This window comes from Dryobates pubescens, chromosome 5 (genome assembly GCF_014839835.1).
Source record: "Dryobates pubescens isolate bDryPub1 chromosome 5, bDryPub1.pri, whole genome shotgun sequence".
NCBI lineage: Eukaryota > Metazoa > Chordata > Aves > Piciformes > Picidae > Dryobates > Dryobates pubescens.
The window spans coordinates 18,506,990-18,577,070 of NC_071616.1; the positions used below are offsets into that span (position 1 = coordinate 18,506,990).

The following is a 70,081-nucleotide window of genomic DNA, read 5'->3' on the forward strand; positions in this document are numbered from 1 at the left end:
ACGGCTGTGCCATATTTTTCTTTCTTTTGTGTAGTTTCATATATGAATGATCTTGACATCACACTGGGAAAGGCTTCTTGTTGGGGTCCTCACAATTTGTAAACTAATTCTACAATCCCTAGCTCAGAAGCAGCCTATATCCTGTACAAATTCCTCTTCACCTTAGTGGACATATTTGTTCTGCAGCCCACACAAATCAACAAGGCATTGTTTTTCTTTTCAGAGCTCTGGGTAGCTTGTGTACTGCATTGAGGAGAGAGAGTACCAGGTAATTATTGTAGCTATAATTTCTCAGTCACCTGTTATACAGTGAAAAGTGAAAGATTAAATCTTTAATCTGGAAATAATTGATTTAGGTTCTTGTTTTCTAAGATGGCATGGTTTATGCATCTGAGCAAAGAGACCTTATACTACCTTTCGATCCATTAGCATTATAATTGAACATTTACATTTAGAGCCTTTTTCATTAAAAAAGAACATTTTAAAAGTGTCTTTTGTAAAGAAAATAGTGAGACAAGATGGAGATTGACACTTCCTTGGGAGAAGGCACAGACTGCATCACTTCTATATACAGCCCACAGCCCCTCTGTCTTACAGCTTTCATGATGGTGAGCAAAGAAATCATGGCTGGTTAAGGGAAGGTTTACTGGGCACCACACTGAGGCAGTCAGCAGAAGGTACGGTCCCCCCACGTTCCTCTGCACTCCAGCATGTGCCAGGGCCACAGCAGTGGCTGGGCCACTGCTCATTCCCCCAGCAGGTAGACAGAGGTGACAGCAGGGCAGCTCTATGGAGGCACTAGCAGCTGGGTTTCCTCAGGGTTCAGGCTCTCGCAGGCTGCAGCATGGAAGAAACACAGACACAGGCATTTAGCTTAGCACTGCTCCTGAGATGGCACAGCCAGGCAGTGCCTCTAGCACACGGCCCTCTCCCAAGCCTTCCTCCAGGTCCTCTGCTTTGTTACTAGAATTATCTTCAGTAAACTGTCTTGCATATGCATCACAAAACCCCCACCAATATTCCAGTAAGGAACTTAACTCAGTATGTTCATATTACTGCTCACTTGCTTCTTACTCATAACTAAGATGTTAAACACCAGCAAAAATTATTGTATTACACAAACAGCAAATGCAGACAAGCATTTGCACCAGGAGAAACTTAGTCACATAAGTAGGTATTTACCTAAATGGGCAAACAAACATCTAGGTATTTACCTGTTTAGGTATTTACCTATAGATACGTACATATCCGTCTAGGTATTTACCTGTTCAGCTGACTTAAATTTGCCCTGGTGCAAGTACATCAGAGGAAACAAGCATGTTTAAAAACAGAGGTGCTCATTTCTAGGCACTCCAATATATTATGACCAACCAAAAGAGCTACAAGAGTTCTCAAAGCTCACTGTATTCCTGTCTTTGTGAAGAAGGCTACCAAACTGAGGCTACTTCTGCACATCAGGAAATTTCTGAACCACATACTGAAATTTTTCCATGCTTACTAGAAGGTTCGTGAAAAAGTAGTCCTCAGGGGCTGTGCATTCTGCATAGGGATAGGTTCTGCCCAGGGATAGGGTTATAATTAGACATAGATCATTATTTCCAAATCTCCCTATTTTCATTCTTCCTATTTTTATGAGGCTTTTTTTAGCTTGCTTGACTTTTCTTTTGTTACAGTACAGTCTCGCCAAGATTCTTCAATGGATTAAGCTTTAAAAGAAAACACATGCACAGCACACAGTTTCTCTACTGTGGAGAGAAACAACATGAAATGTGCAGCAGCAGAGCCGTCCTAAACCACCCCTGTACTTACACTGGTATTCAGGCTCTGTCAGTCTCCTTCAGGGGCAGTAATAACATCATAATGGGACTGGGAGACAAAACTGTCAAATTCTTTCCAAGACAATCTTCCAGGCTCATCAGCATAGACAATCATTCCTTTCACTTCTGGAGTAATAGAAAGATTTTAAGCAATATCTTTTGATTTGAGTTGGACTTGGAAAATGACATAGCTGGGGGCCCTATTTGAAATGCAACGAGACCGCAATGTAAAGCGCAATTTCCCATGCAGTCTGCAGAGAGAATGAGGCACTTGTCCCAGTTCTCTTAATTGTCTCTGATTGCTGTTTGTGTGGCACAGTCACTTCCTCATCTTCAAAATCACCTTCAAGGGCTGCAACATTTTTCACTTCACTGTTTTAAATCAGGAAGGGCTGAACACCCACCCATTCAACCACTGTGGCTCCTTTATGTTATTTATGTGGTTTATGCTATTAGGCTTTAAAATGTTGTTTATTTAATTGGCCTTAACAAGTACTTAAGTAACAGGTTTGAGGACACATCAGCAGGACTCGGCACGTGTTGATTAAGGTGTGCTTAACCTGACAGTTAATATTTTGCACCATTTTCCCAGCAGCCGTTACTGTTATGGAAGAAGTGCTAATTTTCCAGAAATGGTTAGAGCTTGATTATTATGTTGGTTCTTCATTCACGTGGCTTCATTATTTTGTTGGCACTGCTCTGCGAGAGATGAAGTACTGCTATTATTTCTTCTCCCAACTCCTTTCAGTCTCCTACAATCATTTAGGCACATGTGTGACATTGCTCAGAGAAGCAATTCTGTTTGCCTTCAGTGAGGCTGGGCAGATGAATACACCCTGTGAAACAAGCCGCTCACCTCCAGGAGTGACCACAATATTTCCTGGTGTATACTTGATGGTGAACAAGAAATGGTAAATATCACAGTTGTATGTCCCACCAAATCTTTGTTTAAATAAACAGTTTTTACCCACAAGAGAAATTCTATCAGCTGGAAACCCCAGACCCTCTCTCATTTTTTGGGGAGCCCAAAACCACCTGGTAGTTAAAGGATGAAAAGTTAAGATATTGGAAATTTGCAAGAAAGGTTGCTGGTAAGTGGCAGCCAGAGGGGCCACCTTGGCCTCTAAAACTAGAAAGTCTGTTTTGGTCTGTGGTTAAAAGATTAGAAGCTGGTACTCCCAAATCATCCAACCCAGCAAAAGTCCAACTTAGCTTTTTACATCAAATTATTCATGAAAGTCAGCAGGAGCTGGAGATAAACTATTTATTCTGTGCATATCTATGTGAAAGGAACTCTCAGGAGACATCCTCAAGGTCCTGCCAAGAAAACAAGTGGAAACATTTTAAGAATGGGAGGAAACATTTATAATTGAAATCACCAACAGCATATTTTGATTAGTTAATTCTACCAGAATAAATATGCCACCTTTCCATAGATGAGTGGGCGGCACAGAGGAACGTATGGGGGCTGGGAGAAATGTGATTATCACCCCAGCATATTCTGCAAGCCTGGTTTCAAACCACACACCAGTGGACCTCTGTGGTCTCAATGCTCAAGACATCCTGACCTGACCAGAGAGAACCCAGGTACACCTGCCACCTCTCTCCTTCATTTCTTCCTTAGCTGTCAAGATAATACTACTTGTTATCATACCACTATCAACTTCTCATGGAGATGAATCTAGGACAACATCCCACACAATCTCATACTCATCCAAAGGGTGTCCAAGACCAAGTATTGAGTAACTGCTGGTTTGCTACCAGCACAGTTGCAGATGAAAGGCAGAAGTGTAGGCAGAAGCTATCTTTCTTTTGTCTTTCTTCACAGAAGAAACAAAAAAAAATTAAAATTATGATTAAATGTTATCTTATTTTTCCATGTTTTTTGTTGCTATTATTCTCACAATCATAGCAATTTGGGCCAGTCATGGATCCGAATGTGCTGCACATGGTTCCTGCTCCAAGGAGCTAACGGCAACAGAGTGAGAGACCATGGATGGACAAAACCCAACAGACCACAGGGAAGGAAACAACCATAGAAGCCAGGTTAGCATGTGTTCAGGAGGATTCAGGCTACCTGCACTTTCCTCTTAGAGAAATTAAGACTCTGGTAATATTAAAGACAATGCCAGTTTCAGACCATTTAAATTAACTTTGTTTTTTCCCCACAAAAAGAAAGCTAATGCCACATAAAATGTGGATTTATTTTTTTTTAAGCCCCTAGTCCAGCAACAGGGAAAGGGAATAAAGGATGTGTTTAAAATGTAAAGCTTTTGCTTTAAATGCAGCATTCAAAATGTAAAGTATTAACTGGTTGTCATTCTTCGACTTTACTAACACATTAAGGGGGTTCTTAGCAGTACTTGTCACAATGGAAATAAGTCAGGGTTAACTTAACAGAAACCTCAAACCACACTTAGCTGTTCCCTATTGTAACAGTGAACAAAACTTGTTGGGCCCAAGAGTTCCCTTTTTTCAACAAAACAGGACCTTTGAGTCTTCAATTTGCCACTCCGTGAAGGGGATTTAAGCCTTCAGATTCAGCATGTTGTTCAGCATTTGTTTATATATATTGCCAACTGTCCCCATCAAAATCTATGAGAAGCAAGAGGCATTTAAAACCAGAAGTATTTTTAAATGTGTCCAATATGGGCACAAAATCAACACATGAAAAGCCTTCCATACTCTGAAATTGAGCTGCACATAAAAGATGGGATGGAGGAAGGGTTGCAGTTCATGAAGTCTGCAATCTATAATAGCCTCAGAGGAAAATCAGAGTGAAAAAACCTTCATTGAGAAAATCTTGCTTCCCAGGTGCTTCAGATGGCTCAGAAAATCACAGCTGTCCTGTTATCAGAAGGAGAAAAGGTGTCACACCACTTGGTAAGACAACCAAGCAGAGATGCATTCATCATCCCACTGTTTTGGTGGTGCATCATGGGTGCATCAGTGCAGGGTGTAGCTATCTCTATGGCGTGGACACAGCCTCTGATACTCCCAGGTCTGAACCTACATCTGTACCAAGCACTCTGCGCTTATCTCATCTGAAACAAAGAAACAGAGGTTTTGGTCAGATGGACATAGCAGACTCCAGAGTGACTGCTGTTGATGGAGCACCTAGAAGGAGCAGGAGGTCTGAAAGGACACAGACTTTAACAAACTACAGGTAGCAATTGGCTCCTGTGCCTCTTCTCAAACCTCCATTGAATGGGATCAGACAGAAACAGCCTGAAGCAGCTCAGTAGGATCCTGTGAAAAGGTGACATCAGAAGCTGCACAGGGAGGTTAAATATATCCTACCCAGCTGTAAGATAGACTGCTAATAAAGCAGAGTGCACCCAGTGCGTGCTTATCTCTCCAAAAGTCCTTGCACCCAACACCCAGCATCAACCCTATCCTGGTCCAAACCAAAAGTGATGCATTCACTGACCCTCTGGATTGCCAGCCCTTGCACCTTGCTGGATTTAAGATGAAACATTCTTGTAAGAACAATCTGCTGTCAGCTGATGAAATATTCCTGACAAGGTATTTCAAGACCAAGCATATAATATTTATTTTTCAACAAAAACCTACCGCTTGCAGTCTTTCACAGTAAGGTGGTGATCACACCTGAGGAATTTGGCTTTCCCCCCAACCAGGCAGGACAGGCACCTCACACAGAGACCTTCCCCACAGGCACAATAATACCTTCTGTTTTGACTTGAGCCCACAGGCTGTCCTTCCTAATATCTCAAGGCTTCCTAATCCACTAGAGTATCCAAATGTGTCAGCACTTCCTGATGCATTTTGTGCTCAAACTCAAGGGCAGACACGCATGTTGTGGGAAATGTGTTCCTTCCTGTGTGGAAACAGCCAGCGTTTAACCCTGCAATGATCTGCTAGCTCCTACTCCAGGGAAATGCACCTTTGTGGCTTTTTGTGTCCTTTCCAGTGGAAAAGCCAGAGACAAAGGGATTGGCGTGGTTTGGTTGTTGGTGGTTGTTTTTTAATGGGACTCCAAAACCCACTGACTTTGCATGGAGTTAGAGCAAATTTTATTTGGATTTCAAAGCAAACATCATCTTCACCAGGTCTGTTTCCAGTTTGTGTTTCAGCTGCCTTAAAAGAACGAACAAAACTGGCTGCTCTCCTGCCTCGAGAGGGCACTACGAGACAGTTGAAAAAAGGAATGAATGCAAACAAGCTTTACCTCAGGCACCAAATATTCTTGTCTTGAGGATGCTCAATCACAGTAATTAGCAATAATCACATAAGCAACAGGAGCTTCCCTCACCTCCCTTCACCCCTCCAAAGAATGGAGTCTGCTTCGCTAAAACCACCGCTTCCTCCTTAATCCCGGAGACCCGCTCATGGGCAGGCACTTCCTTCAGAGACCCGAGGACCTGGATTCACCACCACAGCTTCCCCGTGCTGCTGCCAAGATGCCGGGTCAAGGTGTTAACCACAAAAGGAAAAACGTGTTATCATGAATCATCTGACCTCAAAACGGGCATTTTAAAAGGAAGAAAAAGCCTCAACCATTAACGGGACCTATTAAACGAAGTGGGGCCATCATTAGTGTGACTATTGCTATGTTTTCTGTAACAACTCTGATCCACTTTAAAGAGCGATGTCTGTAAAGCAGGATTTTATTTTTTTCAAAATAATTATGTTTTCCCTCCTACCACCTGGTACCACACTGAATTCACCTGACAGTAGCTAATTTGCAGGGGGAAAGCCAAAGTTAACAGATTTACTTATCTGGTCTGGTCTGGTTAAAAAAAATCTTAATGAAAAGAGCTTTTCACTTTTTTAGCCTAGAAGCATGTCAGTCCAGGAACTTAAACACATGGGCATTCTTCCACCTCCAGATTGAAGCATCCCAGCAGGGAGGTGTGGGGAACTTCACTTTCAGGGCAGGCAGACAGCAAGACATCTCCAGGTGAGGCATTGGACTACAACCGGCCACGCAAGGAATGGAGCTGAGTGATTAATAGCTGCATCCCAGATCTCCATGAATCCAAAGAGATTCATACTTACCATGCCCTACCCCAACCTGCTCCAAAAGTGAAGCACTCAGTGGTGCCCAGTGACAAGGCAAGAGGCAACGCACATGCACTGAAAACAGGAAACTCCATCTAAAGACAAGAAGTTCTTGCTGGGTGGGAGGTCAAACACTGCAACAAGTCGCCCAGAGAGTTTGTGGAGACTCCATCCTTGGAGATACTCAAAATTTAACAGGACCACAGACCTGAGCAACCTGTTGTAGTTGACCCTGCTTAGAGCAGGGCTTGGACTAGACATCCTCCAAAGATCCCTTCCAACTTCAACAGTGATGTGATTCTGTGACTGCCTAGACAATTTATTTCCAAGTTATTGATGTGTTTTGCAACAGGAAGAGCAACAAGCTGTATCAACAAACCCTTGCCACTGGAAAATCTGAATTAATTGCTAGAATCACACGAGCCAGCTGGAAAGAATGTGAGTTTCTGTTCGAAGCCCTGCCAATGTAAACATGATTGTTGCAGAATTTGAGCTCTAGCTATGGGCTTTATGCCAGATTGAATATGCCTTGAGAACACAGACATCTTTAGCCACAGTATTAGCACCCTAACAACAGCTGCATGTGACTGCGCTGGGAGGGGCCTGTACCACAGGCTCTGCTTCACCTATAGGGCTACACATGCCTTAGCCCTGCCAGAAAGTCATCCTGTGATAAATATGTGCCAGGCATAGGAAAGAAGTCTGAAGATGGCTACAGGGCACCCAACAGAGATGCCTGGGACCACTGGCCTTCTTGTACTCTGGGGAAAACTGTCAGCAATCCCCAGATCCTCCTGTCCATTTCTGCTCTTCTACACAGTACCTGGATGAGAAGCACTTCATGAACATTCATTAAAACAGCAATATTGTGCTGCTCAATGACTGCAAGTGAGAGCAGTGGCCAGGGACCAGAGCAGAAAGAGGTAAGAGATAAGCAAGACTGAATACTGATGGGATGGGGTGGGCAGGTGGTCCTGTGGCAGGTGAGGGAGAACACAAAGGGGTCAGCTGACTCTTGTCAATGCTGCATGGTGCACAGAGGGCTATGCCATGGAGGGCAACCACATTGCTGTGTAGCCATTCTCCATAACCATTCAACTTGCTGTGACCAGCCCCACAGGCTGATATGGGATCTTGTCCCAGCCTGAAGACTGCATTCAGCTGAGCCTCCAGGTGGAACCATCCAGACCTCTTCACCCATGGAAAACAGGAATGGAGAGAGAACAGTCCTTCCCTCCTATTTCCTGGTTAAATGATGAGCTGCTTGGGCAAGATAAGGTAGATTTCACTGTAAACATTGCCTGCTTGGCAGAGGTCTTTTGTAAGCTCCAGTTCCAGGAATACATTTAAGCTTTCTTTTTTTTCAGGTCTAATGGTTTCAGAAAAAGCAATGCAAATGTAATTCCTACAGGCACGAAGCTGAGAAGCAACACTCCTCCTACCTCAAAATAGTTCAACCTAGTTTCTAAGTCCATCACAAAGTTAGAAGAGGTCTGCCTAATTATTTTACCAAGCATTTGCAGATGAAAATATTAAAGCACCCCATTTTCAATCCTAAGAGTGTGCTCTGTTACATTAGTCACAGGAAATTAATACGGTTATAGGTTTTATAGATTTAATTGCAATCCTTGCCTGTCCCCCTCTGTACAGATGACATGAAATTAAACAAACTAGAGCTAGATACTAAGTAATGATTTATTTGGAAAAAATGATTGCACATTTTTAATCAAGTTTGGTATGGTTATTTAAGTAGATCTGTTCAGGAACAAAATTACTCCTTAGGCTGGGTGTATTTTCCATTTTTTTTAATAAAAAATGTTGAACTACAATTTCTTTCAAGTCACACCAGTGTTTTTGTTGTACACTCAATAAATTAACATCCAAGAAAGGATGTTTTCTGAATTTTGTTACTGCTCAATTTTCACTTCAAAACATGTTATTCTTTACTCTTTGCTTCGTTGTCCATTTCTGCACATCAGACGTCTGTAAACTGCAAATACAGCCTGTTTATTGCTCACATCCAAAACAGGAGCACAACAAGAGAAAGGTTGACTAAGACAAGTGTAATTGCTGTTCACTAGAACAATACCCTGAGAGCCAAACCTAGAAAAAGTCTGTAAGCATATATTGAATTTAAAATGTGTTAGTATTTTAATTGCCTTTGAAGGAATATGTTTTATGTTAAGACTTCTATAGAAATTCTCATACATCAATTACACACAGGCTAAAGAACTTCACTGGACAGAGGTGTGAGGAGCTTGTAAGCTGAGTAGACCTACTGCACTAAATGCAACCCTCTTTGTCTTTCGGGAACTAAATTATTTTATTGTCTTTACACTTTACTAGACTCAACCTTCAATTTAAGATTTAAAATGGGTAGTAGAAACCTGACATAGATGTTAAGTGAAATTTCAGATAAAAGGTTTTCTAATTTGCAAAAATGGCTTCACTAGAAGTAGTTCATTCTTAGCAAATTACCCGTGACAAGTCAGAGTTTCACTGACAAGCCTCTCAGATACTCCAGCTTCTGTTAGGAGTAGTATCTAAAACTCACCATGCCCAGTCCTTGATGAAGAACAAGAATTCAATTCAAACTGAAAAGACTCAGTGCTGAGAGAGGTTCTGACATTCAGAAAGGGTAGGAGGATAAAAGAGAGAGAAAAATGACAGACTCAGTCTGCACCATTACTAAAATTAGATCATTTCTTTTGTTCTCCTGAACCTTCTGCTCTATTTGCCAGGAATCATATTAGCAACAGAAACTGTGAGAATCTGTCCAACCTTATTAGAGAAGCTGGACACAAAGAAATTACGAAAATCTTTTCTTTTAAAATGTACTTGCATATAAAAAGAAATTAAAAAAGGCAGAGTTTTAGAATTCTGCAAGATTAGATCAAAAACCCTTGTCAGAAAAACTGGACATCAAACTAACAAAGCTTAATTAATGGTACTGCAGTGTGCTGAGCACTAGCACAGAACATTGTGGCTGTACCATCTGTGTCTTTACAGATACTGTTACTTAGGACAGTCCTAGAGAGGTTTAAAAAGAGGCATACCCACCAGCTCCTCTCAAGAGCAAGCAGTTCACCCAAAATGTTCCTCTGCTAAGTATACTATCCCATACTGCCACCCAACAGAGCTCTGAAGTGTCATCTCTGCTCCTGGGAAGCATTTTAATAGCTAACAGTGAATCTCTTCTCCATGTGGAAAATTCATTAGCCAAATGGTCTGTAATGCTGTAGGAGCAAGTGCCATTTCTTCTGTACACCAACACTCCTCAAAACTGTGGGAATTTCACTTGAGAATCTTCACATTGAAAGCTTCTCTTGCTACTCTGATTTTTTAAAGACATAATTACAAGCAACAGGTAAGGACTAATTAACACTTTGGATCAAGCACACAAGGCAGTCATGTGAAGTGCCTAGTGACTGGAAGAAGGGACACATTACACCCTTTTTTTTAAAAGGGTAGAAAGGAGGACCCTGGGAACTACAAACCTGTTAGCATCACCTCTGTGCCTGGGAAGATCACAGAGCAGATTCTCCTAGAAGCTCTGGTAAAGCACATGGAGGCAAGGGAGGTGATCAGAGAGCCAACATGGTTTCACTAAGGGCAAATCCTGCCTGACAAACTTAGTAGCCTTCTATGATGGAATGACTACATCAGTGGACAAGGGATGACCTATGGATGTCATCTCTCTGGACTTCTGCAAGCCTTTTGACGTGATCCCCCACAACATCCTACTTGCCAAGTTGGAGAGACACAGATTTGAAGGGCAGACTGTTCAGTGGAGAAGGAAATGGCTGGATGGGCACATCCAGAGAGTAGTAGTCAATGGCTCAAAGTCCAGATAGAAATTGGTGATGAGTGGTGTCCCTCAGGAATCCATACTAGGACCAGTACTGTTCAGTATTTTTATCAGTGATACATACAGTGGGATCAAGTGCACCATCAGCAAGTTTGCAGGTGATACCAAGCTGAGTGGTGCTGTTGATGTGTTAGACGGTTAGGATGTTATCCAGAGGGACCTGGAAAAGCTGGAGAGGTGGGCCCAGGTGAACCTCATGAAGTTCAACAAGACCTAGTGTAGGGTCTTGCACCTGGGCCAGAACAATCCTCATTATCAATGCAGGCTGGAGGATGAGATGATAAAAAGCAGCCCTGCAGAAAAGGACTTGGGGGTACTGATGGATGAGAAGCTGGACATGAGCACGCAGTGTGTGCTTGCAGCCCAGAATGCCAATCACATCCTGAGCTGCATCAAAAGATGCATTGCCAGCAGATCCAGAGAGGTGATTCTGTCACTTTACTTTGTTCTGATGAGACCTCACCTGGAGTCCAGGTCTGGAGCCCTCAATACAGGAAGGACATGGACCTGATGGAACTGGTCCAGAGGAGGGCCACAAAAATGATCAGGGGGTTGGAGTACCTCTGCTACAAGGACAGTTCTTTGCCCAGTTAGCATCAAACTGTCCTCCAGACACACGTACCTCACTGTGTTTCAAATCTTGCACAAAGCCCATAAGTCTCTCTTAGATCTCTGAATTAATTGTAGGGGCCAAGAATATGTTTTTCAATCTTGAAACTTGGATGCTGGATGGCAGCAATCTAAACCTAGTCTTTTAACAACTTGGACATGTGACTATGACCATCCTTAATTGGGTGAAGTGCTGGAGGACAGGATATACTGCTTGCATGTAGATGATACATGGTTTAGTACTGCTGTGGCAGCTACAAATTGTCCTCGAGTTCTGGCAGTAAAAGGTTGTGTGTCGCTGGAGCAGAGCAGAGCACCTTGCACACAATCTGTCTCCATTTATAACCACAACATCTGTGTGGTCATGGACTGTGGTATAAATGACAGCTGTGAAGTCTGCATGGCCACAGGACTGTTGCACCCTGTCAAACTAAAGATGCAGAATATCCCACAGTCAATCCTGTGCTGTCACTTACAATTCTAGTAGTAAACAAAATTGCAATTTGTTATTCTTTCTCTGTCCCTTTCTCCACAGATCAGTGATAGATTCTCAAAGCACAGCAATCGAAAGAGACTTCCACAGCAAGTGAGTCTTTCCCAAAACATAAAATATTTAACTAGAGTGCTTCCATGATCAAGATGTTTTCAGCATTAAATGTGGTGGTGGTGGTAAATTAAAAATTATATTTTGTTTTGTTCAACGACAACACAAATTCAGCTCACAGCACCTGATTTTCAGAGTATCCTAAACTGAAAGGAAATCTGCAAACACAGATTTCTCCTTCACTGGCAGCAATACTGGAATAGTATAGTTCTCACAAAATCCAAAATGACACACAAACCTGAAGTAATAAGAAATAATACTGCACTTATGACAGAATAAATAGCTAAATTTAATTTCCAAAGTGATTTGAAGTATATGTTTAGCTGCCATCCAGGAAGGGCAGCTGAGTGAGAGTTGATACTTCAGTTGATAAAACTCACGGCATGGATGACTGTTACCCTTGAAACTCCTAATGGCAGCTCAGAACTGACATCGAAAGCCCCTTCCTCCAGGAACACAAAGGTTATGTTTCACATGGAGGAATGGAGTACTTTTTTGTAAAGTTTATTTTAAAGGGATAGTCATCCAGAAAGAAGCAATCTCCCTAGGATGTCATGTTTTTCTGCCAGCCTGAGGCCATATTGTCGAAAGACATTACTTCCAAGAGAGCCATAGAAAAACAGTCATGGATAATGTACATCCAGTATATGCAGCTCCCCAGACAGCCAACAGAACAAGAAGAGTAAAACAAGGAGTCAGATTTCACTCTGACATCTTCTGTTTGGGAATGCCAGCTCAGAGATCTCAATATACCTCAGTAAAAAAAAAAGAGAGGAAAAAAATAATTTCTGAGATGTGATTTTAAAGTAACCATTTTTTTCCTTTTCCTTTTTTTTTTTCAACCTAGTACTGATTCTCTTTAAAAGTATCACCTCCTACAAACTATCCTTTCCTTAATCATCATTAAATTAATCATCTCTTTCTCCTACTCTTATTGCTGTATGTAAGGATGTATTCCAAAACAAAACAAAGATCACTATATTGGTTTATCTTTAAAGAGGAGAAATGTCAGCAAGAAAAATAACTGTAAACAAAGTAAACTTAAAAAAATATAGAAATATGAAAAAAATACCATTTGAGAGTCAGGACTAATAGCCTTTTCACAAACCAAAAAGCAAGTCCCAAGACTGCAAATATTTTATGTGTATCTTAATTTCAAGTAAATGAGAAGTTCTATTAATTTCCGTGGAATAGGTCACATGCTTGCAGCACTGTGCAATAACCTGCAGAAAATGGCTGGAAGTTGGCAGAATTTACCAAGAACTGTTTACTCTGTTAGCAGGTTTCATCTTATTTTATAAGACCAAGAATATTCTTAGAACTCATAGGAGGAATAAATAGTATTCTCCCTTTTCCAGTAAATAGCTTGGAGTTTGTACTGACTGAAATTCTGATTTATTTTTTGATCAAGAGAGAAATCACAGGAAATGAGGACAGGAAAGAAGCCTTCTCTGAGTTTTGAAACACAAGCAGCAGAGCTTGCTAAGAAAAAAATCTAACATCTGCTTTCCCCCTGAAACTGCTATTTGGGATTTACATATTCCAGAACAGAACCACCATCTTTACAAAATTGTAACTGAACTAGTGAGCTGGTACAGGACAAAACCTGTGAACAGGAAGCAACACCTGCTACAGACCTTTAGTGACCTGGACAGAGATGCCATTCCTCCTGGAATATCCACGAGGCATACAAGCACTTAATTTTAATAGGACTCCAACAGATACACTTGAAAGGCAGGGTAAATCAAAGATCCTGAAAAAAAATGAAGTTTGTCTGAGATAATTTGTCTTCCACTAAGCTGGACTTCAGTATCATTTGTACCACTGGACATCCTTTAAAATACATTCAGTAAAGGTAAATGAGCATTTTTCTTTGGTAGTACTTCCAAAATTTTACACTGGATACTCCAAACTAATAACTTTTTTATTTTCTGTGAAGGACAAAGATTAACAGACCTACAAAAAAGTTTCTGATATTTCTGACAAAAATTACATTGATTATAATAATTACTTTAGTCTATTCAAAATTCTAAGCATATGCCTGTGTGTTGAATTTTACTAGGGATTGAGATCAACATGGGTATAGCTATTTGTAAGAATTTCCATGGTGATATATCATAGATACCAAGGGAGGCATATGCATGTCCTGGTGCTCTAACAAATACAATGTTACGCATTTTAGTAATATCAGATACAAATTGTATTAGGCATGCTCACTCTATTAAATACTGCCAATGCTTAATGGGTCTAATCTGAAGTGGGAAGTAATATTGCAATTTATTTCACCAAGAAGAAAACTAAGAATGCATTTTCCTCTACCTAAAGCGATGAACCTATGTTATCACCTTGAATTAGTTATCTATCAACAGAAAAAGACCATTAACATTCAAGACTAAGGAAGCTTTTAAGAGCATTTTAGTATCATGCAGATATCACAGTACAATGCTATGGATAGAGTATTTGTGCTAAATGTTTTCATATAATACTAGGATATTGTGTATTGAATCTAACATTTAATATGACATTTGATGAAACAGACGAATCTGATTGGGTTTGCAGCCTTTTGACATTTCCACGCCAGCTCTCAGAGGGATGGAATGAAACTCAGTCTAAGCCATGTGGGTGACAGTTTCATCACCTCTAGAGGGACCAGTCTCGGAAAGCGGCAATGCTGGCAGAGAGCCACGGAGAGTGAAACCTTAGGAGGCCCCAGGGCCGACTCAGGGCTGGCGACAGTGGCCGCAGGTAGCCGTTGCTTACTTTGCCACAGCTCCTCTGCGGACTGAGGAAATTTCTTCACTTTGGGAAGCTGCTGGCAGGCCACAGCCAGGAAGATGCGTCACGCTTTATTTTACAACAGAAGGATGATGGTGATGTGTGGAAAGCGGAGCTTGGAAAACCCGTACTGCTGAGGGAAGAGCGGGCGGGCTGGGCGGCTGGTGGTCGCCAGGCTCGGGGCACCAGCCTGCCGAACAGGGCAAGCCCCGCCGCAGGGAAGCTGGAAGGGGACCAGCCTCTCGCAGCTCCTGTGTCGACCCCGCCTCGGAGAAGCTGCCACCACTAGCTCGCGGGCCGGGGCCATTTCCCGCAGGCAGCACAGACCCTCCCACAACGCCTCAACGCCACCGGCTGCCTCAGGCGGGCAAAATGGCGGCAGTGGCCGAGGGGAGGGAAGACAGGGGCGGGGAAGGGGGGGGTGGACGCTGCCGCCGTTAATCACCGCCTCCGCCTTCCCCTTCTCTGCCGTTCTCGGCAGCAGTGGCAGCCGCTCTGAGGTGGAGAAGCCCCGCTGGCGGGGAGGAGCGGCCGGCTGCAGCCTGCGCCCTTCACGCTCCCTCAGGACAGCCCTGGAGCGGGAGAGGGGGCGGCGCTCCGCCGTCCTCCCGCCGACAGGCTCAAACTCTTTCCTCATCTCCCCCCGCCCCGCAAAGCCCCTGACCTGCTCCGAGTCCGGGCCAGAGGTAGGTGACCGCCTAGTAGAGGCCCTTCACCGCGGCTGCCTCTTGCCGGCCCTGGTGGCTCGCTGCAGGAGTGCAGGTACCCACCTGCCCACTCGCACCCGGAGGCGACACCCGCCCCGGAGCCGCGGGGCCCTTTACTGGAGCAGCCAGAGGCTTCAGGGCCTGCTCGAAGCGTGTAAGGCCGAGGGCCGGCGGGGTAAACAGCCCGTCCAGTCGGGGTCTGCCTGAGCGGCGTGGACCTCCACTAGGTTTGCCCACTGGCCATGCCCCGGGGGCCCAGGTTCCCTTCCGTCCAGAGTTGAAAACAGCAAAGGTTTTTTTTGTTTGGTTTGGGTTTTTTTTAGTTTTGTTTTGTTTTTTTTTCTGTTTGTTGGTTGATTATTTTAACTTCCATTCCTGCAGATGTGAAGGAGAGGTGGCTGGGTAGGAAGCATGTTGTCTCTGATGGGAGTCCGTCTGGTTGGGTGCAGAGGTGCCTGTGGAAGGAGATAGTCTGCAGTCCTTCCAGGGATGCACATCCCATATCTGGATGGAGTGTGCTGGCCTAAAATGCCATGTTCCTAATTTCACTGGCATAATTGCTGTTGAGGAGTGGGCTGCTCCGTTCAGCTCCTGGGTTGGAAGCTGTTCTCCAGCACAGTTGCATCTTGAACCCTGGAGTAGAGGTGCAGGTGTCTGGGCACAGAGGTGGGCACAGGGTGCGTCTGGATCTGCCTGGACAGGCCCTGCCCATGATAGCATTCCTCCCTCCTGTGCTAGCAGATGGTTTGTAACCTTTGCTTAGTCTCATGTGAAAAGACTTGGAAGACCACCGAGGTAAGTATTTTTAAGCCTTACGTGCTTCAGTGGCTTAGGTGACTGAGAGCTGTACATGTGTTCTCCTGTAATTTGCTTGAAATAAAACCAAACTGCACTGAGCTAATCCGCCATCAGTGGACGTGAAAGGTGATGTTTGTTTAGAGAAAAAATTGTGGTCTCCTGTGAAATTTACTGGGCTTTGAGCAAAATTTACTTAGTTTTATGTTGTAGTAATGATGTAGCCACGCTATTGCAGGGAGGAGTTTACTAAGTGACTTAAGGTGTTAAAATCTTTTTACCATCACTGTTATGATAGTATCTAAGTCGCATGGATCCCTGCTAGTGATGAACAAACTGTTGTGGTGCAGATTGTTTGGGTAACCAGGCGAGTTGTCAAAGTCAAGCCAGGCCTGTATGTTAGGAATGTATATTGGAGCCAGGTCCTGTAAACACTCACTAATGTGTGGAGTCTTGTTGCTAGGGCTTTGCACAGAAATAAGGAAACATGCATGAGTGCCTCTTTGAAGTCTCAATGTGCTACCTGACTATTTGGAGCCAGGAGTATGGTCAAGGGTATCATATCCATAGTTTAAGAGCTTCAGTCTTGGGATTTTCATTTGTAAATAAATTCCCATCCTTTTACGGGTTGCTCTGGAGTATAACCAAGTAGAACTATATTGTTCATGTGTAGATTTGTCTTACACAAAGATGCCTATTGTTTATACAGAAACTCTAAGGGGAACGTTTTGTTAACATTTTGTTAGCAATATACACTGACAAACACAATACAGACCAGAACTTTAAACACAAATGCCTGTCTTAAAGCAGCAAAACACAGCTGCCCAAAAACTCTTCTCCAAGAAAAACTGTAGCTTTTGGTTGTAGTTTCTTTTAAAACTGAGTTTGTATCACAACGAAGTAAATCTCCTGCATGTAAGTTTCACAGCAACATAGTTTCATGCCAATGTAACCCTCCTGTGTTTCTTTTTATAAACAAGATTGGGTGAATTATTTTTTTAACTACATTTGAAATTTGTTTTCATTTGGGTGTGTCCCTGTTACATTTTCAAATTCCTGAGCTAACTGTGAGGAACTCCTCTCTTCATTGTCAACATGTGTCTTTTCCATTAAGACTTCTGCTTTCTCCATCTCTTAAACTTGCAACAGCCTGAAATATAATGACTAAAACCCCCTCTATTTTTCACTGTTCCATGTGAGATATTTCATATTCTATTTTTACTGTAACAAAAAAATGGAATACAAAATTCCACAGCCTACATGGAGAGTAGTTCCAAAGCCTGTGGAGTCCTGCTTTCCATTGTCAAGAGTGTTGACATAGTGGACCCTGAACTGAAATGCCCAGTGGTGACAATGTATATGAGTGGCTTCTAATATCTCATTTGCAGTTTCTAATTTAGACTGCCATGATGATCAGTATTTACCTACAGACAAGTGATCAATATCTGTCTAAATATAAGGAATAAATTATTTTCAGAAGCACCCAAAAGCATTTAGAATTGTTGAAAGAAAGGATTGCAGTAGCTTGGAAGCTCCACAGCAGCTGAGTGTTTAATTTTTAATATATTAGCAATGATGGCTAATATCTATTCATCAGATTACACAGGTCCAGTAGAAAAGAGTCAGAATGTCAGTACGTGCAAATCTCCTGACACACACCAACATCCTTTGTGTTTTTTTTTTTTTTAATCAGTATTAATGGAGGGCTTTAGCACTGCATTTTTGTGCTGTTTTTATTCACCCTGCTTCTTAGCTTGAGTATTTCTACCTGTCATTCACGGATTCTTGCTTTTGTGACTACCAACATAAAATTGTATTTGAAGATCATAGTTACCATCTTACATTCTTTATTTTGACATTGCCTGATATCTCTAAATGAACATTTATATCTGATTTCCATTTGATTATATGATTCGTGGGAAGTGTTTACAGGTATTTTTTTTCCTTTTTTCCCCAGCTTTCTCCATTGATATACAGCAGAATAAATGCCAGTTCTGCTGCAGCTCACAACTATTGTTTTGTGGGTTTTTTGGGTGGTTTTTTTTTTTATTTAGTATGTTTTTGGAAGCAGAAAATGAACTGTTTATATATTGTGTAGTGCTTAGATGCTGTTCTGCATCTAGGCTGTGTGGGGAGGGCAGTGTAAACACTGATGTGGAAAACAATTTTTAATGTTTCTACTAATTTTTTTGGTTTGACAGTTAGTTTATTTCATAAGGCTTTGATTTTGGGACCTCAGTGTGACTGTGTCCTGGCAATGATGTGGCTGTTCTCTGAAATCACTGACTCTTCTGTTTGTATATGGAGACCATTAACAGGATTAGCTTGAATGAGAGAAGTCTGTGACAAGGTGTGATTGCAATCAGACCAGATGGAAAAAAATGTCAGTTTTAGGAAGGTGTTCTGGTATGGACATGAGTTGGGTTTATCATCTCCATTGTTTGTATGTTTTATTTGCTGCCTAAGGCTTCAGAAAATGAATATATTCTTGATTTTAAAATAGTATTTTTTTTATTTTTGGTGTTTTCTTAGTAGTTGTATTCTAGCAGATGCTGTGGGTAATTTAGGCTGATGTCTACTAACACCAACATGTCAGAATTCAAGTACAACTTGGTTAATTCTGTGTTCCAGATTCAGTAATGTTTTCATCTTTTTCTTCTCTTACAGGAAAAATGATACTCATGCAGCATTCCTGAGTGATAAGAATGGGTCCAGATGTACCTCTGCTGAATGATTACAAACAGGAGTTCTTCTTGAAGCGCTTTCCACAGACTGTGCTGGGAGGTCCCCGGTTTAAATTAGGCTATTGTGCTCCTCCTTACATCTATGTGAATCAGATTATTCTTTTCTTGACACCATGGGTTTTGGGAGGAGTAGGAACACTCTTGTACCAGTTAGGTATTATGAAAGACTACTGCACCGCAGCACTTTCAGGAGGACTAATGTTTGTTACTGCACTTATTCTTCAGATGGCAAATCTATATGCAAAGCAGAAAACAGTGACAGTAGAAAGAATGCAAATTCAGAATACCCTGACAGATGAAGACGAGTTTGAATTTTCCAGTTGTGTTGGTTCAGAGACAGTAAAGTTTATTATTCCTGGCAAGAAGTATATTATCAACACCATATTTCATTCCCTTCTGGCAGGGGTATTGTGTGGGTTGGGAACTTGGTATTTGCTGCCAAATAGAATAACCTTGTTATACAGCAATATTGGAGGAACTGTTATGATCTTTGTATTTGGATGGGTCACGATATGTATAGGAGAGTATTCATTAATCATAAACACAGCTACCGAAACAGCTACTTTCCAAGCACTGGATACTTATGAAATCACTGCTCTGATGAGACCTTTCTATATTTTTGTCTTTATTGCAGTGGATCTTGCACACAGGTAAACATAATACAATACTTAACTAATTAAAGTACTGGTTATTTTCTGTATTTTTTCAATCAGAGCAACGAGAGGATTTTTCTAAGGAAATTTGAGATTTTAATTGAAGCTAGAAGAGTATATGATAAAAATTGAGGTGCTCACTGTGCATAAAATGTTCTTAAATTTTTATAGCATTCCAGCTAAATTAAGAAGAGCAGTTTCTGAGTAAGGGACAGCTAAAATTTTTTTACTGCTGTGTCAGACCCTTTTTTGAACAAGACCATTTGTATCAACATTCTTTTTAGTGGATGTGAATTCAAAACATGCTGTACTGACCTGGAATTGTAGATCTAAAAGCTGCAAATTTCAGGAGCACTTGATTTATGTCCAGATTTCATGCTGGAATATTTTCTGGTTTGATCTCAGAAAAGCCGTTGCAGAGGGTTCTTAATTGCACGCTAAAGAGAACCATGAATTTGGTTTTAACAAATGGCTACACAAATGTGAGCATTGCTGTATTTTTGCTATAAGGATTTTGAGCCTGAATTTTTAAATGCATATGTGAAACAAAAGAACTGTGTCAGTCTACAAATAGGAGACTTTTAGATTTCCACTTTTCTGATGTGTCTTAGCTAGAATGTTTGCTGTTAAGGAAAGATGCTTTTAGATTTACTTTATGTATTCTTTCTCCCTGTCGGGTGATATTTATATCACTTTGTCACATGTACATATTTTATGGTTGGGGTACTTCAGATGCACTTAAAACAAAAAAAAAGAAGTTTGATTTTACTAGTTTTTGCACTTGGAGATGTCTTTGTTAATGATTTACCCTAACTGCCTCTTCAGTTTTTCATATGAGAATTATGTATGTGGTGTTGGACCTCAAATTCGTCTGTCTAGTTTCATGAGGAGAAAAATCAGACATTCTTTAAATTCCTAACAAAATTCCTTTGAGACTTACTTATATTGTAAGAAGCAGATAGAAACCTAATATGTTAGCAGTCTACCTTTAACATAATTAGCTAGCTGGTGAACTGTGTATGATTGACTTTATGCAGATTTCCAACACTGATCTTTGCATCTTTACAGGAAGATTTTAATACTTCTATGTAGAAAGTAACATTTTATATTCCTGAAGAGAGTTTATCTCTTGTTGTGCAGGCAACATGCTATTTCTTTCAGTGTTAAAGCCAACATGCATGAAGTTTCACATTTGTAATTCTGAAAAATACCATTTTGTTGTTAAACAGTTGAAGTTTTAGGGACTGTGAACCTTTCTTTTTGCACTAGGATTCTTGAGTATATTATCACAACAGTATCAAAACAATTAAGGATACTTACATCACTTGACTCATCTGTGTAATCTAAAGGCTTCAGATACTTTGAATGAAAAATTAGCTTGTTCTGATTAGTGCATTACTGCCCCAAGTGTAAATGTCTGTCCTTATTTTTCTTTTTAAAAGATACTAGTCGAGGTGCTGCAGGTTGAATATGTAATGTTTATGCTTCTGGATTTGCCATAGTAGTTAAAAAGACTTCCCACTCCTCAGTTCCTTTCCTTCACTGAAGTCAAATACATTTCTTCTTTTATCCAGGTTTGCTGTCAACACACCCATTCTAGAGCAGACAAACCAGATTTTGCACATCGTATTTCTTTTTCTGCCATTCTTATGGGCAATGGGAATTCTGCCCCCACTTGACGCACTTTTTCTATGGGGAATGGAACAACTGTTGGAGTTTGGACTAGGAGGTTCACCTATGTCAAGTAACACAAAGTAAATGTTGTTTAAATAATAGTAAAATATATCAGTATTGTTTATAACCTTTTTCTTTTCAAGCAAATCTTTTTTATTTTCTCCTTCACAGGTTATTAGTAATGTTTCTCATTTCTGCTGGAACAGCAATAGCATCGTATTTCATTCCCAGCACTCTCGGTGTGATCCTCTTCATGACTGGATTTGGGTTCATACTGAGTCTTAACCTAAGTGAGATTGGTTTTGCCTTCAAACACACCATGAGCAGCCATTTAGCCTCTGGCAAATCTAAAAATATGCACAGAGGTCTTAGAACACAATTTGGGTGGAGGGAATTTATTTTTTATGTGACTGTGTTGACATTTGCTCTCATAGAAGCCAGCCTGCTGCATCAATTTGCAGCCTTTTCATCATTTTCCACAGCCAGTCCTCAGGCTATAGTGAGTTACTTTCTGATCTTATTGCTTACAATTATGTGGATTCTTAGAGAGATTCAGAGAGTGTACTTGTTTGGAGTCTTCCGAAACCCCTTTTATCCAAAGGATGTCAGGACTGTGACTGTGTTCATGGAGAAGCAAAGAAGGCTAATGAAAGTTGGTGTTGTCAGGAGGATTTTACTAACACTAGGTAGGAAAATGCACTGTCTATTGTTTGTTAGATGATGCTTGTAGGAAGATTGAAACAACACTAAAATTTCTGTATGTTCAAGAGTCTGTGAATGAACTGAGAAAAACCAAGTAGCTGGAAATACTTGTTGATGTTTTGCTAAGTTGTGCAAAGAGGTCAAAATTCAGAATATTGGAACATGAGCAGTCACCTGATTTATGTCTTTTTAAGGGGCAAACCTAAAAAGTTGAGCTTTTTAAAAGTTTCACTCAGAAAGCAAAGCCTTGGAAAGGATTTTAGTTAGCACATCAGTACTCATGTTTGGGGAAGAATGTCTCTTGTAGGTCTTGTTACAAGGTACTTGGAAACAAAAGTGAGTTCAGAGTCATCAAGTAGACTAAATATTTGATTCTTGCAATTTGCTAGTAAAGGGAATGGTTTGGTTTTTGTGAAGAAGTGTCAGTTTGGGGAAGTAGTTTGAGTGCTATTCCCATGTTTATTTTTACTTATCTGAAGTAAATAAATCAACAGCAAGTAACAGCCGAGAAGCAACATAAATGTTTGTTATCTTGGGCTGTTAGTGCAAATGTGCTGTCTGATATTCTGGAAGAGTAATACAAAGAGGAGTTTGTAATATTGAGGGGGAGAGTTCTCTTTTTATGCCAAGATTTCCGTTCTGCAATAAGACTGCATACCTCTGTAGACTTTAATTATGTTCTTGCAAAGAAATCAATGATTCTTTTATTTCAATTGCAGTGTCTCCATTTGCTATGATAGCCTTCCTGTCACTAGACCATTCACTACAAAATCTTCATTCTGTGTCCGTTTGCATTGGATTCACAAGAATGTTTAGGATGGTAATTCCAAGTTTTCAATGTATTAGCCTAAGGTGTTCTTTTCTGTATGATTTAAATATTAAGGTGACCTGGAAGAAATATTCCAGGTCATGACAGCAGTGAGAGATGAATACACTTAAATATGTATGTCTAATATATCTCCGGTTTAGGTCTGGCAGAATACAGAAAATGCTCTACTGGATATAGTGGTTGTGTCGGTAGCACAAATGTTGGTGCTCAGCCCAGACCTCTGGTGGAACAGGAGCCTTGATACAGGAATCAGACTCTTGCTGGTAAGTGTCATAATGTAAATTTAAGCAGATAATTGTTACTTAAAATCTTTATTTCCTTGCCCCATCGGAGAATTAGAGTCCAGGGCCTATCAAATAGAAGCTAAAAAGCTGTGTGCTAAGCTGTACACTCTAGCACCAGTCAATGATCATTTCATTAAAAGTATAGTAGGTAAGGCAGCTTTGGCAGTGCTGAATCTGGCATGATGCAGACAGAATACAAATAAATGTGCTTGTTGTATGTGTTGTGCAGGTTGGTATCCTCCGAGATCGACTGCTTCAGTTTGCTTCAAAGTTGCAGTTTGCCATTGCTATTCTTCTGACATCGTGGACAGAGAAAAAACAACGTCGTAAATCTACTGCCACCTTAATCACCCTCAACGTTGTTTTCTTCCCAATCCTGCTGATCTTCATTGCCATCTCTGCCCTCCTTTCTTCCCCTCTGCTGCCACTCTTTACACTGCCAGTGTTTCTGATTGGATTTCCTAGGCCTGTCCGAAGCTGGCCGGGACCCGTGGGTGCTGCAGCCTGTGTTTGCTCTGACACCGTGTACTACCAGCAGATGGTTCCCAGCCTGGCTGGTGCTCTGCAGTCTGCACTGGCAGCTGGTAGCCTCGGTAGGTACAGCAGCAACTCTGTGATGGAATGTAGTTTAGGAAATGGCATTTTGCCGAAGAACAGGAGAATCATAGCATCTGATTTAAACCCACTGTAGCTTAAATCTGTTTTATAGGTTCATTAAATAGTTTGGGTTGGAAGGGAACTTAAAGATCATCTGGTTCCAACTGCTTTGCTATGGGCAGGCACACCCTCCGTTAGACCAGATGGTGCAAGGCCTCATCCACCATGGCCTTGAACACCTCCAGGAAGTGTGCACCCATGACCTCTCAGGGCAACCTGCTCCAGTGGCTCACCAAACTTACTTCTTTTTAACATTTAGTCTAAATCTATTTTATTAAATTCAGAGGATACAGAAGGTGACTTGGCTAATTTGGTTGTGTTAATTAGGAATAATGGATGTGGACTGGATATAAACTACATGATGTAGCCTAACTAGCAGTTGAGAACAGAAATGGCTGAAAAGACTTAATAGCATGTCTTGTGCAGGCAGTTAGGGTAGTGTTGTGACACCACCTGTGAAAGACATTAATGGTATTTCACAGAATTCTATAAAGAGAGGTGAAGAAATGCCCAGCCTTTTTCCCAGCTGGAAATTGCAAGCTTGTTTTCTTGAGAAACAGTCTTTGTGTAACCTAAATAATCAAAATACCATTGCCCTTAGACAAGAGACAAATATTTACATCAGCCCCTATAAAAATGGCTTCTGAATAGGAAAAAAAATGGACTAATATTTCAAGACAGTGGAAGCCAATCACACTTTTCTGGGGGCTATATCTAAATGTTTTAGTAGGAAACATTTGCTGCTCTTCTAGTATTGGTGTAGAGAGAGGTATTAAAAAAATAAAACTAGGAAGCTTTCTTTCCCTCCGAAGAGAGACACTTCGGATTGTCTACTGCATCAGCCTGTGTATGTGTTATATATATATAATAGATACACAACAGATAAACATACCTCTGTTATGTTTATGTATTTTGTATCTATGTTGGTTTTGCACACACACACGTCTCTGTGCATATGTATATAAAAATTCTCTATTGCCATCATGACTGTGGTGGCCTGTATGCCTCAGATTAAATTATTTAAACCACTATTACTTGAGCCAGGGGAAAAGTCTCTTGTAATGGGAAAATCTGTGAATGAATGTCTTCAAGCAAGAAAAACTGTGGTGTTCTCAGATGAGTTGAAAATGAAGAGGTACCACTTTGTGTGTCTCTATTTTAATTTCAAACCATACTTTTTTCCATGTAAAGGAGTTTTAGTCGCTTTAACAGCTAGCGAGAGAAGAATTAAAATCTTTGCAAAATGTTAGCAAGAAAATGCACTTCATTAGCTCAGTGGGATAGAAAAGGCTACTTAAAAATTAACGACAGCTTAATGGTTGGTTTCACTGATTTCACCCTACAACATTCTAAACTAAAATTCTCTGTGCAAGTGAGTGGTCACTTGCATGAGTGACAGCAGAAGCAGGTCATTAACTCGCAGTAAATGTCATGGTTCGGAACAGCACCGTTGTGTTGGAGAAGTTGACAGTAGGCTATAACCTAAATACAGTTGCTGGGATCTTTGGCATTGCACTTTTTATTGAAATAGCTAGAAGAGAGGAAAAGTACAACTCTTTATTATATGTTTTTTAGAGATGTCATTTAATTCTTGCAGTCAGCCAGACTCTGGTTTTAATTACTAAGTACTTTGTGTGATCTGAAGTTGTTCAGCCCTCGATTTTCAAATTCCAGTTTATTTTGCTTGACTGTGTTTTTGCTATTGTCTAACTTAATACAGCACAATCAGACTTACTCCCCTCACACACAGACATATTTCAGAGAGACTGCATTTGATTTCTGGTGTATCTTGTTGGTGTTGAGTGTGTTTGATATTGAGTCACAAATCTTTAAAGAAAAGCAGGTGCTTTTGCTCTACCTCTATTATGTATCTGTAAAATGGGTGTGATATTATGTCACTGGTAAGCTGACACTTGAGCAGAATCAGTTACACTCCGGAATCTGCATCCTAAGGGATATTTTCTAACCATTCTGGAATACAGACAAGTCCTTTTCTTACCACCAATTTTTATTTCTTCCATAACAAATAAACTTTGTACTCTGCAGAAAATAGGGCCATTATAAGATACTCATGTGCTAGATGTTCTCCAATGTATTTGTCACTCATAATAATTTTAGATCTCCAGGTGACATCTGTGGGAACTGTGCTGTTGGAAATGCATCCAAAGATAATCTTTAATTGTGAAAGTTGTCTCTAAAACGCGATGTGGGGGAGGGGGGTGTTGCTTAATGCTGGTCCTGTAAGAATGTTGTAGTTGTGCAGTTTAGAGAATTGTAGAATGGTTTGTATTGGAGGAATCTGAGAGATCATCTAGTTCCAACACTTTGCCATGGGTAGGGACACTTACTAGACCAGGTTGTGTAAGGATTTCCCAGTTTTCCACAGCTTTTTCAAGGAAAGCACTGCACTTCCAAAATGTAACTTTACAGCTAGTTTTCTTAAGATTCTAGAGTGCTAGGTAGCCAATTTTAACTGATTTTTAGATGTTGATGCAGAAATACTTTGTGCTTGCAGTTGAATTCCTTAGCTGGCTTGTAGGAACTCTTTTCATCAATATAATATGACAGTAATGCAGATATTGTTTTGGGGTTTGTTTTTCTTGTCTAGGTCTCTCTCTACCTGGATCACACTACTTATGTCGCTTTCAGGATAGACTGGTGTGGATATTGGTGCTAGAAAAAGGCTTCACTTACTGTGGGGTTAACATTAAGGTAACTACATGCTGAGGACTGATGTATTGATATTTTGAAATCATAAAAATTTTGCTCTATAACATTTCAGCAACATAACTTGCCTAATGTTACAGTCAATTTTTTAAGGTGTTACTAACTAGACTTGCAACTGACATTCTTGGCAAATGTGAAATGTTTTATCCTCTCTCTTGTGACACAACATCTTTAATAAGCTGGCTAATAAGATCTGTATGAGGCAGATATTTATTTAAGACATTGATCTGTATCTGATACTGAAGTGAGCATTACTATTATCTTGGGTTAGATTTGGAGGTTCACTTGTGGAAATACTGACAGTGGAAAGTACCTTTATTTGTTCAGAAAAAAAATTGTTGCAACAGCTTGCTAGTATTTAAAGATAAGTGGTGGTGAGGACTAAACCAAAATTTTCACTTATGCTTTAGGGGCTAGAATTGCAGGAAACATCCTGCCATGCTGCTGAAGCACACAGAGTTGATGAAATTTTTGGAATGGCCTTTGAACATCAGGAGCACACCAAGATTCTCTCTCCAAATCACCATTTTGGACACATTTTGACTCCTTGTACTGTTCTACCTGTACGGCTCTATTCTGATGCTAGAAATGTGTTATCTGGAATAATTGACTCTCATGAGAATTTAAAGCATCTGAAAGATGATTTCATTAAAGTGCTGGTGTGGATGCTGGTCCAGTACTGCTACAAAAGATCAAAAACCTGGGAAAGCTCAGGGAGTGTTAACAAAAAAGGATCGGTTCCAAAAACTCAGCATAGTGGTGAGGTAGAAAGATCCCAGCCTCCAAGAGAAGAAGATAGCTTCAGTGTTGATACAGTTGAGGACTGGACTGATGACAGTGACATTTTTGATCTTGAGCCCAGTGGCAGAATTAAAGGCAAAAAAGAACCTGGGCAGATGGGAACCACACCAAAAGTACACCTGTCTATTCCAGGATCTGTAGAAACAGAGACCCCACGAGAAATGTCACCAGAAGATAAATTATACAAGGCTGTTGTGCTTGGGCTTCCTGCTGTAGACAAAGGGAAGCAGCAAGAAGCTTTACCTCAAGTTGAATTTAGTTGCTCTTACTCTGAGCTATTGAGCATCCCTGAAGAATGGAGAACAGCCCCAGTGCCATCTTCCAAAGTCAATGAAATGAAGCAGAGGTTTCCAGAGGAGTGGTACCACTTCATTTTGAGTCAGCTGGATTTTTTTCATCTGAAAGAAAAGCCTTCCAATTTACTTGAAGACCTTATGAAAGATAAAGCTTTGAAAGACTTGTATATTCATGGAGTGTTGTCGTGTTGCTTTGGTCTGTTTGGACTGGATAACACTGTGCCTGCCCCGAGCCACGTGTTCAGAGCCTACACCGGTGGTATTCCATGGTCTGTTGGTTTGGACTGGCTAACCAGCAAACCAGAACTATTCCAACTGGCATTGAAAGCATTCAGGTAAAATAAAAACTTTCTCTCAGATTATAAAAATTATATAAAGAGTCCTGGCCTTTGACAGTATTGTTTCACTGGGAGTAGTTACGTTACAACTGTATCATTCAAATGTTTCACTGTCCCCATAACCTAAGAATTGTGACAGAGTTAGATGTTTGGCACTTCATTACCAGGCAGCAGGAACAGTGTTTGATGTGAATGAAGGATGGTTAAGCTAATGTGCTTTACATCTCAATGAGCTACACCCATCCAGCAACTCAACTGTCAAGGAATAACTTAGAGAGCTGCTGCTGCTTGATAACATTTAATGGTGACTCTCCACCTTCTGTAGCCTGCAGAGGCTTTCTTCCTTCTTCCTCCTGTCACTTGCTGCACTACTCAGTGTCTGGCTTCCTATACCTTTCAGATACACCTTTAAACTTATGGTTGACAAAGCAAGCCTGGGTCCAGTTGAGAACTTCAAAGAGCTGGTGAACTATCTGGAAGAATATGAAAATGATTGGTACATTGGACTGGTATCAGATCTTGAGTGGCAGCAAGCAGTTCTTCAGGAAAAGCCATACCTTTTTTCATTGGGGCATGACCCAAACATGGTAAGAAGAAAATTTCCTAATGTCTGTTTCCTAAATTGTTTACTAGTAAATGATTTTGGTTTGTTTCCGCAAAAAGTTTGTCAAGCCCTGGAACAGGCTGACCAGGGAAGTGGTGGAGTCACCATCCCTGGAGGTATTTAAAAGATAGCATAGGTGTGATGCTGAGGGATGTGGTTTAGCAGTGACTTAGCAGTGTTAGGCTGATGGTTGGACTCGATAATCTTGAAGGTCTCTTCCAACCTAGATGATTCTATGATTTAAGCAAGATCAAAGTTTGGTTTCCTTTTCCACTGTATTTTTTTTTTATTATTATTATTATTGTCTTCCAAAACATGAAGGTTATGCACACAAAGCTTGTTTGTACTGGCTAATTGTTGTTGAAAATCACACTGCATTGTTCCTTAGATGCAGCAAGATTTCCTGATTGCCTTCCTAGAGAGAAAAACTGAACTGAGGAGAGTGGTTTATACACTACTGTTTTTAAAGGGCAATATCCCTAGTGTGTAGCCCCAAAGCTTCATTTAGTGCTTTGTCTTCAAAACACTTGTGAATTTTCTTGGAAAACATACTGAACATTCTGATCTGTTTGTTCTTAAAGGGAATTTACACCGGGCGAGTCCTCACTCTTCAGGAACTGTTAGTACAAGTGGGGAAACTTAATGACGAAGCTGTCCGAGGTCAGTGGGCAAATCTGTCCTGGGAGCTGCTGTATGCCACAAATGATGATGAAGAACGCTACAGCATCCAGGCACACCCAGTGCTCCTAAGGAACCTTACTGTGCAAGCTGCAGACCCACCTCTTGGCTACCCTGTATATTCATCTGAGCTTCTGCATCTGCCTTTGTTGTAGAATGTCAGTAGCTTTATTGGTTTATTGTTATTTTGTATTTTCCATCTGCATGTTGGGAATCAAGTGTTTGTGCTACATTTCTACAATACAGGTAAGATCTTGCTCTTGAAATGGTGTTGGCTGGGCAGCACCAAGCCAGCATCCATTATTTGCACAGAGATGGTGCTAGCCAGGACCTTCGGCATGCAGGGAGTTTTGAACTGTTTCCTTGCTGCTGGAATATGAAAGACATTATTGCCTCTGTGGCTGAAGAGCCAGATGCTGAAATTCTCTTCTCCAGTTTAGAGAAGAGCAGCATAATTCTGATCATTTACTATTTTTGGTGCATTCCAATTCTATTTTCATGTTGTTTGTTTTTTCTTGGACAGGTGACTTGCACTGACAGGTTACAGCTCACTTTAGTACCCTCAAAAACAGAGTTGGTAACCAAAGTGTACATAGGACTATTTATATGTTTGGGTTTCATTTTTATTCTGGCCATTTTGTATTGGACTGAGTTCAGGTTTAGCATTTATGACTTCCACTGGTCTTCCTTAGTTGTAGTAAGTTATCAACTATGCGTCAACAAAGTTGTAAGGCACAGTTGTACCAAAGGACTTGTTTTGAGGGCAGAGTTCTACACAGCAGTGTGTATTCTGACACAACGGTAATCTCTGTGACCTACTGATGAAAGCAATGAGCGTGTAACTGAGGGAGAAAAGGAAATTAAGTCCAAACAGATTAATTCTATCTTCTTCTCCCAACATCCATATATATTATGGAGGCATATGTTGTTTGCAACCTACATTTGTATCACTGACCAGTCTTCCACAAATACGGTGACAGCCTGTGAGGAGGAGAGGGGCAGAAATCCAGCTCTGTGCCAAGTCGCTTTGTGGTTTTGTTGTTTTTTTAAACTTCACCACAGGTTAAAGGCACAGAATTGGGCAATTGGATTGTAGTATTACAGGTCTCCTTGAAAACAGGTCTGGGTTATCTCTCCAGTAGCTTGTTTATCCTGCTCATCACCACCAGCCATTAGCACGCAGGTATCTCTATCTGTAGATTGGTGGTTAGTGTAGTTGTTTACTGGCATGAGCAGGGTGTAGGTAATTGTCTGCCTTTAATCTGTAGCATCAATTTAAATCAGATATGCTCCGTAACTGAATTAGTACTGGGTTGGAACAGTCAGCACTGTATGTTTTGGAGCATCTTTTATTTCTTTTGGTTTTCCTCTTTAAGACCTTTTAGTAGTAGACAAAATTTGTCACAGGAGTCTGTACTTGGCTCTTAGCTGCTTCTTTGGCTGATGACCATAAATGATCTTCAAGATGCATGCAAAAGGTGTAGTGGAATGCAGAAGTGGCAAGGAAAACACCTGTCAAACTCCAAGGTATAAAACTCTTATCTAATATACAGGATGAAATGAATGCGGAATGTTAATGGAGCAGCTTTTAAAAGGTGGTTGTGTGGTGTGTAGGAGCATAAAAAAAGTACTGCTAACCAAAAATTAACTTGTTTGGCTGTGAACTGTATCTGAAGTACAGTTGCAGGAATGGATCTGGAAGGGCACCGATTTCAGCTCCCTCTCAAAAGAAACTACTCCTGACAAATGTCCAATCCCATGTAAAACTTTCAACACCAGGAGTATCATGAACTCATGAAGTAGTTCACTGATTCTTGCAGCAGTTGGAAAGTTTGGGTTTTTTTCCTAAATTTAACCAAGCCTCTCTGCCTCACTCTTAAGTCTGTTCCTACTTGTCTTCTGTATGGTCACAGAAAATTTAATTACCTGGGTTGGTTTTTTTTTGCAGCAGCAGTCTTTTGTTTGAAGATGGCTGTAATTTCTGCTCTCATTGTTCTATAAACTGAATAAACTAGTTGAGAAAAAAACTGCAGAGCACTGTGATCCTTTTCTCTTTCTGTCCCCTGCTCCTCTCCATCTGGTACCCAGTCCTGAAAAGTGTTGCTTGTAATAGGCCCCAGTGTTCCAGCAGAGATCCTTATGGGTGCCAGATGGAGGACCAGAACTGGTGAGGTGCAGAGTTCCTGTTTGCATGCAGGAAGGTGGAGCTGTGCTCCAATGCACTGTAACATCCTGTCCCTTGCTATGGCTGGCAGCATGGCCACAGGCAGTGTGGCCTGCAGCCCCTCACTGGAGAGAGGTCCAGCGTATTTTGCAACAGCATAACCCTGATTCATGTTGTGATTTTCTGTAACCTTCTTCACGTTCATTTTTCTGGCAGAAACATGAGTTACACCCTCTTGTTCTGTAGCACAGATTTGTGCAGCCCAGTGCCCCGTTAAGTGTGTTGTTTTGTTTGTATGCTCTTGAACTATGCCCTGTTTGGTTTCTAGTGAGGGATTCAGAGCACCTTTGAACCTGGTCTTGTCTGCAGCTCCCATAAACATGTAACATCGGTGCTATTTGGACTGCTAGGGCCTAGATGCAGTATCTAGGACTGAGTTTACAAGGGGCCACCCCACCATTTTCCCATGTGATCGCTGAATTGTGCAGTGTTCCTAACCAGTTATGTGCATCATTTATTTCTTGTCAACACCTGCTTGCTTTCCAGATGATGTTGTTCACACAAAGGTAAGTGTAGGACACCTTCACTGTGGCTTTAGAGAACCTTTATTTAACAAGATCAGTTTTAAGAGTTTGAAGCTCTTATTAGAGGATTTTCATCCCCTTTTTCAAGCCTTTACCAAAAACATCAAGTCCTGGAGTCTGCCTCTGTCCCCTTTGTGTACCATAAAGCAACAGGAATCAGTTAAATGGAAAGTGTTGGGGAACTGAAGTTCTCAAATGGCAAATGCTTTGGCCTTTGTGATGTTCTAGGAAAATGCTAAAGGCAGAAACTTCCAACTTCCTCTGAAAGAGCTAATTCCATCACCACTTCATCCCTGTCATCTCTGCTGGAGTTCCTTCTATGCTGCTGGCAACAGCCTAATCCTTGATGGTGGGTCTGCAGCAACTGTCCTGAGCTCAAGCAGAAGTGAACTTCTCTCTGAGCACTTATACTTTTTCAGTCGGGACAAAGCAGAGAAGTAAATTGAGTGCACACTTTCTTCTGTATGTTGTCATGCAGACTGCTGCTGCTCAAGAACACTTCACAAATAGCAGTGTGGGAACTACTGTGTTAGCAAGTGAACCTCCCCATCTTCCAGAACACCTTGAGACAAGATACTTCTCATTTGATTGGCCTTTATTGTTTGGTCTTTAATTTTTCACCTCTGGTAAATAGCATGTTAAAAATGTCACTCATCTGCTGTGATTGGGAAGTCTCTGTCACTTATAAACTGGTGGTTGTTCTTATGGCATTGAGTGATAATAAGGAATTTTCTTACCTGGATAGTGTGTGGCCAGAGATACAACCAAGTCTTAGAGCCTTTGTCAAGAGCAAGATCACCAATCTTTTAAGTACAGATGAGTCCCACAACAGAGGTACTTTCAAACTATGCTTAGAACTGAGAACTGGGTGCCAAGAGGACAGGAAACATTTTTAAGAGTCCCTAGCTGCTGCTGTCCAGTATATCAGCAGTACGGTGGGGATTGGTCTCTGCTCTGTATGGAAAGGCCTGTTTCTGACTGAGCTGGGAACTTGGCTTCTATTTCATGCTTAAATTGCCTATAATGCACTGTCTGCCCTAATTCAGCTCTGCTGCTAGCACTGGTGTCTTGGCTGTAAACAGTCTGCTGTGAAATGGATTTCTCATTAATACTGTGCCCCCTCTTGTAGCTAGAGGCTGTTCTGCTACAGAAACATTCCCCTGCTGCTCACTCTCTGATGCTCTACAGATTTAACATGTGCCAGGTTCAGAACAAGGTTCACTACTGCCTACAGCAGGGGCTGCAATTCTACTATCAACTCTCCCTTCCCCACTGCTGCTTTATGTACTGCTTAATCCTCAGCTTTCACAAGACCAGAAAACTGAGGCCTGTGGTGCTAAGAGACCTGAAAATTAAGTACCTCTAAGAGTTGTGCCAGAAGGTGAGGGATTTAACCCTAAATACACATGACAATGCTGCACATTTTGTTCTCAGACCACCTCTACAGCAGCCTTCAGGCTGATGGCAAAGATGAAATACAATCTCCTTTTCCCAAAGGAACCCTTCACAAACACAGACAGTGCATCCTTACTCGGTACATCACAAGCTTCTATTTGTGGGTTTATTTTGCTCAAGGTCCATTAGGAATGAAAGTGAGGGAAAGAGGATCCCATGGGTATAGAATTTGTAGCTGCTCACCAAGTACTGGCCGCTGTAGCAGCAGAAAACAAAGTAACACTGTCTCGCCTCTCAATTCTTGAAAGCATAAAAATTCAGCCTGTGGGAATCTGACATGAAACAGGTATGTTTAGAAAGCAATTTTTTATGTACTCGAGTGTGTGTACAGCTTGATAGATTTGTCACGTTACATGATGACAAAGATGCAAAGGATAAAAAAAAACTGGGTTTCTTGCAGTCACAATATGAAAAGTTTCTCAGCCGTAGAACAAGAACAGCAGATTTTGCACATGCTTGTCCTTACTTCTTCTTTCTTGAATAAGAGGCATCAGCATCCTGGAGGGAAAGAACATTAAATCAGCAATTTTCCCCCTTGAAAGAGTCTGTGACAGCAGGCAGGCAGTGTGGAAGGGAGGAAGTTTTATGCTGCTCAGGCCACCGCCCCTCTTTTTTTCCCCCCATTTATGATTTCTTGCTGTTGGAGTACTGTGGTGTGGAGTCTTGTACCACGTTTGACAAAAATGCAGCAAGAAAAATACCATCTAGCAAGCAGCATTGCAAGCACAGAACACTGCACATCTGTCTTCAGGGATATAAACATTGAGTGAAGAGCCCTGACAGCAGCATTGCTTAATGGTTACGTGCTTGTTGGAAGAACTAGAAACAACCAAGGGAGATATTTTCAACAGTCTTCATTCCAAGCTGCATTAAATAATTTACACTTGTGCCCTCTAGCACAGCTCTGTGTTAATGCTGAGGTCTGAACGCAGCCTGTGTGATGAAGATCAGAGCCAGACCTTTGGCACTACACAATGTTGTGACTTCAGCACACTGTGATGTGACCATGCTGCAGTAATTCTAGACTACCAGGATGCAGCAATGGGGTCTGGCCTGGCATCAGCTGCTAGGGAAGCAAGGAAGGGAAAAAATAAATGGATCCAAAATGCAATCCCAACATTCTCATGGCTAAAGGCATGAAAAAAGTCAAGCAGAGAAATAACTTACTATGCCACTCTTGAAGTTCTGTATCCTCCTCTTGCCCATCTTGTTCATCAGCCACCAGGCCCAGGTGGGTGCATACTGCCAGAGGTAGCAGACAGCCAGGTAGGGTTGGTCACTGATCCAGGCCTCCTTCAGGTCATTGGCTATGCTCACCAGAGTAAGACGGACACAGCGATCAGTTGGCATCTTGTGAGACTGATCACCACTGTTCTCTATGGACTGGAGGGTAGAGAGTGCAAGGAGGGATTAGAATTGGATCTCTGTGAGCCAGAGGGAGAGAAAGGGTCAGGCTCTGTGCAACAGACATACTCCTCCCACCTTCTTCAGGGTGCACAAGTAGAGTAACCCAGGCAGTACAGCAGAGACAGACTGGGGAACTCCATTCCACATGATCCTCTAATCTTTGGTGTGGAAACTGCCTCCACATGTGTGCATAAAGCATGGCTTCTGCCTTACCATGAAGGAAACTCAGATTTATAGAATGGTTTGGGTTGTAAGAGACCTTGAAGATCATCTGTTTCCAAACCCCCTGGCACAGGCAGGGATACCTTCCTTTAGACCAGATTGATCAAGGCCTCATCCAACCTGGCCTTGAACACTTGCAGGGAGGGGGCATCCATAACTTCCCTGGGCAAGCTGTTCCAGCATCTCACCACCCTCCTTGTAAAGAATTTCTTCCTAATATCCACTTTAAATCTTCCCTCCTCAACCTTCAATTCATTCCTTCTCATCCTATCACTACAAGCCCTTGTAAAAAATTCCTTTCTGGTTTTCTTCTTGGCCCCCTTCAGGTACTGGGAGGCTGCTATGAGGTCTCCCTGCAGCCTCCTCTTCTTCAGGCTGAACAGTTCCAATTCTTGCAGCCTGTCCCCATATCCTCTGATCATCGTCATGGTGCTCCTCTGGATCCATTCCAGTAGTTCAATCTACCAGAGCAGGTTACCCATTCTGCAGCTAAGGGCTCTGAGACAGGAGCTTTCCTGTCCCCAGGTGCCTACCCTGTTACATGCTACAAATTACTCAGTAACCAAGTTAGTAGATGAGGCCACGTTCCCCATTAACTGATGTGTCTTTGTCAGCTCTGTGGGCAGCAATCTCAAACAAGAGAAGAGCAACAGGCTTCTTCGGTGGCAGGGATGTCCATCTTCAAAACTTGTCTACATGTATTGCTCAGTGAATGCAAGCCACAGCCTCCTGAGTTTATGTAAATTTCACTCCAGCAGTAACAGACCACTATCAATCTGTTCTTGCATTTTCCAAAGCAAAAGCAATTCTAACCTGGATTAGGCCTTCCTCCTGGGTCCTTTGCCATGCTGAATTCTGAAATGTTTGCTCAGCAAGCTCTCCAGATTGCTCTTTCACAGAAACAAGAAGTTTTGCGAGCCAAAAATCCTATCAGAACTGAATTCAACATGGGAGACTTAGCCCCTGCTTCCCTGTCCCTCCTCCCCAGTGGGCCTTCCTGAGCTTTAAATTGATGGAATTTAGGACAAATTACATTTTGATGTATCACAGCAATTTTTGCCAGCTACTTTGCTAGCCAGCCTTTATTAAAAGCAATTGTGCAGTTGGAAGGTTTTGCTTTTTCTCCTTGAACAATCACTAACAAGGAAAGAATGCATGCCTCTCATCAGCTGACTCCAGTGGCTTTGCCAGCAGCCGCGTCAACCAAACAGGGGACATTGTGATTAGGGCAAACAAAAAGCTACCTGTGCAGAAAGGACAGCATTCTGTGGGCAGAACTGCATCCAGAAAATCCTGGACTTTCCCCCAGGGTGACTGGACAGTAACCCTGACTAGGCTTAGATCATGTGTGTGTGTTAGAAGAGAGAAGGCATTAACAATTCTCAAACTCTTATTTTCATTTGATACAGACTTGACACCACAAAGAATTACAAGACTGTACATAGTTCTACATCTTGGCAAGAAAATGAGGTTAGTGTTTGCTAGGAGGAACAGAAGAAAACCACAGAAGGATCACTGGTCCCACAGCAAAACTTCAAAGTTTAGAAGGTTGGATTTAAAAGAATCATAGAAGCATTTTGATTGGAAGAGACTTTCAAGATCATCAAGTCCAACTGTTAACCCAACACTGCCAAGTCCACTATTAAATCATGTCCTTGACTGCCACATCTTTTAAATACCTCCCAAGATGTTTACTCCACCATTTCCCTAGGCAGCCTGTTCCAGAGCTTGACAACCTTTTCAGTGAAAATTTTTTTCCTAACCTTCCCTGGTACAGCTTGAGACCATTTTCTCTCATCCTATCATTTGTTACTTGGTAAAAGAGACAAACCCCCACCATGCTCCAATCTCTTTTCCGGTAGTTGTACAGAGTGCTAAACAATCCCAATTCCCTCAGGTGCTCCTTGTAAAACTTGTGCTCTAGACTCTTTACCACCTTTGTTGCCCTTCTCTGGACACACTCCACCACCTCAATGTTCTTCTTGTAGCAGGGGCCCAAAACTGAACTCAGTATTTGAGGTGTGGCCTCACCAGGGCCAAGTGCAGGGGTGAGCTTACTGCCCCAGTCCTATTTTAGATTTGAAAGGAATGATCACAACAGAACCGAGTCCTTACCTTTGCAAGGTTCTCCGTAAAGACGTTTTGTATAATCTTAGACTGCACAGGTCCTGGGCAGATGTTGATAATGCTTATCTCAGGGTAGTCAGTCAGCTCAGTCCGAAGAGAATTAAAAAACCCCTAGGAGAAAAGGCTAGAATGTGAAGATCTTCCTTTGCCTGTTTCCACACGTAGCAAGGTTTAACTGATTACGTATTTTCACACAAATTCTATGCTGTAAAGACAACAGTATTACACTAAAAGCAATTCCTATTGCTTTGACTTTTCACACAATGGCTAACTGAAAATTTCATCTGCCATTACAGACACTGATCTATAACCCACTAAGGAATCCCTCCCATACACAGTAACTTCTCTAAACTGCAGTCAGATTCTGCTGTCTCCGGCCTCATTGATTTAGAACTGGAAGTGCCACCAATTCTAATAACTGCAATATTGTGCAAATTCTCTTTTGCAGGTGAATTGTTCTTTATGATGAGATTAAAGATTTTAAATTGCTTCTATTAAGTGGCACTGGTATTTGGTAAGAGGAGGAAAAGCTTTTGCCATATTAACAAAAGGTACACCCTAATGTCTTACAGGTATCTGTACCACAAGATTCTCTGCAGAGTTTGACATTTACATCCACACAGATATAAATCTTATTTCAGCTCAGAAATATGCTGAGTACCTAAGCGAAATTATCATTACAGAAGCTGCAAGTATTTCTTTGATTTAATAGGACACAAAATTTTTGTATCTGTATCAATGTACATTTAAATAGCAACTATTCATGGGGAATGTGACCACTGCAGGACAGTGTTTCCTCACAAAGTTGATCGTGCAGAGCTATGATTTAGCAAACACACCATGTGTTACCTATGACCTGGTTAGTAACAGTTCCCTGTGTTTACTCTAATACACACTTCTGTGTCACAATAGTAAGCACAAGCTGATAAACTTCTCCAATTGTAATAAAACTTCCTAATTTGTGCTCCCATGTACCTAGGGAAGAGGGCTGGCTGACCCTGAGTTCTGAACTAAATTGCAGCAGGGCTAAAATCAGTCAGATCTGCTCTTCTGACTGCTGAAACAATCCACTAAAGCCAGTGTCATGGGTTGAGCTGCACACCTATGACCAAGCACGTAAGCTCCAATTTCCCAATCGCCAGACTCATTCCATCTTAGGTTGCCTATGGACTTTGCAGTTAGTTCTGTGACAATGCTAGCCATGTACTGAAAGGTCTAAGTGCCTGCAGGCCCTGTATCTAACATCAGACCTTCACAGCATGTTATCAAAGCCTGAAGATTTGTAACTTAGAAGAAACATAAGTGCTCAGAAGTCTGTTCCTGGACACACCAGAAAGGATCTCAGACCTGCAAACCACACAGTCCTTTTGGATTTAAAACCCTGGCCCTCCCCTAGATTACCTCCTGCCCTGAGAGGAGCCGCCTTCACTCCTGGTACACACCTTCAGGTGTGACACTAATACAGCTTTGCCTGATCCACCACACAAGGCTGATCTACATTCCTGACCTGCACTTTCCACATCTTCTCCTTTCCCTGAGGGGTCCTGAGCCCACTCATTTCAGAATTCACTTAAGCCCCAAGTTGTGCAGTCCTGTCACAGAAGCTGTGCTGTCAGGCCAGCTGAGGAAAAGGTAACACATAAAAAGACCCCAAAAGGGAGAAGGCAACGTGTCACCAGCATGGCCAGGGGGGTGATCGGAAGACATGGTACTGCTCCTTGTTCACACCTGAATCCTGTTCACCACAGCAATGACAGGAAGCCCAGGCTCTCTTAGAAACAGCTGAACAGCAGCCGAGGCAGTGACCTTGCCTCCTCGGGGCAATTGTGACTTACTCCACCAACACCCAACTCTATGAGAAGGGCTAAGCCACAGCTCTCCCAGCCCACACTCCCTCACCACTCCCTGGCGATTTGGGATGGTGAGGAATCAAGCTGACTCCTGCTCTGCCTGAAGGAGACAAAGTCAAGATGTACTTCCAGGAGTTGAGTAGATAGGAGGGTGTGTGTCTGGCAATGTTGTGACAGAAAGGAAGGCAGAAATATTGCTTGGTCATTTGAGACAAAACACCTGCAGCTGCTCAGATGCTGGGAGGCTTCTGGGATCCAAGCTCTACCTAAAAATGGGCACCTGCCTGCAGTCCTTAGTTGCCTCACAGAGGCACACAGCAGTTGCCAGTTCTGTCAGAAACTTCAGACACCTTCCTGCAGAAGACACTGTCTCTGGCATGCTCCACTCAGACTGCTCCTTCTCTCCCAGCACTACCAAGGGAGCCTTTCTGACCTGAGCAAGCTGCAAGATACCAAAAGCCGAGCACTGGTCCAGTGAGTTTGTTATCTTTGGAGATCCTGTCTACACAGGGCCAAGCACAGGGCTGCTGAGGCTTTTTTCAGTGTGTTGTTCAAGTAGCACTGTCCAAGTCAGGCCTGTTTCACTGATGGATTGCACAGGCCATCAACATGAAATGCACACAACCAGAGATCACAGCAAGCTCCTGCTTCTCCTCTGTGCCCATTCTACTATACCACTCCATTTCAAGGTGTTTGTGCGGGCCCTCCTCCCCTGGGATGCAGTTCCAAGTTTTTACACCATGGAAGATGCGTAGTCTTTGCTGGGAACACAGGATGGCCAGGACACCTGCTCAGCTGAAATCCTGGCTGATGGGTGCTCAGCAGAGCCTCCTAAAGATCAGAATCTTGTACATTCTGTTCTTTCTGGTGACTCTCATCTACAGAATGTAGCAGACCTCTAATTCCAGTATTTATCTTAGCTATCTAAAGGTAGATGGTATGAAATTACTCCACTTCTTCCCAGAACAGAGGCTTAAAATTCCTAAGTAAGAAAAGGAAGATGCTCTCTTTTCCTTAAATACAGGCAGAAGCAAACCCACATTTAAAGAAATAAAGGAACTCAAGTGCAAGAGGATGAATCTGAGTATTTCTACTAAGCTCAGCCTCAAGCCAGCTCTAACATACAAAGCACATGGAACAAGAACTGCTTTAAGCCATCTCTGGGCCTTTCCAGCATAGTGACCTAATCATAGAAGATGCTGAAGAAGGTAAGGCTGAAATTACCTGTGCTGTGGCAGAAATATTTAGAAGTCTTCCAGATAACCAGACACTGAACAAAGAGAGCAGTGGTTGCTGCCCTGTGCAGGTGTTTACTAAACAAGTTACAGATTGAGCAGTGATTTGAAGGCCCCCCCACATACTACCATGAACTACAAGCAGAGGAAAGGCACATGATCTCCATAAACACCATCAAACCAGGTAAGAAACTGCATCAGTGAGATCCAAACTTGTGGACATGACTCACAAACTTACAGCAGCCCCAGAACTGAAATAAAGGGTAACTTGATCGGTAGAACACTGCTATGAAGAATTCCAACTGACACGAATCAAAGCATGATTGTTTCAAGAATAGATTTTAAATCTTAGCAGAATTCCTTCCTTCCTCCTCCAACTGCCATTTAAAAGATTTTTTTTTAAAGGACAAAGGGGGAAAAAAAAACCTGAACAAAAGAAGGGACTTTTCAAAAAGGTGTAATTGAGGTTGCAGCATGAACTGTGTCAGCTGGGGTAGACCCCAGGGCACCAATTTGAAAAAAATCAAGCACCATAACAGATGAATTCATGTCAGACAGATTTAATAACTGGTGGCCGAAGTGCAATCTTCACTTCAAGAAGAGCTTAGCATACAGGTTGATACATGCTGGGCAAACGCAACAGGAGAAGCATCTATTTATGCCTGATCTTAGTTTTCCTCTGCCCTCCCCTTGAGCTATTTCCTCTTGGTCACCATTGGAGATGGGCTACTAGGCTATCTGAAGAGGACTGCCGTTCCTACAGACTTCCTTCATTTGACTTGTCCTGAAGAAATTCATAGTTCAAGCAAGCTCTTCCAGTTTTGGAAGGTTTCATGCCCATACCAAGCTATAGCTCCAGACTGATAGGAGACTCTCAGGCATAGCCTCTTCAAAATCTATACCGCAAAGAACATGTTTCAAACACATGCAATCAGTATTTGCAGAATTACTGTGAAGGGAAGAAGAAAGGAGGTTTGGATGCTGGCCTGCCTACTGAGCAGAGACAGACACTTTCAAGGATATAAGCAGTTCAGTCAGCTTATTTTTAATTAAGCCAGAAATTTTAGTTAACTGTCTCTTTAAAGCCTCATCTATGTTCTTTATCTTAACGTGAGAGCCAGAGTTCTGAGAATTTTTTAAGCAACATGTGAATTCCTTGTGCTCTGCAGCTAATTAGCCACGCTTAGTCCAACTACACCACACCCAAAAGATAATTCAACTGAAAGAATACTTAGTAAAGGAACATCAAGACAATTCATGCTTCTGCTCATCGCATTCTTCTCATTTAAATCAACTAGACTTAACCCAAAAGCTGACCTCTAATAGGCAGTTTCACTGCTGCCACTCAAACTAAGAGCATCAGACCTCTCCCCATCAACTGAAAACTTTTTACTAGCAGAGGCCTACCACTGTCTTCTACATCTTCATTCTTTCAAGTGTTTAGTGGCTTTGTAGTGTCAGCCACTTCTTACATTTGTGGTGGTGTCAGTCAAATTATCAAAAAGATATTGATCCCATAGATAAGCAGAATTATTTACTCTGTTCTTGTGCTTAAATCCAGCAGGGAGCAGAAAGATGCCAGTTCAAATCAGCACTGAGCACAGCTGCAGTTTATCTTAACTGAGATCAAAATGTACTCTAGCAGGAAGACAAACAGTGGTGCAAGACAAATATGTCTAGATACACTTACTAGTTAAACAAATGATTCCTTGATGATCCAGACTACCTTTTTTCTCCAGATACTTTTCTGAGCTCTGCTTTTGTATTTTTCTGCACAAGCAAGACTACCTTCAAAAATTCTTCCCAAGAACTACAGGAAGTGTCAGGCAGAAGGTAACTTCGTAAGATACTGCCAGTTTTTCACACCATGACAGGACTCAGAACTGTTGGGAAGTCTCATTCAGATGTTCTCAGCCAGATCAGGAACTCTAAGTTCTCCATGAGGTCTGTTTTAACAATCACTGCTCTCACTTTACTGTCCTAAAGATTTGCTGTGATCTTAAAACTCTCTGCAGTGACTTTTCCTCCATAACCGAATCAAGGCAATAACATCAGGGCTTCAGTATGCAACAGAATAATCCTCAGATTTGGCTATTCCTTCAGCTAAGGGCCAGAGGCTAAAATCTTGTGTTTCACACTAGAACTGAACTACATAGTGGTTAGGACCAACTAAGACAGTGTTTGAATTTTAGTCAGGAAAATAAATTACACTGGGAGCTGAGGTATTTCACAACACAGAGCAAATTAATTTTAAAGGACTTTGAGAACCTGAGAAAGCTACATATGCTGTGTGTGATTTCTGGTGAGACTTGCGGTTTTAGCACAGAGCGAAGTCCTCTGCCACAGGACAATCTGATGCTGGTCTATTACACAAGGAGACTCATCTCAGAAATGTAACTTACCTGCAGAGCATGCTTGCTGGCACAGTACCCGGAGGCAAGGGGAGCTCCCATGATTCCCATCACACTGCTCACAGTAACAATCTTTCCTTTTCTCCTTTGGATCATGTGATTCAGGACATGTTTTGTTAAAGAGATGGTACCTAGGTAGTTCAGTTCCATTATGGCACTAAAGACATCCAGGTTTGTATCCACAAACAGAGAGCGCTGGGAACGTCCACCATTGTTGATCAGAACATCAATCTTGGGAAAGATACAATAATAAAGGCATGTAACACACACACTGGCACTTCCTCAGGCAATTGTTTAAGTGACTGCTCTCAGCCCTCCAGTGATGTCTGCCATACACAAACCAGACCTATCAGCAGTTGCTCTCCTGCGATACACTTCCTCTTTGCATCAAGGCTGGCTAACTTCAAGCCGAGTTAAAGCAGGAATGCCAATATTTGATGCTAAACAAGGTTAACTCCCCATACAGGAACACTGGAAGCTGCAAAGTTTTATTTCAAAGAACATTTTCTAACCTTACTGCACTGTAGCAAGCAACACTTCATTCTCAGATTCTGCAAGGTGACCTCTAAAAATATGTTTTGTGTAAAATCAGGAAACAACTGGAGCAAAGAGCAGAAAAACTAAATCTGTTACCAGTAATTTAAAATGAGAGGATATGGCCTCAAGTTGTGCCAGGGGCAATTTGGATTGGATATCAGGAGAAATTTCTTTACTGCAAGAGTGGTCTGGCTGGAACAAGCTGCCCAGGGAGGTGGTAGAGTCACCATTCTTGGAGGTGTTTAAAAATTAATAAATGTGTAGACATGGCACTTCAGGACATGGTTTAACAGCCATGGTGGCATTAGATCAACAGTTGGAGTCAATGATCTTAGAGGTCTTTTCCAGCCAAAACAATTGCATGATTTCACTGCACAACTGAAATATCAATGAACTAATGAAAAACCTTGAAGCTCTGCAAGGTGTCTAATGTTAGTTACACCTGACTGCTGCTTCCTTACCTTAGCTCCATACTTTGGACTGGCAATCCAGATAACTATGCACAAAACAAGGAAGGCCTGGTGTCCAGTCTGTCATATGCCTCTGAACCCAAGTTACATCCATTACTGAAACTACAGAATAAAGGTTCTGACTTTCATACACTGTTTTAAGCTCTAAAAATGCATCTGAGGATTGTCCCAGTTGATCCAGAAAGCCAGTGCCATCAAAGGAAGTGAATTTTTAGTTCTTGGTAAACATCAGTGATTATCTGCTCATTGCTGCAAACCGAGCAGCCGCAAAAGCCTGCTGACACCCAGACACAAGCAACAGAAGGGATGAAAATTCAGGTACTTTTGGGCAGGTTTAATACTGAAACTTAAGAAAGGTGTAGGCGTTGATGAATTTACCACAAGAGAAGTGCAATACAAACATAAATGCAGGAGTAGGACATAGGGAAGACAAAGGAGTTTAACCCCAGAAGCACACCTTACCTTGCCAAAATGCTTAAGAACAGCGTTGGTTGCAGCTTCGTGAGAGCTTCTATCAGTCAAGTCAAGACGCAGAACAAAGATATCTTTTTCACTCAAGTTGCTAATCTCTAGAAACAACCACAAAGTGAATAGGAACCAGTAAAACTCCTGATAAAACAGCCATGGGAAATGTAATCTGCTTCTAAACATCACATTATACCAAAAGAACACCAAAAACTGTAACATTAAGTTGGAAATAAAATGCTTGCTTTGTTTTCAGTTTGATCTCCATGTTCAGTCTGCTCCTACCAAGCCTTTCTTTTCTCATCATTATGTTTTTGCTTGTGAAAAGCAACAGGTTTGTGTAGCACAATAGAGACAATTCAATTCTCCAAGTTATTTTCCATAGCTAAGTGTAACAGATGACAGGATACTGAAATTTTTCACAGAGGCATTCAGAAACTGAGCATATTGGCAGCCTTGACATTTTGCTTGTGTGTTAACAGGCCAAGCATGTTTCTTCCTGACAACAGGACAGTATAATTTAGACCCAAATCACTACAATAGATACATGAGTAGCTGTGAGGCAAAGTCTAGACAAACAAGACTATTGGAGGAGGTAGAAGGAGAAGGTTGTTGCTCAACTGATACCTTTTAACATATCTACCTCCTGAAATAAAAAGTCAGCTGTCATCAAGTTCAAGCCTTCATGGTGAATGTTTCTACCACTGTCTCTCCAGAGCAACTGACCTTTTCCATAGAAAGTATTTCCTGAGCAGTGATTTGTTACCCTGGGGTTTTGGGGCAGATGACTCACAAAATAAAATCTTCCATGTTTATCTCTTCAGGGTTTTAAACTACATAACATGATTTTTGTAACTTTATATTAGTCTCATAGCACTATTTTTGTTTCTAAACTGATTCCTAGCCACAACTAAGTGTTCCTGCTCCTCTTTAACCAGCTGCACTCTCCAGAGAACCTAAGGCTCTGAGATTTTTATTACTACTTCTTGCATATACAGATGAGGTTGAACTTTGTCTTTACAGTGATGTAAAAATAAGGAGGCTACTTAAATCCATGAACTGCCTCTGTTCAAAGGTCACTAATATTCAGGTTACTGGTTAAAATAAACCCATCTGTCTAAGCTACCAGTACTTCCAGTCCCTCCATGTGCATCTTTCCATTTATTTCTTTCAGAAACACATCAGTGAACTCTATGAAGTTTATACTGTCCTATCAGAGACACACCTCTACCTCATGCTCTCTCAAGCAGATTTGCAGAGTTGAAACCTACTGAGCTATGGAGTGTTTCTGCCATGGATTAACAAGACCACACGGTCAACCCAGCCAAGAAAGCTACACAGGAGGGAAAGAAAAAGGCAGAGGAAGAGGCACAGACTGCTAATAATGAAGGAAGGAAGTAGCCTTACATTTGAAGAACCTCTGAAGAACCAGAGGCCTAGCACTTCTTTTAGATCAACCAGATGTACCATCTGATTTCCACCCTCAAACCATACATCACTGTCCTTACTTCTTTTCTAGAGAGAGGGATCCTTGCTCTTGTCACCCCTCGGATAGATTTTGCAAAACATCAAAACATTCTTGCTGCTTTTTCTGAACAACTTCTACCATCCACTCACCTCATTGGTCTCCTGGCAGATGACCAGAACTGGATGTGGAGTTGAAGGCAGGTACACAATTCTATGTTTCACTTTATACACTGTCAGAATTATGTTCTCTATTTCTTTCACTGATAACTCCTAATACACCACTTCTTTTTGCCTGCTACCAAACTGATGGTTTTAAGGCAAAACAAAACTCCTCTCACTAACAGGGTTTAATTTGGGGAGGGTCATATCAATGCTCATCAGTATCTAAAGGATGGGTGTCAAGAAGATGGGGCCAGTCTCTTTTCAGTAGTGCCCATGGGATAACAGGCAATAGGCACAAACCAGAACATAGGAAGTTCCACCTGAAAATAAGGGAAAACTTTACAGTGAGGGTGACACAGCACTGGAGCAGGCTGCCCAGAGAGGTTGGAGTCTCATTCTCTGGAGACTTTCAAAACCCACCTGGATGTGATCCTATGCAACCTGCTCTGGGCCACCCTGCTTTAGCAGGGGGGGTTGGACTAGATGATTTCCAGAGGACCCTTCCAATCCCCATCACTCAGTGATTCTATGAATTAAAATAACACAGAAAAACACTTGGGAACAAGTGGGAGACCTTAGCTTACAGCTCACAATGCTAGCATGTGTAAGTTAACATCCCTCAGTGAAGTGTCTCCAGCTGCAAAGCGAACTGCACGAACCCTCAGATTCAGCACATCTACAACCCAGCACTCAACGCTCAGTCTACCCAGAACAAAGGCCACTTTCACACAGCTATGCAACTGTGAAAAAGTATCTTCTGCAGGGCTTTTGAAGTCTCCTTACATAGGAGACTTGGCACTCTATGGCTTCACATTAGGATTAAATGGCTCAAACAGTAGGTCTTCTACCTGACTGTTTTCTTTCTGGGCAATCACGGGCTGCTTCTTCCCTGTTGGTGGGTCATTAAGTTCAAGTTACTTTTTAACTAAAACACAGTTAAAATTACCCAAGGCCGACTTGTTTTTTTGAAAGACAGCTGCCTAACTAATGCTGGCTTAGAATGATATTTTGTTGTTACCACAGTATCACAGTGTATTAGAGGCTGGAAGGGACTTCAAGAGATTATCAGGTCCAACATCAAAGATTCACCTCCTTTCCCCAGAGGATTTCAGATCAACTCTTTCCAATACATGTTAATTCAAAACAGCATTTTCTCTTTACACAATACTCAGCCGTTTAGCACTTCCCTTCTCTCTTTTATCTCCATCTAGTATGATGTTGTTTAACAGAATATGAGCTTGTAGCAGAGGCTGAACAACATAACCTCCTGAGGTCAATTACCATGGAAGTCTATAATTTATAGATTGTTTGGCCTATCTATATTTAAATCATATTTGAGCCTAGTCAAAGCAAGAAATACACTCTCCATCTCCTTTTTACTTTTTCCTTTCCAAGGCTTTTAGAAGAAAATAGCCTCAAAATTACTGGTGGAATTCAACTCATGTTGCAGAATGCAGTTGGGGAATACACAGAAGCTACTTGCAGGAACCATGTAAGTTATACAAGCTGTTTTCTCCTACGGAGAAACATTGAGCTGGCCTATGCATGACTCAACAGGTATTGCCATAGCTTTTATGATACCTTCCTTCTCTCTCTCTCTCTTTTTTAGCTTTTAAGCAGTGTAAAATGCATAAACAAGTAAGACAGGGTGGTGTCTCTGAGTTTTGAACAGGAGAAATGTGCTTGCTTCTGACATTACCATGAAAATTATCCAGTTAAGTTGCCAGTGTATAGAGCATTTACAGCTGGCACATTAAAGTCTATCAGCTCAAATTATGCCATATAATTCAGCCAAATTCACACTCATGTCATGTCACGTGGTGCAGCTTAATCTCAATCCACCCCACACTACTCAAACCCCTTGAACCCAACTGTGAAAAGCCAACATGCAGGTGGCAACAGGGACAAAATGCCCAGAAAGCATGGGGACCTAAATGCTGAAGCATGCAGGGATGCAAACAGGAAGATCAACACTCAGGTGGAGTTGAAACTCATGAGGAATGTGAAAGGCAACAAAAGCTTCAGCACCAAAAAAAGGCAGACCAAAGACAGAGTGAGCTCACTGATGAACAAAGACGGTGAAAAAGTGATAAAGGGCACAGAAAAACAGGAGGTACTCATTTGCCTTAGTCTTCACTGGCAGGATCTCCTCTCAGGTGTCCCACACTCCTGAGGCTGGACTCCAGGGGAAAGAAATACTACCAACATCACAGGAAGACCAAGTTATGGAAGAACTGCAAAGATAAGCAGGCCAATATGTACATCCAAGGCTTAAAAGAGCTGACCTCACTCCTCTATGGAAGGTACTTGGTAAGTGGTGTATAGCTGCCCAGCGATTAAACCAACAGGCACACAGCCTAACCTCAGTCTTTGGGAAAATTATGTGGCAATTACTCCTGAAAGCCATTTTCAAGTACATGAAGGACTGTGGAAAGCCAGCACAGATTTAACACAGGCATTCACTGTCTGACCAACTTAATTGTTTTTTTGTGATGACTGGCTCTGTGGACAACAGGGGAGCAGTGGATGATGTCTACCTTGACTGCACAGCTCTCTTGAGGCTATATTGGAGAATTACAAGACATCTGGATGACTGGATTACAATGCATGTGAAAAATAGGCTGGACCACAGGGCTTAAGAATAGAAACCAACCATTCACAGCCTAACTGGTGGCCAGTTTTAAGTGGTAACCCTTCATTAATGACTCCGACGGTACAATAAAACACAAGTTTTGAGCACATTTCTAGTAAAGATAAAGTTTAGTGGAGCAGCTGCTATGCTGGAGGGGAGGACTGCCATTTACAGTCACCTTATCAAGCTGTAGGTACACTCAGAGAAACCTCACCAAGCTCAAAGTCAAATGCAGAATTTCACACCTGTGACAGAACAATGCCATGCAGTACTGCCAGTCAAAGTCCAAATGGCTACAAATCAGCTCTCCAAACAAGACCTGAGGTCCTAATGGAAGGGCAACATAACTGAACATAACTCATCAATGAGCTCTAGCAATTATCATTGCCAGTGGGCTACATTAGCAAAAGCAGACAGAAGGAAGTCCTTTTTAAGTGCCTGCAGTTTAATATTGCATCTAGAGTACTATGTGCAATTCTGGACCACCTTAGTTCAAGGCAAATACTGATAAATTGGAGACAGTGCAGCACAGGGCCACCGAGATGGTTAGCGAGTCTAGCACACCTGATAATCAAGCAAAAGGGTGGAAAGCTGGGCTGTGCAGGGTTACAGCTCCCGCCAGTCTATCCAGTGTTATCAGTTTTGCAATGACAGCAAAGGGCCACTGACACAATCCAGTTGTATGCTTTTGCTGAAAACTAAACACTGCATCATACAGCAGTGGAATTTCACTATAGCCACCAATGAACCACACTGTCATCTCAGGTCCTTTGCTTGCTTTTGAAGGTTATGTACATGGCTTCTTTTCTGAAGCATCAGAAAATAGAAATAAGGAGTTGTGCTTTTTTTTAAGCTCCTTGATAGATTTCTTAGCAGCCCACTGCAACTTTTAGGTTTCTAGAAATGTTTAGGTGCTAACCCAAAACAAGCATCATTTTTCACCAGTATTCATTCCAAGTAAACTGTAGACATTCTGTCAATATTACCAGGAAAGTGAGTGTCACAATATACTGAGTATAAAATATGGCACACCAACTTACCAAGGATATATCAAGTCCAAAAAAAGACATAATGTTAAACACATTCAAAACTTCTATTTATCAACATGGACTAACTGTCTATCCCACTTGCTGTCAATCCAGAAAACAGAAGGAATGAAGCCAGACTACTGACTCAGCAGGCATGTGAAAGATAACTGAAATAGAAATATTCCACTTAATTTTTGATCCTACTGATCTACAGGAGAGCCTCTTTCTTGTGCTTGCTCTGAACAACTTTTTCTGAACATTTCTATTCTCCTTTTCAAAAAGGAAAGTCAGTTGTCTGCCTGTAAGGTGCACAAGCCTGAAGGAAGAAGAGTAGCAGGGAGCTACATGGTTTGGTTCTTAATAGGATGATACCCCTCAGATTTGTCCCTGCATTCCCCACAGTATTTATGCTTTTTCTTAACCTAGTATCTTACGAGAGCGCTTGAAATTGCTAATTAGGTTTTTAGGTAACACTAGCTTATGAAGCAACTTGTAATGCAAGTCTGGACAAAGGCTTCTCGCTCATGAAAATACCAGATTCAAACATACAGTGGAGTTATGTATGAAGTTTGCTTTCATCATTAAATTTATTACTGTGATATGCAGGTTAGCACTTCTGTGACAACTCCATCACAGCAGGAGTGGAACTGCTCAAATGAAGTAGCAAGCTGTACTTACGAAGGCATTTCTTCTTCACTCTTTCCAGCTCATCCTCTCTTCTTGCTGAGATGGCAAGCAAGGCTCCTATCTTAGATAGCTGGTAAGCCAATTCTTCTCCAATTCCACTTGAAGCTCCTGTCACCCAGACAACTTTGCCACGCAGTTCGGTTTCTATCAAAAGAGTTGAGACAGTAGTTCACACATTGCCAGTGATAGGGTAAACATTTAACTCACTGCTGGGGTCCTGCTGGGGTCTCATCTGATACTGTTTAAGAAACACGCTCAATTTTTTGTCTATTACAAATCCTGACTTCCTTATTTTTTTGGTCACATGCAGTTGTGAAATCATTCATAGCTCTTCATTTGCCACTTGAACTTTGTTCCAAAGCTAATCTGAATAAACATTGACTATCTACCTGATGAAAGAAATCTGATTGCATTTTTGCAAGCCATCCACACAAGAGCCTCATCAAACAGAGCTTCAGATGAAAGGGGAGAATCCTTGGAAACAACAGGAAACAGTTACAGTATTGCAAATCCAAACAAAAGCCTACGCAAATCTTTCCCAATACTGTTCTACTTCAAGAGTGTTCCAAAGTAATTGTCAACACGGAGAAGTTTAATGAAGTTCAACAAGGCCAAGTGTAGAGTCTTGCACCTGGGAAAGAACAACCCCATGTATTGGTATAGGTTGGGGACTGACATGTTGGAGAACAGTGAAGGGGAAAAGGACCTGGGGGTCCTAGTGGATGGAAGGTTGACCATGAGCCAGCAAAGTGCTCTTATAGCCAAGAAGGCCAAAGCCATTCTGGGTGTATTAGAAGGGGTGTGGTTAGTAGGTCAAGAGAGGTTCTCCTCCCCCTCTACTCTGCCCCAGTGAGGCTGCACCTGGAATATTGGGTCAGTTCGAGGATAGGGAACTGCTTGAAAGAGTCCAGTGCAGAGCCACAAAAATGATAAGGGAATGGAACATCTTCCTTATGAGGAGAGACTGAAGGAGCTGAGGCTCTTTAGCTTGGAGAAGAGGAGACTAAGGGGTGACCTCATTAATGTCTATAAACATGTAAAGGGTGACTGCCAAGGGGATGGAGTCAGGCTCTGCTCAGTGATGCCCAATGACAGAACAAGGGGCAATGGATGGAAGTTGAGGCATAGGAAGCTCTGTGGAAACACAAGGAAATTTTTTTTCATTGTGAGGATGACAGAACACTGGAACAGGCTGCCCAGGGGGGTTGCGGAGTCTCCCTCTACAGAGATATTCAAGACCCATCTGGATGCATTCCTGTGTGATCTGGTATAGGTGATCCTGCTCTGGCAGTGGGGGTTGGACTAGATGATCCTTAGAAGTCCCCTCCAGCCCTTAACATTCTGTAATTCTGTGACAGAAGAAAATTCTCTGAAGAAAGACAGTTAATCATAACAAAGCAAATGGGTGTTCATCCCCTCTTGTATCTGCTGCAGGTTAGTTCCTGCATTGGATGAAGTACAGCACACAGAGTTCCTAAGGAGTAAGCTCAAGTATACATTTCCTGTGTATTCACAATTCCTGCCCAGGCATGCTTTTTAACCTGTAGTAAAAATAATAGTATCTTACTCCTTTTACTCCTCTGCTTACATGCCTGTTCTCCCTTGTTTTCTGTCATCCCTGCTCTATGATACACCTGGATACTGGGAAAAGGCTGAGCTTTCCAGATACACATCCAAAATCAAATACAACAGATGGATGAAAACCACCCATTTAATTCTAGAATATGATTTAAGACTGAATGATCACTAACATCAGAACGCTTTCCAGAATATAACATTGCCTAACACCTGCATGTGTTCTTAAAGATCAGGTTTTTGGTGAAAATCTGACCCACATAGCCAGAGCACTGACAGGAACTCTCCCTTTTGTTTCTTAGGGTTGTACAGAAGAGTATTCCATCAGTGTCTAGCCAACCAAGAAACATTCCATGGTGTAATTCAAATGGCAAAGCCAAATTCAGTTCCTGAGACTTAAAGGTAGTTCTATTCCGTAAAAAGCCAAAATAGGGTTTTCCAGATCAGTGAAACTAACCCATTTGTTTAATGTAACAAAACTACTTCTATTTCACTGTGACAGTGGCTGGGACTGCTTTTGCTTCCTGGTTCTCCCTATATCACATAGCTTTAAATTTCTACTTTCAGAGTCTTAGTGACATAAAACCAATGAAGAGATCAGCACCAAAACTTTCCACCCTTGTGGCAAGAGCAGAGAGCACTCAAGACTATCAGAGCTCATCCTGAATCTGTGGGACTGGCAGAGAGTATTATTTGTCTTTTTTTTTTTTTTTAAGCTGACTGTATTTTTGTCAAAGAAAAATCCCTGCTAAAAGTATGCTTTGGTAGTTTGGGGTTGATTGAGGGTTTTGCTTGCTTTTAAAAACATTAACAGCAGGAACAACAGTCACTTCCCATCTTTATGTATTCTAGGGTTATGAATTTGGGAGATGCTGAAGTTGTAGGAATAACCATTGTATTAACCATTACATCAAATGGCTGCTGCCTCTAAAGCTTATTTACACTCTTTTCCAACAGTTTTATCCAAAATGTTACCAATTCATTGAATTAACCACAAGAAATGTTGGAGTTTATCTGTCTGGCCATATTTTGCTTTAGCAGAAAATCTGTATAGACAGACACTACACAAACAGAACACACAGACATGCTTTCAACCCTGCTTACCACACTCATCTCCTCTTGCTACTGAAAACAAATCCACTTCCTCCTACCACTCAGTTTCCCTGTTCCCAACCTGTCTTGGGCAGCTTCACTGCAGTTATTCGGGATCTTGTTCTGTGAACAGAATAATTAGCTGAGATAAGGAGAGTTATCCACCAATTCCCCAGTGCCAATAGTTACCAAGCAGTGAGCTACTGGGAGTTAACATAATGGAAAACCTAGCTCAAATGCCGTTGTAGAACATGTATCAGACCACCAGCTTGTTCCAGAATAAATGTCCTGTTGTTACTGGAAATAAATTTAAAAATTAACTATGACAAATTAAAAAATGAAAGCCGATTATACGTATTACTAACCATTAACTACTGTGCTACAAGGCATAACAAATGAGATGTTGAACAGAGCAGTATCACGAGTAATCCAGTAAGTGCTTTCATACCTCTATTTAGCACTTTTGATCCAACATTTTATAGCTCCTGGAGCATAAAGTTACCATGCCATTTGATTTGTGGGGAAAAAAAAAATTGAAGTGGGGAGGTTTAGAGCAGCACATCCTCCCCCACAGCCCTGAAGAATCATACCATTATTGCCAGCTTTAAAAGTAGGCTTTCACATACATAGGTTGTCATATGCAAAAGGATCCTCCTTACCTTGCTAATATTACTCTGCCTGTGAAGAAAAAACTGTTTAGGGTGACTGCTGATCAGTTTATTAAACACAACACATGTGAAAGTCACCTAGCACCCTTGTCTCCCAGCCACACATATTCAGAAGATGGGATGCAATCCAGCATCTGCCAGTGACAAAATCCAGAAGTGAATTCTCCCTACAGAACTGAATCATTGAAATGGAACCAATCTTACCTATAGTAAGGCCTTTCTTCATAGTTATAGTGTACAGCACAAAAGAAAGAAACACGAGATCAGTCTGGTTTCTGGTAAGCATTTTTATGTGCAAAAATTTTGGCATCCAGAACAGTGTTGTAGAAGTGATAACATAATATAATGATTGCAAAAGTGACAGCTCCCATAACAGCTTTAAATGAAAACTGATTTTTTTCCCCATGGGATCCACACATTACGTACCTAAGCATGTTATTTTATGTACACAATATGGGCAAGAGGAAAAGGGAGGGCAAACATGTTTTCTAGTGTTTGTCCCTCCTGTTTTCCTACCTGAACAGTTAGCAACAGTTAGGATGGCTGGACTATCAGCAAAATGCCACTTAAATGCTACCATTTCAGCTACCTATCTTAGCACTGAGGCTGGGAAACAGAAGTGGGGGGAAAGTAGTTTATGTTGAGCCACTAACCCTGGATGTGTTTAAAGGTTGTTTGGATGCACTGCTTGGTGATATGGTTTAGGGCTGAACCTTGTAGAGTAGGTTATCAGTTGGACTTGGTGATTCTGAGGGTCTTTTCCAACCTGAATGTTTCTGTGATTCTGTAATTCTGTCTTATTCTTCTTATGTTAAAACAACTACATTAGAAAATGACTACATTACTCTTTATACAGGAACTTTTAGAGACTAGCTAAAAGGTTTCCAATAAGACTGAAGGCTACATTCAAATAACACTATGTTGACCTGACAGCTGCTATATTTTGACATGAATTGCAAATAGAACCCTCAGGACAAGCTTCAATTCTGTTTGAATTAGTCAGAATTTACCTTGCTTCTCTGCCCTGAGTCTTTCCATGATCTTTGACAAGTCCACATACAAAGCTTTTTTTTTTTTTTTCCCTTTACAGGAAGGGAGCTACCTGATGGGAGTTGCAATAAAATTTTGGGCTGCATATCCAAAGAATTACAGAAGACTGTTCATATAGACTTAAAATTTTCTGTTTCTTGGAGATTTATTACTTGTGCATCTCATCTGTTCTCTTTTCCAGTATACGGACAGGCACTTAAGCAGGAAGCGTATACTGAAAACAAAAGACAGAGATATCCTATTCTTCTCTCAAGCCCTTCCTAATGCCAGCCTTCACCTGCACCAAACTGCCCTGGGCAGCCTGGTCTAATTGAGGACATCCCTGCTGACTTCGGGGAGGTCGGACCCTTTTAGCCTGGACCATTCTATGATTCTCTCACTCCACGTTCTCCCCAGCCACACCTTCACAATCCACCATCATTCAATGAAGTTCTATCTCCCTATCTCAACCCAATATCTATTTTCATTTTCCACATGGGACAGGCCTATAATGTCCCTTGCCACATCTTTCAGATCAGCCTCTTCCCCTGACCAGTCAGACACAAACAGGAGCTCTCTGCTTTTATCTCAGCCACCCACACTAAGCACAGCTCCCAGCAGCCCCATATCACCATTGCTGGCTAAGCTAAGGGGGCAATATGTGGCTCTTCTGATCAAGTCCCTACTAAGCAACTACACCCTATGGTTTTTTAAAGATCTTTGTCAGGTAGGAGGAGGACTTGTAGGCAAATTATAAAGAGCAACATGAGCAAGAGTTGAAAATCTGATGGCATTTTACTGAAGTTTTGTACCTACAGGCGTCACAAGCAGCACCTTAAGGAACAGGGTAGAGAACCACAGGCAGCAGTCGTGTGGTGCTGTTCCCTTGTGCCTTTCAGAGGACAGCTCTCATTAGAGGAAGCCCATTTAATTTAAACATTAATATCCGTGTTTATTTCATTGTCAACATCTCTAGCACTACTGTGAAACTGAGATCTGCTTGAACACGTCGGAACAAAGTGCAGAAGTTGCTAAAACCATTGTGACCCTTCCTCTGACGCTGTCCCAGAAACCCACGCTCCCCAGGCGGACTGTTACTCCACATACCGACGACAGACGCGGCTCTGCCCACAAAACACTGCAAAGCAACCATTTTGGGGCCAAACGAGCCAGCCCTCGGCACAGATCTGCTGGAGCTGACCGCTGCTGTGAAACCGCTTTCAGAGAGCTCCTTTAGTGACATAAGTCCTTTACTACCACACGTCTTGCACACAGGTACACAGGACAGGAAAATTAAATTATTAGGGTTTTGTCTAGGGACAAGCCCGTGAGGCAGGTGCCGGGGGGTTCGTTCCACCCAACTGAGGTGTTAGCTCAGCCCCATCCCTGGCGTCCCCTCTTCTACCCACAAGCCACCAGCCCATTTTCCCTCACGGAGCACCCCCGGCGGCACCAATTCCCGCTCCAAGCTCCCGGCCACTACGTCCCTCTCCGCCGGCAGGTTGGCGGCTGCTGGTGGGCGACTTTACCTGGCTTCTTCCCCCGCCACTCGGCCCACAGCACTGTGAGATCGCCATCGGCCCACAGCCAGCGGAACAGCTGCACCAGGGCCAAGAGGGCTCCGCCCGCCAGCGCCAAGCACAGCGCGCAGCCCCACGCCATAGCCGCTCACTCCCTCCCGCCCTCGCCCCGCTGCTTGCTTTTATTCGGGGCCCCGGCGCGCCGGGGGCCGCCCTCGCTTTGCTTGAAGCCAAACGCCTGCCCCACACCAGGCCAGCGCCAGCCTCTTCCCCGCCTCCCGCCACCCCTTTCGCCACCGCTTCGCAGGCAGCTCTGTTCTGTTCCCCACCCAGCCTCGCCGTTCGCTGCCCTGCGCTGCCGGGTCCTGAGGCCGCCCCGGGAACCCCACGGTGCCGGGGCTGGCGCAGTCAAGGCTGCGGCGATAAGCGTTGGGTTTGTAGGGAAAAGGGCATGCATGTGATGGTCGGTTTCTGAGAGTTGGGCCCGCATATTTTCCTTCCTCGGTGTATCCCCGAGGGCAAAGGCGGCTTCTCGGCCTTTGGCGCTGGCTGCTGCACGCCCTCGGGCACTTCTAGGGTGGGTTTGGTTCTGGTGTTCAGAGATGAAAAGCCAGTGCCCACCTTCCTGAGGAGAGCCTCACAGAGAACCAGCAATGCCTATTCCTCCCTCCCCCACAGCATCTGTCCAGCAGCCCCCAGCCCACCTGCAGTCCCCCCTGGCCTTTGTCACAGGCCAGATGCATCCCTTGTGCAGGAGGCAGCGGCTCATTTCTCAGCATGGAGGTCATCCCCACCTAGGTTTCCCCAGTGATGCTACCCTTGGCCATGCATCCAGCTGCCAAGGCAAATTCAGTTTGGGTATACACTCACTCTGGCCAGTGTTTCAGACCTTGGGTTTAAACTCTCAACATCTGTGATGTTGTATGCTCACAAGGGCTAAAAACGTGGGGACTGGCATTTCTGGACATCGCATCACTTTCATCTACAGCTCTGCACCATAGATTTGCTAGTGCTTATGTGCATAGGTGAAAAAATGTAACTGTCTTCATGTTACCAATCTTTCACAGCAGGAGGTATGGATATAAAAGGGGAGCCCGTTTTAATTCCTGCCTCCTTGTCACTCAATGTAAGTGTATGCAGAGCTCCTGTAGGACAAGCCACACAGTTGTTCAGCCTGTTCCCAAAATTTCACAGGCTAAGGCCACTCATCTATCAATCAGAAGACTGGGCCACATTTATCCTGCACAGCTGCCTGCTCTGTCCCAGCTCCACATGGATTCATGAATCAACTCCTGAATTGTCATAAAAAAATATCATTACAGCATTCTAAGGCAAAACACTGCCATGTTTTACCTTTAAAACTTTAGGTTCTGACTGATTTTTCAGCAAAGCAGTCAGAACTTCATCCAAATAACAAAGGAAAGGTGACAGAAAATTACAAATACACCACCACCAACATAGTTTGTTTCTGTCAAAAGCACCAATGCGTAACTGTGTTGAAACCTTTTGTTAATTAAGTGGGTTTTGTGTTTCAGAATAGACACAGGCCTTTGCAGGTTATGAAGGAAGACCACCACAAGAACTATGACTGTTCACAGTTACATGTCACAGCTCAGATTGCCTTTTATGTCCCTGTTTTCTCTTGTTTTAAGGAGTTGACACCTATTTTTGGCAAGTGCAAAACACAGTGTAATGGGACTTTAATGCCACACAAAACATAAATAATATAAATTCAAGTAATTGAAAGTATTTTCCTTACATTTCGGTGGAAAATTAGGGCACGATGAACAAATTTTCTTGTTGCAGAATTCAGCTGTCCATCCCTATCAGATAATTGTAAAACAACTTCTGGATCTTATTTCTTCCTTGTGCTAAGTGTGGGTGCTACACATGCAGTTGTGAAGCTTTGCATCACAATACAGCAGAACAGGCAGGATGAAGGTGGAAGAGGATGTACACTGCACTATATACTCCTAGTAGGGATTTTCCCACCTATCCTTGAAGAGACAGGTACACAGCAGCTAGGGCAGAGCAGAGAGAGGATGCACAGTAGAAGCTCACAAGGTCCCAGCACCCTGTGACTGGTGAGTAGTGAGAATTTATCCTGTAAATCTGTGCTCCATCCCTTCCTTTACAACAAAACTGAGTAAAATAGATTTCTCCTGTTAAAAATGTTTGGTTACAGAGTTCATGTGCATTTGCACAGCTGCACCACTGCCTGTCCCCAGGATTCCAATGACAGACATGAACTGCCTGCTTAAGTGCATCAAGACATGCTCAGTGCCAGTTCTGGAAAAAGTTACAAGATCTTCCACAAGGTAATGTCCATTTTTGCTCTTTTCCAGCTTATAAAAAGTAAATACGCTCACCTCATTAGTTTTATCTTAATGACAGATAAATGTACTTAAGGAATTAATTATACACACCCAGGTCTATTAAAAAGATTCAAGATTCCCACCAGGTATAAAGCAGGAGAGCTACCACATTCTGCAGCTTTTACATGTGGCTGCTGTAAACCAGGCAAATCATACCAGACTCTGAGATACTTTCTCACCCCAAAGCAATTGGTCAAAGATTGATGGGAGTCTAGGGCTGCCACTTCCACTCTAACCTTGATGTCCAGCAGTGCTCTGAGTATCCTTGCTGGAGTTACAACTTTGAGTGTTGACAGTAACATACTTCTTTCTGTTGGCTCAGAGCCACCAACTACTTAGAGAATCATAAAATTGCTTTAGTTAAAAAAGACTTTTAAGATCATAGAGTCCAACCATTAACTAACTCTACCAAGTCTGGTGCTAAACCATGTCCCTTAGCGCCACATCTCTGTTTCTTTTAAACACCTCCAGGGAGGGGGATTCAAGCACCTCCCTGGGAAGTCTCTTCCAGTGTTTGATAGTCATTTCAATTAAGAAGTTTCTTCTAATATCCAATCTAAACTGCCCCGGTGCAACTTGAGGCCATTTCCTCTGATCCTAAAGAGCTATTTGACACAATACAAAATGAAATTCATGGTCTCTTAAAAGATCACATCATGCTGAAGCCCTTGGATTTGTCTGATATCTGAATTCCCTAGGAAAACCAAAAATATTTCTCTAAGGTCTCAACTTAGTTTCCACATGAGAAGCCAATATTCATTCTCTGAAGAAGCCATTACTGCTAACACTTTTTAAAGCAAGTCAACCAAAGTCAACCTGAACATCAACAGAATGAATGACAGTTCTGTTGCACTTTGCCCTGTGGCTGATACAGACAGCACTTTGGAGTTCAGCAAACATATTTTCATATCTATACAAAGTATTTCACTGTGTTTGTGAAGTGCAGGAGCCAAGGCTAAGCTGAAGTACAAGGCTCCAAAAACAAAAAGAGAAATGGTTACCAGTGTGGGAGGTCACAGCCTTGCTCCACACCTTGCTGAGAACCTTGCTGATGTTCCCTGGGGCTGTGGGGCAGCACATAAGAGAGAGATTAAACTCTGTACTTAAGATGGTAATGTGCCTTGTTCTTAAGATTTACACAAATTAAACTGATACATTTCATGTAAATGACAGCAGGATGAGCTGCCTTCTCTCTCCAAAGCAATAAGGCATAAATAAATGCTTGATTAGATGGATGCTTCTATATATATTTTTTTTCCTCCAGATGTGTAGCATTGAGAAGACCTTGTGCAAGAGTGCAATGGTGCCGTGGCACCAGCAGATGAAGGGATTGCAAGCTGTCCTGAAGAAAAAAAACTTGGGGATACTGGTGGATGAAAAATTGGACATGGGTGCTTGCAGCCCACATTCTACCCATCTACTTTGTTCTTGTGAGACCCCACTTGAAGTACTGCATCCAGCTCCAGTACCCACAGCACAAGAAAGACATGGACCTGTTGGAGTGGGTCCAGAGGAAGACTATGAAAATTACCAGAAGGCTGGAATACCTCTGATGTGAGGACAGGCTGAGAGTCAGGATTGTTCAGCCTGGAGAAGGCTCCAGAGAGACCTTCTTGGGGCCTATAAGAAACATGAAGAGAGACTTTTTTACCAGGGTGTAATGACAGGACAAGGGGTGACAATTTTAAACTAAAAGGTGATGGATTTAAATGGGATATAAGGATGAAACTTTTTTAAATGAAGGTGGTGAGGCACAGAAACAAGTTGCCCAGAGAGGTGGTAGATGCCCCATCTCAGGAAGTGTTCAAGACCAGGTTGGATGGGGTTTTGAGCAATCTGATCTAGTGGAAGATGTCTCTTCCCATCATAGAGGGTTGGAATTAAATGACCTTTAAAGGTCCATTCCAACCCAAACCATTCTGTCTCAACAGATAGAGATTCTATAAAATGAGTACATTTTCACAGATTCATGGGTGAAGTGCTTCCTCTCTGAATGTACACACTGGAGCCTTGGATGGCTTGATGGTGTCCCTGGTAACAGTATGGGTGTGAATATTTTTCACCGTACTGTGATGCAATTTCTTTGATCCATGTTAGAGTAAATGAAGCTCCAGTGCAATCACCTGAGGTTATTTCAGTGTCTGTGTAAGACATAGATTTGAAAAATGCTCTTACTTCACTAAATTAGTTAAGCAGGTACAAGAACATTAAAATGAATAGCAGTTAGAGCAGCACTATATTCACTTTTCCTGTATTTCCTCTTCCACTGTGAGCAAATCAGAACAATTTCTAAGGAAATGAGCTCTTCACTTTTAGGAAAGCAAAATTTTAAGGAGAATCTGCCATAACATGTGCACAAGAGAAGTGAAGGCAGCTTTGACTCCATGCTCTCTGCTTCAGAATGCTACCTATGCTATATGGGTTACAGTTGCTAAAAGGGAAGACAAATAACCACACATCCAAAGATTGTCCCACCTAAATGCAATGGAGCACCATAACCATTTGTTACATAAAGCCCTTTGATTGGGCAGTGGATATCATGGAATCACAGAATGACAGGGGTTGGAACAGACATCTGGACATCATTTAGTCCAAGCCCTGCCCTGCTAAAGCAGGGTCACCTAAAGCAGGTTGCCCAGAATCATGTCCAGGCTAGTTTTGAAAATCCCCAGAGAAAGAGACTCCACAACCCCTCTAGACAGCCTGTTGCAGTGCTCTACTACCCTCAAATACACATTTTTTTCTCTATAATTTTTATTTTATACCTGGTTTAACTGCAAGATACTAGTTAAGGAAATGTTGTCTGTTTTGTATAACATATACTAAAAACTTTAAAATTTATCCTAGGTTTGGGACATCCATTCAAGCCTTTTATATGTGGGAATCATTTTGATCTGATTTAGATTTGAGGTATAATTCTGCTGTCACCATGTCAGTGAAAAGTTTCCTATTGCTTACAAAGCACACATGCTCTCTACTTTCTGTGTCAAAACTACTTCTGTGAGTTGAAGTCTCTGAGTATTTGTGCACTTAAGCCTCTGCATTCCTAGCTACTCTCTTCTCATTTCAGCTTTAGTATGTTGTTCTGTCTTTATTCACATGTAGCCCCTTCTGGCTGCTTCCTTACACAGGCTACTTAGAGAGAGACTTCATGCAACTCTCTTCTCAATTTTACTTGCACCCACTTAGTTTCAGTTTTGTTAACATTTTGTATGTGAGCTTCCATCAATTTAAAGCTTGGGAGTCTAGTTCTAATTAGGGCAAGGTGAACTGCTGTGTCTTCTGCCTGTTTTTAAAAGAGTAAATGAAACTGTTGGTGCTGCCTTCCTGGCCACTACATTACAGATCAATACCACCCGTTCTCAAGCAATACACAGGGTAAACCAGAGAAATTGCTTTTTTGCCAGAGTAAACTGCATCTGTATGAGTAAACCTAAGAATCATAGAATCATAGAATCCTTGGGGTTGGAAGGGGCCTCTCAAGGTCATCTAGTCCAACCTTTCCCACTAGATCAAGTTGCTGAAAGCCCTGTCCAATCTGACCTTGAATGTTTCAAGGGATGGGGCATCTACCACTTCTCTGGACAACCTGTGCCTGTGTTTTACCACCTTTACTGTAAAAAATTTCTTCATTGTATCTAGTCTAAATCTCCCTCCTTTCAGTTTAAAATAATTATCCCCTTGTCCTGTCACAACAGGCCTTGCTAAAGGAAGATGGTCCTCATAAGGGCCAAAGTGTGGACTCATACACTGGCACCTGATTGCCCATACTTCTCAGCTGTTACTGTGGTTCAAGGTGCAGCTTTGCCCACACTCACAAGGAATATGGGACATATCTGAAGGACATCAGCTACAGACACAAGCCAGGTCAGGCCAGTTGGTCTCAGGACTAGAAAGTCCACAGATTGTTTTACTTACCAGCCAAGACATAGCAAAGATGATTACTCAAGGCTTTGCAGCTGTTTAGTTAAAACCTAAGTTAAAGTGGTGTAATTGCGAGTAAATCATTCTTTCCTCCTTTTTTCTCCCTACACCTCACTGTTTCCTTTCTCAGAAATAGCTACATAGAAAAACATCTGATAACAACAGAACATCATAAAGTTAGGAACCTGTTCTGAATCCTCCACTGTAATATTTTCTCCTCCTCCATCTCCTTACACAGAAGTAGCTTACAAAGTAAATTATGGACAGAATGTCTTGCAAAACCCATAAAAAGATACTCCAGGGGTCCAGGCTTTAGTAGCTGTTAGCTAGTGACAGAATGAGATCACTAAAATTCCTTTTCTAATTCTGATTTTTTTTTCTTTAATTTGTAGTACTACTTTTCTGATGGCCTCTTAATAGTGCAGTTTTCCTAAAGCAGGTAGTTTCCCTTCATTTTCATTAATATATTCCACTTTGGCTTTAATAGAGAACAAAATTAAAGTTTATTTTCTTTTTTATACTACAAATGTTAATAACTCAGCCCTAACCTGGGTCGGGGGTTTGCTCTCTAGCTCAGGCACCCTCTGCTGGTCTTCCCCAAGAAAAACAAAAAATAGAGAATTTTCAACCAAAATTTTTAAGACAAAAATTTCTGCTTCTAAACCTTTTATTACCAGAATATAAATTACGAGGAAGATCATATTTGGGGCTGTAAACTGAGCACGGGGGGAGTTTTAAAATTAATCAAGCATGTGAACCCATGGAATTTCTCAGGCAAAAAGGCCAAAAGTGAACACGGCTTAAAAAGCTGATCACAGTCTGATCTGGCTCTTAGCAGAACCCTGTGATGGGCATTTTAATGAAGATATTATGTAAGGAGCTTTAGAAGCATACACTACTGGGGATGGATTTTTCCTGTGTATCTGTTAAGAAATCATAGGCAGTGGTCGTACTTAGCTAGTACCTATTTGAAGGAGGTAAAGAGTTAAGGAGATACAGTGGCTAAATATTAGCTTCCATTCTAGCAACAAAACAAAACAGAGAGATGATCTAATTATTCACCTGGAGAAATCCCTGGCTGTCCGGGAAGTAAATTAGAGCATGGTATTTTCTTAATCAGCTGATTGGTAGGGCATGCTGGTGGGAGAGGGTAAGATTGGTGCACCAGGTATTCCAGCAGTCACTTCCTGGAAACCAAACCCAAGGAAAAGTAGTTCTGAAACTGTTCTCACTACTACCAACATCTAAAAAGGTTTCCCGCACTGCCCAGTATCAGGCAGATGTGAGTCTATCAGCAAGGGGACCCTGTTCCTCTTGCAAGGTGTATAGGATAGTTAATGCGAGAAGCTTTGAGGAACACAAATCCAAGATATGTTCATGATCTATGAACATTTTCACCTATTCTGCTTTCTAAAGTCAACTCACATTTGACATTGAGCCTCAGTGTATGCACCCAGATGCTTTGTTGAATATCCATCAGCTTCCTGTGTGTGGTACCATAGGTGTCAAGCCAGAGAGGTTCAGGAGAGTCACAAAAGATAATAACGTATTAATTTGCATAGCTGATCTTTTCTGATGATCTTTAAAAAAGTAATTTATATGTCACAGCCACAGGCAAGATGCTAGCCACAAGTTTCAAATCAAAGCTCTTTAAGCAGCCTCCTGTTACCTTTTCTGGGTAAATCAATTCTTCAGCATACTGAAGAAAGTGCAGTGGAGGGCTGCTAAGTTGAAAAGACACCTGGAGAACCATCTTTGTTCAGCTGTAAGAGGAGAAACATAAGGGGAGATGTTACTGTTCTCTTCAACTGAACACTCTTTTCAGAGATACATCATGATGAGACCAGAAACAAAGGACACAAACTGCAACACAGGAAACTCTGATGAGAAACAGGTGCCCAGGGAGGTGGAATTTCCATCTTCAAAGATATTCTGAGCGCTGCTGGGCAAAGACCTTAGCAACGTGATCTCACTGGAGCATGTTCAAAGAAAAGCAATGCAGCAGGTGAAAGGTCTAAAGAACATGTCCTGTGAGGAGCAGCTGAGGAAAATGGAGTTGTTTAGTCTGGAGAAAAGGAGACTCAGGGGAGACCTCATTGCTCTCTACAACTACCTTAAAGGATGCTGCAATAAGGTGGGAGTCAACCTCTTCTCCCAAGTAGCAAGCAATAGGATGAGAGGAAATGGCTTCAAGTTGTGCCAGGGGAGGTTTAGACTGGATGTTAGAAAACATTTATTCACCAGAAGTTTCATTAAGCTCTGCAACAGGCTGCCCATGTAAATGGTGGAGTCACCATTCCTGGAGGGATTTAAAAGATGTGGCGATGTTGTGCTGAGGGACATGGTTCAGAGGTGGACTTGGCAGGGGTGAGTTGATGGTTGGATTTGATGATCTGAAGGGTCTTTTCCAACCTACATGATTCTGTGAGTCTATGATTTGGCCTGCTTTGACCCAGGGCTTGACCTCCAGAAGTCCCTTACAACCACAATTATTCTATGATTGTATGACAAATGACTGCTGCATCATTAATCCTGTTTAAGCTGGTGAAATTTATTTTGACAGGACTAATACTTCCTGAAACAAATAAGAAATTCAAACCCCATCCAGACTTGCTAAAGTCAGAGGGAATCTTGTGTTTAATTTGAAAGGCATTGGATCACCCAATACTTTTACTCCTAAACTTTATTTTTGTAGACAACACTAGAAATTACATCAGGGTTGGGCTTTAGTGTGAGTTTCTCAGTAGGTTGCTTTCACAGTGAGATGAGAATGAAGCATTCCACAACCACTGCCTTTGAGTATTCACAAATTCTACCTAGAGAGTTAGCAGCAGAATGAAGTATTTGCTCAGTGCTCTGAGGGTACATAACTTTTCAGCTTGCATTTGCAAGAAAATTCCTGTTTGCTAATTGTTATTGATAATGAGCATCTCATCTAACTTGGGTTCAGCTCAGGTCAACTGCTGCTTTCATGTTGAGACACTGTCCATATTAATTGAAATTTATGTCCTAGAATGGCAATCTTGTGACCTCTGTAGAGCAAGCTAATGATTCCAATCCTGTTTCCAGCAGGCTGCTGTGGATTAACATCACCAGGGGTTTCCCTTTTTCACCTCACCATTTCTCTCATCTCATCAAGCAAGCTTTTTTTCCTCTTCCTTGTCTTGTCTCACAAGCAATTATGCTATTTATTTTGAACATAAACCGAAGTAAAACCACACAAGGGAGTAATTAGAATATAACACAATAAATGTCAAGTACTAGCCAATTATTTTGATTATTCCTATAAAGGTTAAAAAATGCAAGAATTAAGTGTGTTTGTAAAAATAAAATGTATGCCTTTACAGACATAATATACAAATATACTGGAAATGGAGATTTATCTTAATAAATACATGAGTGATATACTGAAATGAATGCAAATAAGCGAAAAAACATACACTTCAAATCCTTGAAGAAATCACATTCCCAAATCTCTCAAGAAGCAGTAGGACTCCTAATCCATCAGATTAAGTGAAATTTCCTGAGCAGGAAGGATACCTTTTTGTTTAGGGAGGGGACTCAGATTATCTTCAGTTAGCACCCATGTTTTGAGCAATACTCTGATATTAAGTTGCACCACATTACTTGCACTAAATGTTCTACAGAAGAATTTATGCTAATATGACCTGCAATGTGAGATTTTCCTTCCCTGATAGGTTCCTTCTCCTGAAATTCTGAGCTCAAACTGCGAGAAGCAGTTTCTTTTCATAATGGCCCTTACTGCTTTGCTAATCCTTTGCTCTGCACCATCCTCAAAGAAACACAACACCAATGTAAGGCAGTGAGGTTTTGCATAAAATGCTAAAAATCCAAATTACTAGTTGTTTTTCTTTCCTAAGGAAACCATCACATAGAGCTGCTGATATCATAACCATTTTTATCATGTCCCTTATGCCTGCAAGCATGAAACATTGTCTTTACTTCTTACATTTATACCACACTAGCACCTATGTAACTAAACTAAATTTAATGTCCAGTTATATTGTCAACTAAATAAAGGCATAAATAGCAAAATCCGTCTTTGGAACAGGATTATCCTTTAAATCCTGAACTCTCCAGAATCTTTGATACTCTAGAAAACCTATTTTGCAAAATACTATACAATGCACAGATTTCAAATATCTCCACACCTTGACTATTTGATTCTGACATGTTGCTTTTAGTTTAACTCGAGACACAAAAATTTGTCTCCTCGGCTGTGTCCCAGCCAACAGGCTTCTTAAAAGACAACTGATTCAACAGATTTCTATGAATGAATGTAGTCAAAAGTGAGTTGTGTTTGATTGTACAAAGAGGGTGACTAAATCTGGCTATTCAAAGAAGAAAAGGGCTGGCAACAAAAAATGGAGTTTACAGAATAGTAGTCTTATCCTCTCATCAGAACAAATCTCCTTCATATCTGGAAATTCTAGTCTTTATCAAATTCCAGAATCTGTGCTTGAATGTTAATAATTGTAAAACATTAAGAGCATCATAAGACTCCTGATGACTCATTATGAAGTATTCTTAGGCATCAACAGTCTGACATGTAATTTTGGCTGTGATTTGCTAAGCTAATTTTTAGGTTAAACAACTGACAATCGTAGGCAGGCCCATTAACACTGGCTGGGATAACAGCCATTCTTATCACATGCTGCTGCTGAAGGGTTTGATCCTGCGACACTGAGGTCAGTGGAAGCTTTGCCACTGACTTCAGTGAGGGCAGAGGCCTTCATGCACAGACTACTAATAGCAAATGAAAACTGTAACTTATATATACCCTCACATTTTTGAAAGAAAAGAACCAGCTAATGAATGGCACAGGCTAAAGCCTAGCTGGTTAAAGATTCTAGTTGTTCCCTACTTCACAGCTTGTCTTAGAGCCAAAGAAGATCTTGTCAAGAATATAAAACATTCATCAACTGCACACAAAAGATGCTGAAAACATTCACTGCTGACAGATGAAGCCTCAATCAAATGTTTTCCCCTCAGGTTGGAGAGAACCATAGAAAGGTACCTGTGCTGGAGTCTTGTCAAGGGCTAGCCTTTAGAATACTTCAACATCTTCTACTAATGTTGCTACAAGCTGATTCATGGTTTCTGCACTGAAGAATAATGCAGATGGTCCCAATGAGACCACTTACACTGTGCCATCCTGGATCTGGCAGACAGCACAGGGGCCAAAATCAATTGGCATACCCCAGTGTCCCACGCCACCAGCTTGCTTCAGACACCAAGCATGGCTGGTTTGTTTCATTTTACACAGAAGTTTCAGGACAAGCAGGCTTCCTAGCAAACTTCCATTTCAACTCCTGAGACAGCTGAGATTCTAAAAGGAGAGAAAACAAGTATTTAAATGGTTCTCTTTCCCTCCTTTTTCCTTTTCTTTAAAAAGCTTTCAGCTAGACTGACATTCTTTTTTAATTGCCCCATTTCACATGAAAGCAAATTTTCCTGACCACCAGGTTTTCAATGAGGTTCGGCTACAGAGAGGGAAAAAAAGCATGAAATGCAGGTGATTTGCAGATGAGCTCTGGAAACCTCGACAAACTTCATTTATCTTCCTGAGGTGCCTGGATTTTTGCCATCTTACTTGGGACTTTTGAAGGAATTGGGAGGTGCTAAGCTTTTCCCATATTTCCCATATGAAAAAGTAGGAGAAAAATAATAACAGTATTCTAGAGTAAAGCTTTATATTAATTTTCAGCATAAAGGGCTTTTGATATTTTGGTCTTTACTGCACTTTGCTTTTGCTGATCTTCCTGAACTGTAGGTTACTTCCATCAGCAAATTCTTACCATAAAAATAAAACTCATGACTGAGCATTGCTTGTTTTCTGTTACAGCTAGAATAAGAAAACCACATTGTGATACTGCCGATTTTGTACCTGATTTTGTAGATTGAAAATCACTAGCATTTATTTTTTTAAAAGATGTCCTCACTGTTTCCATGTTGTTTTACAGAGCTATCAGGAAAGCATAAATCTCATCTCAGAGGGGTCAAAGTTTAGCAGTGTTCAAGACAAAGTGAATTATATCAGAACTGCTGCAAGAATGTGGGATGTTTGCACATGATGTTCTTCAAAAGACAAAACTCCCTGTGACATCTTTCAGATAAATTCAGTCTAGATGCAGGATACACCCTAGGTGTATGTGTTTGATGATTTAAACATCATGTGATTATTAATCATAGCTACAGTACTGGCATTTTATAGAGTTCCCAATGGCACAGCTGCCTGAGCAGATACCTACAGATGTCATCACACCAGGGTGTTGCAGAAACTGTACCAAGTGGATGCAATGCCTGCAGCAGAGTCATCCATCTGGCTTTTAGATTCTTAAAACAGGTACAGCCCACTGGAGAAGTGATGGCACAGGGAATCAGTATCTAACAAGTCAAGTATGAAGTCCAGGCAAGTTCATGATCACACTATTACAAGCCACACATATCATTAATATGAAGACTTTGATTAGACAACCTCTAAGCACCATTTTAGCCATCTGAAAATCAAGGGTCTGGTTTAGGTGGTCATCTTCTCTAGTCAGAGACCATGTAAAAAAAAAAAACACTTTCAGAAGGCAACTCACTCAACCTAGTTTAGATACCAGTGTGAGAATGGGAGTAATGATCATCTGAAGGTGCCTGTCTCCTTGTACTGAACCAAGATAACTGGGACAACAGCTTGATTATATGTCTAAAATTTAGAGTAGTATTATTAGTGATACAAATCCTATTCCAAATGAAACACCACAGCCTACCAGGTTTTTAGACTGCAGCATAGCTTCAAATATGTAATTTTCAACCCATGGCAGACAATTCTGGAAGAGAGGAGAAAGAGGTTGACAAGGGAAGCTGAAAACAAAAGGCTCTGCTTTTTCTGACCTTTTTGCATAAATTATGTGTGAAAGAAGTACAACTTTTTCACCCAGGGGTCAAGAAACCTAACCAGTTCATATTTGTACTAAATGCCCCATGTAAGGAACATACAGACACACTTCCAATGCTTCATGGTATGTCTTATAATAAAAGAAGTTTAACCAACTAGTATTAAAACTCAGAAGAGTTAAAAGGAGCATTGGGCAATAGCAACAGGCAGAGATTACAGTAGACTCATACCTAAAGTACCATTATGATGGAAACATTAAATTGTCATGTGATGCCAACAGCAATTGTACTCCTGTATTCTCTTCTAATGGGAAATTATGTCATTGGGAACAACTTCACTGGGCAAAGTGTGGAATTTTCTAAATTGACAGTTTTAATTAATACATTGGACATAATTACCCTTCTGCTTGCCATATCCAGGTTTCCACAGGAGGTACATACATCTATTTCTTTAGATACAGAGAGGATTTATTTTTTTAAATACCATTCACCTCAAAACTTTTTAAAAGATGTAACAGGAAGCAAAAAAAGATTGCTTAAAAATAACATTACCTAAAAATATACTGTGGAACTGCACATCATTTAAAAAACACCATATAATGCTACTAGAAATACATTGTTCAAAACAGTGAATTATGATTCTTCTCAATTATTTAGTTCTGGTTTCTGATTAAATGGTTCTCTTTACTGCCTCTCCTTGATTGTTGTTCTAATGAATGCAGTGACTACACGTCCCTGTCAGCCGTGTCCCATCTTAAGCTTGCACCTAAAGAGAAAAATAAAGACTTGTATGCTGGGAGAAGTAGTCTCATCAACTGCAAGTACACATAGCAGAGGCAGTGTTGCAAACAGCTAGTTTCTTTGAATTAAATGTGATGTTTAAATACCTTGTAAGTACTTACAAC

The 70,081-nt window shown here is 41.7% G+C and overlaps 2 protein-coding genes across 4 annotated transcripts; one reads left to right on the top strand and one right to left on the bottom strand.

The window, feature by feature from the left end:
• Positions 1–15,233: 15,233 nt before the first annotated feature.
• Positions 15,234–30,195, top strand: PCNX4 (pecanex 4). Of its 3 annotated transcripts, XM_054161716.1 has the most exons (12): positions 15,234–15,381; positions 18,155–18,207; positions 18,865–19,591; positions 21,169–21,348; positions 21,440–21,954; positions 22,690–22,790; positions 22,940–23,062; positions 23,313–23,676; positions 26,349–26,452; positions 26,878–27,899; positions 28,303–28,489; positions 29,088–30,195. In XM_054161716.1, exons 3-12 carry the CDS (start codon positions 18,903–18,905, stop codon positions 29,337–29,339), a joined length of 3,537 nt encoding a protein of 1,178 aa, XP_054017691.1. In that variant the 5' UTR covers positions 15,234–15,381; positions 18,155–18,207; positions 18,865–18,902; the 3' UTR covers positions 29,340–30,195. The 3 variants fall into 3 exon arrangements, with proteins under 3 accessions (XP_054017691.1, XP_054017692.1, XP_054017693.1); XM_054161717.1 differs by lacking the exon at positions 18,155–18,207; XM_054161718.1 differs by lacking the exons at positions 15,234–15,381; positions 18,155–18,207 and having other exon boundaries at positions 19,125–19,265.
• Positions 30,196–33,688: 3,493 nt separating this feature from the next.
• Positions 33,689–56,150, bottom strand: DHRS7 (dehydrogenase/reductase 7). Its single transcript, XM_054161721.1, has 7 exons — positions 55,981–56,150; positions 50,079–50,231; positions 44,109–44,215; positions 42,631–42,870; positions 37,132–37,254; positions 34,555–34,770; positions 33,689–33,885 (listed from the first exon to the last, which is right to left on the bottom strand). Exons 1-7 carry the CDS (start codon positions 56,111–56,113, stop codon positions 33,850–33,852), a joined length of 1,008 nt encoding a protein of 335 aa, XP_054017696.1. The 5' UTR covers positions 56,114–56,150; the 3' UTR covers positions 33,689–33,849.
• Positions 56,151–70,081: the final 13,931 nt, after the last annotated feature.

Bases quoted from the DNA above. Each gene is read 5' to 3' on its own strand.
- DHRS7 (XM_054161721.1), bottom strand. From the start codon at position 56,113: ATGGCGTGGGGCTGCGCGCTGTGCTTGGCGCTGGCGGGCGGAGCCCTC. The intron at 50,232-55,980 runs GTAAAGTCGCCC...CTCTTTTGATAG, and splicing joins GTGGCGGGGGAAGAAGCCAG to AAACCGAACTGCGTGGCAAA. The intron at 37,255-42,630 runs GTAAGTTACATT...CTTTTCTCCTAG, and splicing joins CCAGCAAGCATGCTCTGCAG to GGGTTTTTTAATTCTCTTCG.
- PCNX4 (XM_054161716.1), top strand. From the start codon at position 18,903: ATGGGTCCAGATGTACCTCTGCTGAATGATTACAAACAGGAGTTCTTC. The intron at 21,349-21,439 runs GTAAATGTTGTT...TCTCCTTCACAG, and splicing joins CCTATGTCAAGTAACACAAA to GTTATTAGTAATGTTTCTCA. The intron at 22,791-22,939 runs GTAATTCCAAGT...TCTCCGGTTTAG, and splicing joins TCACAAGAATGTTTAGGATG to GTCTGGCAGAATACAGAAAA.